This window comes from Mus caroli, unplaced genomic scaffold (genome assembly GCF_978045245.1).
Source record: "Mus caroli unplaced genomic scaffold, Mus_caroli_1 scaffold_3, whole genome shotgun sequence".
Taxonomy (NCBI): domain Eukaryota; kingdom Metazoa; phylum Chordata; class Mammalia; order Rodentia; family Muridae; genus Mus; species Mus caroli.
The window spans coordinates 80046715-80113004 of NW_028227258.1; the positions used below are offsets into that span (position 1 = coordinate 80046715).

Sequence of the window (66290 nt, forward strand, 5' to 3'; positions counted from 1 at the left end):
CTTCCTTCCTTCATTCCTTCCTTCCTTCCTTCCTTCCTTCCTTCCTTCCTTCCTTTCTCTCTTGACTTCTTAAAAAGGGATTTATTTTCCTGGATCTCCTTATGGGATACAGATCTAAAGAGAGAATTTTCAACAGAGAAATCTCAAGGGGCTGAGAAGCACTTAAAGAAATGTTCAATATCCTTAGCCACCAGGGAAATGTAAATCAAAACTACTTTGAGATTTTATCTTACACCTGTCAGAATGACTAATATCAATAACACAAGTGACAGCTCATGCTAGCAAGGATCTGGAGCAAGGGGAACACTCGTCTGCTGCTAGTGGGAGTGCAAACTTGCATGGCCATTTTGGAGTCAACATATTGGTTTCCCGGAAATTGAAAATTTATCAACCTCAAAACCTATATATCCCATTCCTGGGCAACGTCCCAAAGGATGCTCTATCTTACCAAAAGCATACTTGCTCAACTATGTTCATAACAGAAACTGGAAACAAACTAGATATCTCTCAACCAAATAAAAATGGATAAAGAAGATGTACATTTGCTTAATTTTTTAACTCAGCTCTTAAAAAATTATGGCTTATAGGCAAATAGATAGAGCTATTTTAATAATCAAGCTCAGAGAAATTCATACTTAAAATTTTCAAATTTGAGGAAATGTATCCTTCTTTAAAAAGTGATGTACCCTTCTGAAAAGTGATAGTCTCTTAATACTGTGAATTTTCTTTTATTCTTCTGTTTTCCTTTTTAGAGTGCTTAGGATCAATCCTAACACCTTTCTTAGAAGTGCTAAGATAAATAATCTAGTAATGAGACATATCTTCATCTTAGAGCTGTGACTTTAAACTCTATTTCAATCCAGCTATTCAAAAACTGCACAAATAGCCAGTTCTACCACTAACAAGATTCTCAGGAGATTCAGTAACAGGAAGTTTGGGGTTGATTATGCATCTGATGTCCAGAAATAGAGGGTATAAAAAAATCCAACTCTCTAAACAGACATTTATTTAATCAACAATCTTTAAAATAAGTCTCTACAAGAAAGGAAGTCAGAATGGCAACTTTTACAAAATTTGAAAAACTGTGCTAACACATCATATCCTGAGCCTGTGCTCTCTAAGCAGTCTGATGCATGTGCTTAGAATGCTTTGCACAATTGCTTCAGTAAACTACTTTCCTCCCTCCCTCCTTCCATCCCTCCATTCCTCCCTTCTTCCTTTCACTCCTCTCTCCATTCCTGCATCCTCTCCCTCTCCCCTCTCCCACATTCCACTAACGTAAGTGTTCTCTTTGGCTCATAGATTGGAAGCAATCTTCCACAATTGGTTGGTCATGTTGTTTTGGATGAAGGCTGTACCTAAGAGTAGGAGCATGTGGCAGAAAAGCCCTGTTCATCTCATGGCCAGGAAGTGAGAGGGAAGTAAAGAGGCTGGGATTCTGCCTATCCCCTTGGAGGGCACCCACAGAGTGACCTAAATGCCTGCTTTGTATTATGCCCCTTCTACTGATGACTCTAGTATTTATAAACGGTACCACACTGGGGATCAGACCTTGACAAATGACCTTTAAGAGGATCCAACGTATATCTTATTCATTGAACCATTCTATTAGTCTATCACATTTTGATTCATGCTCCACACTGATCAATTAATAACTCAAGCTAATAGCAAGCAAAGAATAGCTAAGTTCAAATAAGGGGGAGTGCTGTCACTGTGACTCTGACCTGTGACAGAAAGTGGTCTTCTGTGTGCTCTTGCCCAAGAACCTCCTTGATATGATGGTTTTTCTGTCTTGAAAGTTAGTTAGCAAAATTACGTTTGTCAAGAAGCAGGTTCCCGGTGCCTACCTTAAAAAGATGATCTATCAAGCCCAACTGGGAACTTTTATTCTGATACTTTATAAGAACTCTTCAACATGACTTGCCTGCATGATCACTTTTCTCAGAACACTTGAATATGAACCCTGACTTTCCCACTTGCTCACTGTGTGATTTGGGGAATAATTAATATCTCTATATCTCAGCTTTTTAAAAAAGGTGATGTCATAATATAACTATGATTTTTAAGATAAATTGTACATATACAAATCTTTTGAATTAATCTATTTACAGCATATATAAATATTGCTTGGTTTCAATGATGCTTGCATGTAATTAACATCCTACAATTTTAGCTGGCATAATTCTTTTGACAATTAAAATGTTTGAGCCACAGTAGAAGAACCATTTGCTCATTATTTTGCTAATCTCTATGTTGAAAGCTGACACTGATTTCTTATTTACAAAATAGAAAAGTCAAGAGCATAGTGTATAATTCAGTGGTAGAGTACTTGGCTTGTGTATATGAGAACTTTTGATTGATCCTCAGCACCATAAAAATAAATAAGTGCTGGAGAGATAGACCAGTGGTTAAGATTGTTGTTATATGAGGACCCAGGTTTTCTTCCCAATGCCCACATAGTGGCTCACAACTATCTGTAACTCTAGGAGATCCAATGCCCTCGTTTGACCTCTGAGGACACCAAGTAAGCATGTGGTGCACATATGTAAGTGCAGGTAAAGATACTCACAAAATTTTAATAAATAATCTAGTTAAGAATAAATAAAATAAAACTGGAGTGGAGATAAGACTGAAATGTGTGTGTGTGTGTGTGTGTGTGTGTGTGTGTGTGTGAGAGAGAGAGAGAGAGAGAGAGAGAGAGAGAGAGAGCGAGAGAGAGCTTCACACATATACCAAAATCTATCTTCCAATGTTCAATTATTTTAGGGAGCCTGGAGTCCTTGTAAAAATGTAAGGGTAAGAGTGACCAGGCTAGAGGGGGAAAGCATTACAAGCAGTTCCTTCCATGTTATCCTCTTGCAAAACTGAAGGGCCCTTCAAGATCCCACACTGACACCATTCTTTCAGAAACATTTTATCTGTCAGAGGGATGCCCCCCGCCCCTCCTCTGAATGTTTCTGTTGTGTTTTATTTACTTTAAAACTGATAGGGCTGGCTGCTTTACATTGAGTCCCTTTGTTTTTGTTTCCTTTTGGGTCTTACGTTCATGGTCTGAGAATAGATTTCGTTTTTCCTACTGAACTAAGAGAAGTTCATGAATTGCTTGGGGAGTAAGAGAAGCTTTGGAAATAACAAGAAAATAACAACAGAACCCAAAATAGGACCAGCAAAGGACCTACGAGGTTTGGTTCCATCTTAAGGCCAAAGTTTCCCTGGTTCCTGTAGCTGTCTTTGCATTTCTGGCTAATTCTGTTTCTGTCTACTCCCATCCATCCTTTAGGACAATTCTTATGGTTGTTTTCACTGGACAAAACGTTTCTCATATGAGTGGAGCCTCCTCAGTGAGACCAGAGTCCATGATGAGTCAGAAAGTAGATATTTCAAGATAACTTTTTGTCTCAGACTTCTTGGACTTGGAGGATTAAAAAGACACCAGGAGTAACTGGACAGTGTGTGTGTGTGTGTGTGTGTGTGTGTGTGCATGTATGTGCCTGTGTGTACACATATGTGTATATGAACAATGATTTAAAAACAAAAGAACAGTTATGCACACACATGTATTAACAGCAAATAGGGCTGAGTGTAGTGAATCAAATAGAGGCAAGACCTTACTCAAAAAAAAAAAAAAATTCTGTGACCACAAAATTACCTTTGAAATGAGTAGGGTAGCCTCAAACCTAAAAGCCAGGCCACCAAAGCCACCAAAGCCACCCAAGGAGAAAGAAAGTTCCCCACCAGGGTTGGAGTTTCAGATTCAGGTAACTACAGTGGTTCTGCACCAGCTTGTACTAGAGAAAATGTTTTTGGTTTTAATGTGCCAATTTTTCCTAGAGTCTCTTTTTCTCTTCCTGTCCCCTTCCCTGCTATGTGTGTGTGTGTGTGTCTGCCTTTGGTGGTTTGGAGGATGGCGACTGGGCGGGAGCAGACTCAGTTCTCTAGCTGAGCCTGGGAGAAGTGGGAGGGACTCAGAAGCGGGTTTCTCACACACCGCCTTCTAGGCAGCCCTCCTCCAGTGCCTGCCAGCCGGACCCCAAGGCGAAGAGCGGCCGTGCACAGCCTGGGGAGCCAGCGGAGCGAAGACACCTGCGGCCCGATGCCCCTGGCCTCCCGTGATCGCATCATGGTGGGTTCCCTCAGCTGTTTGCTTTTTTACTGTTTGGGGACTAGAGAAGGGGACGAGGCACGGTACTGAGACGTGGGAAGAAGTCCTGTGTGGTAGGGAAGAGACAGACCAGAATTCTTTGGGTCATGGCAGGGAAAAACAAAGGCGAGAAGTGACTACAGCACAGTGGGAACCAGCTCTGGGGGTGGTTCGTGGGTCCCTCCGCGCCACTAGCGCAGGTTAACCATGATGTGCTCTGCGTGGCCTTGAGTGCCCTGGGTGAACCGGCTCGGGACCGACAGGTGCGACTCCAGTGTCACCTCTCAGTCCATCACCAGCGCCGCCGCCCTTCATCTGTGATCTAGTGCTGCTGTGCTCTGCTGGGTGGCAGCTCCAGGAGGTTGCGGTCCCCAGGTCTGGAAGCCACTAAGTAAGTGATAGCGGTGCCCTCCCTAGCCGGCCGGGATTCCCTGCGCATATGGCCCTCTACCGAGTCTTGGCTAAATTCTTTCCCACACCCTCCCCTGATCTCCTTCACCTCTGGGAAGCAAGATCACTGTTCCCACGCTGGGGAGAAGCGAGGAAGGGACTCTGGAGGGATAGCGGTCGGAGAGCAGCTCTGGCTGAGCTCTGTGGGCCCTCAGTGGGAACGTGCGAGGCGTGGGCTACTATCTCCCACACCGGGCCGCCAGCCCTGGGCAGCTGGGTGGCATCCTTCACTCGGGAGCAATTCAGGGACGCCAGGACCTAAGAGTCCAGCTTGTGGCCCCCATGCGGACTTTCCTCCGAGGATGGAGGAGCTGCTCAAAGCCCCAGAGTATACAAACTGCAAAGTTCCAGCCACTGCTGGGACCACAGCAAAGTGTGCCTGCACAAAGGGTGTGTGAGTCTGACTGCTTCTAAGCTGCTTTTCTCTTATTATTGACTGAGATACACTGGAAGGCAGTGGCCAGGCATCACAACATTCTGGGCCTATCTGAGTTGACAGCCTGTCCTGGGTCCACACTGTTATCTCTAAGTGAGTTTTGTGTGAGGGGCAGCATCCCAGTGTGGTCACATGATTCCAGGGTATGGGTTTCCTGAGCCTTTCTTTTGCTTTCTGGGAGTTGTTCCTTCGTTTTGCATTTAAAAAGCACTTTACATTTTCTGAGGTAAATCAAATGGCTGCCAGCTCACTCTCAGAAGTGATTAGATGCCTCTTGGTTTCCAACATATTATGTGGTTTAGAGGAAGATAAATTACCTACATTTAAATTATCATAATGTTTTTTTAGGGTCATAGGTTCCAAAATAATTCTTGTCTATATTTGGACTAGCACCAGGCTTAGTCGGAGCCCACTTCACCTTTTCTATTGCATGCTCTCGGAGACACTTAAAGATGAGCAGTTTTGAGTTTTTGTTCATAATGAAAGAAAGAGCAATCTGTTGTTTTTCCTAGACTGTTGTCCCCTTTCAGGAAGTATCATGTCAGGTACTCTATTATGTAAAGTAGCAGTGATCAAGGGTGGCAAAGACGATGACATGAAACAAGTTCTGAAGCACCTCTAGTACTTGGCCTTTACCGATTATTAAATGGTCTGGTTCATGGATTTATTTGAGGAGTCTTGTAGTCTCAGAAACTATACTCAAATATTTGAGCTGTTGCACTTTTAGGAAGATGGAACAAACTCCACTGCAGTACTGAGACATTTAGAACCCCACAGCAAAATAACGGCAGAAGTTAACACCCATAAGCTGAACATTTTCTGGTCCGAATCTTAGCCTCTATACAAATGGGTGTGGACACAGACTAGCAGAAGACTTCAAGGGTTTTGCTACAATAGCTAAACATTTCAAATGCTGGTGAGGCGGTGGAGGGTGAGGAATCTGTATACACTACCTGGGAAAATGTAAACTTGGGAAGCTACTGTGGATGTCACGATGGAGGTTCCTCAACATACCTAAAAATAGAAATATCACATGATTGAGCTCTACTCCTTCAGGTATATACAGGAAAGAGTTTGTGTCAGCTGAGATAATTACTAGACCCAGTAGCCAAGATATGGAGCCATTCTAGTGCCTAGCAACAAGTGAATGGATGAAGATCATGTGGGATGTGTGCATGCTGGGTAGTTACACATTTGTTCCTCCGTAGAGTGGAATAGAATTACGATGTTTTCATAGAAATGAATGGCAGTGGACAGCCGTAAGACATAACACATATTCTCATATTCAGTCTAGAGTTCTATATGTGTATGAATGAAATGACTGTGAGAAGGAAGGGAGGGAGGGAGCCAAAGAGAAGAGGAGTGGAGACAAAGAGGACAACTGGATCTGTACAATGTGAAAACAAGGAGAAACCATTTTGAGGAAAGAGAAGACCCATAGGATGGGGAGGGAAGTGGGCAACTCTGAACACTGTATACTATACACATACATATACACAAAAAGGCCACAACGAAATCCCATGCTTTGCATACTGAATAAACCAATAAAGGAAGAAAAGTCATAGGAAATAGACTCATAAGTAAAGTATTAAATGTATCGCTTAGCAAGCTTAGTGCTGTGATGTTTACTTAGTAGAAGTGTGTGGTGCGTCGATGGGTAGATTTTGTTTCTATGTGCACAGTAAGATCGTTCCAGTTTAAGACAGAAAATAAAAGTACATTTTTCTCACTGAAATATAAAGTAGTTTTGCTTACTATGGTGTCATGCGTTGGCATGACACAGAAACAGCCTCATAAAGAGCTCACTGTATACGTTCAGGTATCTTCTGCCATTTGAGCATGAGGAAAGAAATATGGAATTATGGTTTATATCCAGGAATGGGAAACAATTCACAGTACTCAGTGCCAGTGTCTCATAACTATGGCTTATTAGGAAATCTGGTTTCAAGACACTCTGAAAAGTTGTTTTAATGTGTAGACTTCCCTACAAGCTTAAATGATGACACTAAATTATGCTGTTATGAGTAATAGATCAGTAGAATACTTAGAGGATTAAAATTTCAATAATTTGTCATAGATATTTTCAGGCTTAAGAAACATCTTTTATTGAACAGTTAAAATTATGTAACACTGGATTGTATCAGAAAGCATGAAAGAAACATGACTTTCTTATTTACATTTGCTAGCACTACTTAGTGTGTGTCTAGGGGAGGGGAGAATATTGACTGTCTATAAGTTAGTTTAAGATAGCAGGATATGTTCTTCCAAGTCGCTAGTGAATCTTTAAGAAATAAACACCAAATAATTAGCTTTAAGAATGAGTCTCCTTAAGTGAGAGGAAATGGAAAGGTGGAGTAACATTTGGACAAAACAAGCCAAACTCTATTATTGATGAGGGCAGGGAGAATTGTAGTAAATGGTGTTTTAGAATTACTTTCAGTGTCAGATGCTCAGGGAAATTGTTTGTTTTCCTTTGCTTTGGGAGGATATCCAACTTTTATGGAACTATTTTTTTATGGCACTTGATTAGAGCTATTCACCCGAGGGACTTTCCTAGGGCATCCTATGGGTTATGTTTCTGAACATTTGTAGAAAGGATTGTCTCTCATTCGAGCCATCCATAGTGACAGCGATTGTTCTTTCCAGGCTGCCTAGGTGTAGCCTCTGCTGAATGACTGGGCAGCAGTTTCGTTAGCTGTCACACTCTTACCATGCCACAAGGGCTTTTTAGCAACCTTGAGTTCTTTTGTTAAACCTATATTTTTGAATCATTCAACTTAGTGGAGGCTGAGCTGCTTTCTTTTCCATCCTGTATTCTACCTGATTCCCCCTCTTCTTTATAAGTCTGATTTTCATTTATCTATTTTGTGGGTGTGTGCATGTACATAGGCATGTGCATGTATGGGTATGTTCATACCATGGCACACATGTGGAAGCCAGAGGATATCTTTCAGGTACCTGGTCATCTATTATGTGAGTCTAGGGATCAAATTCACAACCTCAGCTGTTGTGTCAAGAACCTTTGCCTACTGAGCCATCTCATGAGCTTTCTTATTCTTTTATCTTTCTTCACTATATTTTGGAAGTACATATATATATATATATTTTTTTTTTTTTCCCCCTCTGCTGTGAGTCTAGGCCAGCAGGCTTACACTTCCTCTAGCCTGTGCCTGTGGTTTTTAAGCTTCCTTGCCTGCCATGCTTTCTACCTAGTATTAGTCTTTTGTTAAACCAGACCTTTCTTTTTATAAAATGGAAGCTAGCTCTGACTCACTTTACCAACTACTCCTACATAGTAAGGATTAGCAAGAAGTCAACAAGAGATGATGGTTGAAAGCAAGGTAGGTAAACTCCCACTTTCACTCTGAGGCCACCTTAGCTTTGTAACTCTCTCCGTTTTGTTACATGACACCGGAGATGTCTGTTTCAATATCTGCATCTCTAACCAATCTTAGCTCTCTATCATTGGATTCACAAAAGCTTGCATGGCACACAGTAGGTGTCTAGAGCTATGATTTGCTGGTGCCGTGTTAAGATATTTTGTGTCTCATGTCTAAGGTTATAGTACTCAAGAACAGCATGCAGAGCACAGTGCTTGTTTAGGGAGCACTTGGGTGGATTGTTCAGAGCATGGCTGTGCTGCTGTCCTTCTGTGCTTTTCCATAGACTCTTTTGCATGTTCAGAACCGCCTGATCTACGATTTCTGTCACCAATTGCACTTTCAACCATCATGCCTGTTACCCATCTCCACTATGCATGCATCGACCTTCTGAGCACTTCCTCTTCCTTTTAATCCAGACTAACAGAGGCTTTGCAGGCTGCTTTCCAGTCTTCCTATGTGGTCAGGGCTTCACTCAGTATCTACTAATGTGATTGGTCTATATTTAGCCTTGATCTTCGCCTCCTCTACTCTCTTAAAGGACCATCAAGTTTGGAGTCTCAACACTTTAAGCCTCAACAACAACAACAAACCCTTAAAAGATCCATCATCTTTTTTTGAGCAAATCCTCCTGTCCTTTCAAAAACTTTCCTAACTTAAAACTACTTTATATCTTTCTTCCCCATTTTTCTCCTCTTTTTAAAGGTTTCCTATTTTTACCAGCCCAAAATTAGACTACAATTTCAACTTTGTTCCACTCCCAAATCTTTACCCAAAGATCCAAAAGACTCTGTCAACTTCCTCGAAATGTCTGTTTTAAAGCCTTCCTTGCTGTGGCTGAAGCTAGAGGAGTAATTCAGCTGCCTCTACAGCTTGACCACCAGCTGACCTGCTTTGCCTTTAGATCAATGGATACTTAATGGGTATCATTGATTTCTTTTTTAAAACACTGACAAAGCTGTGAAGTTAGATTTTCTTCTTGATTTATTATGTACCTATTATCTACACACAGTATACATTCTATCAATTTTTTTTAGTTTATTCAGATAACCCTCAGTCTTTATTCTTAGCAAGTGATCATATTTCCTAATTTCAATTAGAAGTATTGAGTTCACCTTTTACACATTATTGTAAGGCTCCTTTGAGTTGGTCTTTCTTTGATAGGCCAGTTTTGAACGTAAAGACTCATTTCTTGCACCAAATGACATATTGCTTAGTTTTTAGTATTTATTTACGTTTGCTTTTTGAGTAAAATTCTTTTACATGTAACAGACCTTGTAACTTCTGAGATAATATTCAGAGATTTTATGCATATTGATGGGGGGCTCTATTCACTATAGGGAATATTCTCCATTGAATGGACTTTCGGCTTCACAGTCAGTGTAGTTCTCACTGTTGAGCACACACACATGTGAAGACGTAGTAATGCTGTCAGGTGCACTGGTTCGTCTCCACTGGATGCTGTATTGTAAGTCCACGCATCTGTCTCCATTTCTCTTTCCTTTCCTTTCTTCCTTCCTCTCCTTTTTTTACTTTGTTCTTCTCTCTCTTTCATTTTTCATTTCACATTCTTACTATAGCACTGATTCCCACATCTCTTTTGCATATTCTTTTACAAATGCATTACTTTCCCCCAAGTTTATGTCTGGCTGCCTGATCTGGACTCACTATGGCCTTGAACTTTCAATGCTCCTGCTTTGAAATACCTAGGGCTTGTATTAGAGCTGAGTTGCTCATATCCCTGATTTAATTTAAGAATTAAAATGCAGACTTAGCCACTTAGCACAATTATATTTAACTTTATTCTTAGCTGGTAATAATATTTCCTAATTCCAGGTAGAAAGATTGAGGTCACTTTTGACAAACTATTGCAAGGCTCATTTGAATGGGTTTTTCTTTGGTAATTCAAAAGAAATGTCAGAGTCTCTTTGTATTCCAATTTGATAATATAGATTGAACATTTCTCTCCATAAATGTATAAACAAATTTTATCAGTATATAGTTTATCCCACTAGCTGTAGAATTAAGAGTAGGAAGGACCATTAACATGGTCCCAGACACTTCTTTCTGTTTCAGGGTCATCAGTGAATTGATCCTCTTACAAAGCATTCTTGCAGGTTTCTTTCTTTTTTTCGTTTTAATTTGAATATTCCAAGAGTTTACCTGGTCATATTCCTGACTGGAATCTATTTCCATTTTTGGCAGAATTGATAATAAGTAACTTTATGAAAAACCAACAGCAGTAACACTGGGTTCAATTATAATGAGCTGTAACCAACATGTCACATTTCACTGCTTAGATAGTATGCTTTTTTGGTTTTCGAGACAGGGTTTCTCTGTACAGCCCTGGCTGTCCTGGAACTCACTCTGTAGACCAGGCTGGCCTTGAACTCAGAAATCCGCCTGCCTCTACCTCTCAAGTGCTGGGATTAAAGGTGTGTGCCACCAACTACCGCCTGGCTGATGGTATGTTTTTAAGAATCATTTTGTAATCATGTGTGGTGTTAGTGTTGAGCTCTCTTGTCAGAGTCAGTGGAACACACTCTCTATGTTGAAAGTCTTCTGATAGAGCTCATTGTATCAGAACCAGTGACCTAGCACTCATGATCCCCCTGCCTCAGCTTCCAGAATATTATGATCACACGTACCCCACCCAAATGCACCACCATTGTATTTTTTAAAATACATTGACAAGTTCACTATCAATGTATCAAATATATGGTCAATTACATTATCTCCCCCACAAATCCTCTTGGTACTCTGTAGTATAATTTTTTTCCCTTTCTTTGGACTTAAACTCACTTAGAAGGTTTTATCGCATTGTAAAACCCAAATGATATATTTCTTATCCTACCTTTTGTCTCAATATTAACATCCATGACACCAAGTCTAGAGTCACACAGACTGACTGCGGATGCAGAACAATTTGACCTTCTTTGTCTCCTTGAAAGCAGAACACTTCCCACATCTAATAAAAATGCCATCATTACTGCTTTATCTAGCCACCAGTAACAGGAATCAAAAGACAATTTTTGTTATTGTAAGTTTCAAAAGCTTCGGTTCGTTTCATGCTTTGTAATTTACGATGCCCTTCTTAGCGGACCAGCCGCTCTTTTGTTCTTCACTCAATAAAGTTTATTACAGATTATACTTGTCACTGGGGAGACACAACCACGTTGATGACACAGTCCTTGATTGGAAGGAATTTAAAGTCTGCACATGGCAGCTAGTGAAAGCAAGAAATAGTCTCCAAATTACACATGTCAGCCCTTAACGAGCAGCTTGATATGTGTGTGGCAGTTTTAATGGGTTCTGAAGAACTGAGAAGGGAGACAGCTCCGCAGTGGAAAAACTGAGGAACAAGTTCCAAGGACAAACCAGGACAAGGCCAGGGGATTGGGTTCCACAGGAACCACAGGGCTTATATTTTATCGTACTGGGGAGTGTGTGCCAGGCAGAGGACTAAGCAAGAGTCACTACAGGGAGCAGGCGAGTCGGCATGAGAGTAGCCCAGGCATCTTGCAAATCACAGCTCATTTTCTTTTGAGGCAAAGTCTTACTCTGACTAGCCTGGCCCTAACTCAAGTCTCAGTCCTTAGAGTAGCTACAACTGTGTATGACTGCCTGGTGGAAACTCTTCCTTAGGACAGAGCATTTCTGCTTACTCTGTCCTGGTGTTGTTGGTTTCTTCCTCTTTTCTTCTTCTTCTTCTTCTTCTTCTTCTTCTTCTTCTTCTTCTTCTTCTTCTTCTTCTTCTTCTTCTTCTTCTTCTTCTTCTTCTTCTTCTTCTTCTTCTTCTTCTTCTTCTCCTCCTCCTCCTTCTCCTCCTCCTCCTCCTCCTCCTTCTCCTTCTCCTTCTCCTTCTCCTTCTCCTTCTCCTTCTCTCCTCCTCCTCCTCCTCCTCCTCCTCCTCCTCCTCCTCCTCCTTCTCTTCCTCCTTCTTCTTTTTCCTCTAATTTTGGAAGAGCCACATAATTTTCTGCTTTACAGTTTCAGCTTTCCTGTTGTCCAATTCAGAATTGCATGCCTTGTTACACATTTTCACAACACCCTGTACTTTCCCTGTATGTTCTCTTACTATCTTATAATTGTATTTGGAATTGTCTTTTCCTCATTAGGATGATTTGGGTAGGAGATGTTAGCCTAAGTTCCCATTTTGTGCACAGACACTTAAGGAGAAGTGCTGAACGTCTCATAAGCACACAGTGAAATGTGTGGGGTGATTTGCGAGGCTTGGAGCCATGAGATTATCTCGGAGTACGTTTGTGCAAGGCACTCAAGATAAGAAGGGATTAGATCACAAGACCAGGATGCTAGGCAGAGTATTTGCTTCATTAGGTAATGTTGAACTCTACTATGCTTTTATAAAGTTGGGGGATGGGTGTTAAGGTATATATATATATCAGTTTTGATTACACATTCATAAATCATTTCTAGTCTTCACAGTTCTAAATTTAATTTGGTAATTAATCATAATATTGTCTGGTATCTTTACATTCTGTTTCAGTCCTCTTACCAGGCTGTAAAAAAATGGTCATAGACAGCAAAGCTTTCATTCATGAAGGATCCTAAAGAGCCCTAAACACGCATACCATCACGCAAGGACTAAATGGTGGGGAGGCAAACATTTAAGCCTTGCCTGATGCTGTGTGTCTTCATAGTAGTAAAAATCCTCGGCTGGAGTTCTGCATGATTGTGTTAAGGATATTTATTTTTCTAGTCTAAATACACACACACACACACACACACACACACACACAGAGAAATTGTTAAGTGCTTAGTCTCAGTTGTCAGTCATCAAAATGCAGCTTCAGAAATGCTTTCTTAAAAGCAGTTAAATATATATTAGAGCAGTCTTCTTACCTTTGGTTTTGATTTCTGTAGATCTTATTTCTGAAAATATTAAATAGAAGATTTGAGAAATAAACAATCCTTAAGTTTTCTATAACTTCTATGGCAATGTATTATTATATATTTTACTATAACATATTTCCTATCTCTTGCTCTGTTCAATTTAGAAGTCAAATGTTGTCATAGATATATGTATAGGTAGTAAAAATAACAGCATGCATAACTTTGGTCTGAGAGTATTTATGATTTCAAGAATCTGAGAAATTTCTTAAAATGTTTCCCTATCAACAAAGGGATTATAGGATTGAGTTCATATCGCATTGATAAAGAAACTTCAATATTTCATTGGCAGAGGTAATCTATGGATCTGTGCATTTGTTATCATGACACTTCATAAAAGTATCTGCTTGTGTAAAGTATTTAGAAGGTGGTACACATGGCAAGGAAGGAGATTTGGATAGGTGCAATAAAGTGATCAGCACTGGAGATTACAACATTTAGTTCTTCCTACCCAATATCCCTTTTGTTCTGTGCTCATTGGAGACAGAACACCACCAAGTTGCCTAGGTTACCCTCCAGTTCATTCTGTAACCCAAGCTGTCTTGAACTCAAGACTCTGCCTCTCAAGGGCTAGGACATTCCACTATAACTAACTCAAAACACAGTATTTTTACACCAGATTGGCTGTATATGTTTGTAAATGTGATTGACATAGAGCAGAATTCTTTAAGACACTTTAAAATGTCTTGAAAGATATGCCGTCACTAATTATAGCTGGCATTCCTCCTTGCCCTCTTGGATGCCAAGTAGTAATTGAATGTGGCACAGCATCTACTTCTGAGTCTTTTTCTAGTGAATGGCTTTAGAGTAATTGTTATGCCCAAGATGTGTTGCCTTATGTTAAACATTCTGAGTGTTTGGGAGAGAGGGATGGTATTTTCTGATCGAGTTTGCATCTTACTTGAAAAGCAAATCTTCTTAACTAGGTCTTCTTTTCCTCATCTTCCTCCATCATAAGGCTACAGGTTACATTTGACTTACACCTCTTACCGCCTTCAGCTCACTTGTAGGCATGGCCAAGAGCAAGTCCCAATATGGGCTACTCCCCTTCATTCAGCTTCTATCCTCCAGGTCCTGCTCTTAGCCATAAGTTCCTTTGGGTTGATGTTGTCTTTTCGAATGTGCCTCAAGACTTCACGGAAAAACTTTTATCCAGCACTGTTTTCCTTGCCTTAGAGCAATTGCCAGCTGACTTCAATCAAGAACATTGCATGTGGACAGAGACTGTTAAAATTAAAGGAAAGTTAATGAACGAAAATGAAGGCAGACTCTGATGCGGTGTGGTGGGGAACAACTCCATGCATGCACAGGAGGAAGGTGATCAGAAAAGTAGCTCCATTTTGGTGCTGCCTAGCAATTGTCTTCATTATTGGGAATGGCTAGGACATTTTTCCTCACCAGCAGATTGAACGTTTGATTACCTAAAACCAGAATAAGCCAGATTCGGTACTTCTATGAGATCACAGAAGTTGTTTTATGTCATAGTAGAAATTATTGGCTGTTGTTTCCCAGTCACATTTTACACAGTAAATTTTATATGGCTATAGTTGCATGAACCCTCTTTGATCAATGACACTTGATTCAGGGAACACAAATCTCAACAGATTTTGTTGTGTGCCATGCATTTAGCACCATCTTAAGTGGGATTCAAGTCTACCTGCTCAGAAGTTCAAGCTGGTAACCTCACGGCAACACTGCTGTCCCTGCTGGCTTGCTCTTCCTCTTTCTTCAAACCAATTTCCTCAGCTGGGGGTTTTAATCACATCTTTCTTTCTTTCTACGTCTCTGTATTTGGCCCACTTACAATATTTTATCCTGGAAAAACTCTCTCTTGATAGCTTTACTCCCCTGTCTCCTACTTGCATTACATAAGCATATAAACTCTGTTTATGCATGCTTTCAGAAAGAGGTCTCCAATGTGACATGAAAGTGTTGATGCTAGCTTCTGATGTCACCATCGCAGTCTGTCATGACACACCTTGAGCTGAATCTGTGTGGCCATAGTCTCCACATGCAACCTTTGCCTTAAGGGTGTGGTCCAAGGTTTTGTTCTAAATGTCTAAAACTTAGTTTCCTAGAATGTAACAATGGCTGACTGACAGGTATTGGTGAGATCTGTTGATGGCTGAACAAATGGATAAAAATGAAAGAATGTATGATTGACAGGGTTGGTGGGAGATTCTAAGGGAAGCATAGTTAGAGGTGTCATCAAAGTCAGGTCCTGAAGAATGGGTGGTGTGATGGAGTCTTGAGTTTTGAGGAAATGTCTGCTATAAAGTGGAAAGAGCCACATGTGTGAAGATGATGCATTCAGACACACTGAATTACTGTGGCACTTAACTCATACGATAGCATCACCCACAAGGTTAGTGAAATATAAATTTAGAACATACAATTTCTAAATAGATCCTAAGTATAAATTTGGTAATAATCCACAATCATGTTATATAATTATTTGAAATAAAAAGCAAAAATATAAAGGATTTTATTGCTGAACAAATGAAGACTGTTTTCTTGGAAATAAAGAAAAACAAGCCATTATTCTGATACATAAATTAAAAGAGTATTTTAGTGTGTACTATCATACATTGAAGTTTCATACATTTCTGGTATGACCCTCAAATTAAGATATGCTAATTTCCAAAAGTCACTGTGCAGTGTGGGACATGAGATCTTAGTACCCTAAATTGCCATACTTTCTGTACCACCCCACGTGCCTGATGTCACGCATCTCTGTCATGTAGCATGTTATCCCACTGGAAACTGGAAATGTATTGGAAATCCATTACTCAGTACCAAGGAGCTATATTGATTATGCTATTGGTGTCTCATAGGGGTTTAAAGTGTCACTAAGCCACCAGTCATGCCAGATAAAGGTGCTTTAGATTAAGGGCATTTTCAGTCTCTTCTTTCTAAGTCAGAAATATAGCCTTCATTATAAGAAGTAAATAGATTTTCTTTAAATCCATATAAATGTTAAACATGAAAAATTTGGAAATGTTAAAATGATCTGAAAGTTCCCCAAAATAATAATGTTGAGCTGCCTTTTGTATCTACAATGTAAGTATAAGAAAAATCCAGGAGTATAAAATATTCATGTTAATTAATGGATATTAATAAGCATTAATTAATTACTATTAAGAAATTTAAAAATGAAAATACATAACCCAAAAGAACAAAACTACTGTTGTAGTTTCCATATATTTCATAAAAACAGTTTTTCTGTTTTTCCTCTCCTATGCATGGTGACATTCATTCACAATAATGATTTTGAGATCTGTCGATTTGGACATATATGCACATCCTCTGAGGATGTACTTCCTAATCTCTAATGCATATACCAGACCTAATGTAGAAAATTTAACACAGCCATAGACGCTGTTAGAATGATGATGTCACGTCATAGCATCTGGAAAGCTTCCCTTTATTCAGAGAAAATGTCACTACAGAAGGCATTTAAGTTCAGCATATCACGAGGAAAATAGTTTAGATCAGTGTGCTGCATGTATCCAGCATGAGAGATTTGAGTCTGCAGAGCCCACTCATGGGCCAGCGCTTTTTTGCTGCCTTGATCAGGGGCAGGAGGTTGCTGTGAGGAGCAGGGGCCAGGAAACAGCCTGCTACCCTATATTTCTCTGCGTTATTGACTTCTGGGATCTGTTATTGCTGTAAATAGTTTCATAATACAAAATGTATGTACAATAAACTGTACATATGGCTAGATATACCTGTGAAGTAATGGCTAAAATCAAGATCACAGACCCTTCCAACACCTTGACAGTTTTCTTGGGTAATTTCTTAAGTCATCCTTCCCATCGCCTCTGTCTCTGACAGCTAGAATTCTGCCTTACATTTTTGCAGATTTGTTTTAGTTATCATGTTTTATATAAAAGCCGACTTTACAGTTTGTCCTCTCATATGCCAATGATCACAACAATGATTTTGAAGTTCATCTATTTGGTCTTGTGTGTGATATTCATGTGTGGCTTCCCAGTGTTTCATTTGTCCATTTACTCTGTGATGGACATCACAAGTACTTTCAATTTTTCCTTTTTACAAAGAAAGCTGGAGGGCTGGAGAGATGGCTTAGCCAAAACCACAATAAAGCTGGTATGAACATTTGCATATAAATCTATATTTGAATATATGTTCATACTTCTCTTGAATAAACATGAAAAAATTGAAAAAATACATCATGTTGTAGAGAATGTTTAAATTTTTTATGAAAATGCCAAACTTATGTTCTTGTACCATTTGCCCACCAGCAGCATATGGGTACATTAGTTATTCCACACTGTAAAAACCGTTAATAATTTCAAACTGCATCTAGATTTGGTGGCACAGGTATATGATCCCAGGTGAAGAGGAGGCTGAGCCTGCCTGGGCTACCAAGTGACTTCAAGGCCAGCATCAATGACTTAGTGAGACTCAAACTAAACATAAGTAAAAGGAGACCAAGTTATGCCTATGGTAGATCATTTATGAGGCCCTGAATTCACACACACACACACATACACACACACACACACACACACACACACACACACACACGAATATGTGTGCACACACCCCTCCCCCACATACACATACACATACACATTTGCACATACACACATGAATTTTAGGCAGCTTAGTGTATTTTTCCTGGTTTATAATATTCTACATGTGAGAAAGTTGTTTACTGGTTATTTGCAGCTCTTCTGAGTGAAATGTAAATCAGGTGCTTGCCCATTTTTAATGTGAATCACCAGTTTTCTTACTGAGCTATAATATTTTGTATATTCAAGAGTCAACTCTTACTGATGAAGGTGTGGCTCCTGTCTGGCTGTCTATCCTTTCAGTAACTTAGTGCCCTATTCTAGAGAACAATAGTGTTTGCCTTGTGCATGGTCACAAAGTATTTCTTTTACATTTCCTTCAAGTAGTTTCATGTTTTAAACAATTACATTTAAGTTTCTGGTACATTATATTTAATTTTTGTAAGTATAAAGTATTAGAAAAAAACTTTCTCGTGTTGATTTCTCAATTGTTTCAGTGTTATTTATTAAGAAAAGGTCACTTATTGTAATGCCTGGAAACTTTGATTCACATTATAATCATAACGCTTTCTTGACTGTCCTGTCTGCATATTTGTCTGATGTATTTGATCTTTATATCATCCCCATCAAACCCAAACTAAGCACATTCATTTTTATCCTCTCTTCTCCTCTTCTCCCTTCTCTTCCTTCCCCATTGCCTTCTTTTTCCTTTCCATTTTCTTTGTTTCTTGCTCTCCTGTTATCTCAAGTGGAGTCTTGCTGTACCTCCCAGGCTGATCTCAGTCTCCCTGCCCCAGCAGTACTGTGATAGCTGTAATTGCAGGCAGGCACCACTGTAACAGACTCTCAACTCTCTAGAGTATTGCAGCTTTATTCTAAGTTTAAGGTATTAGCAAATATAGACAGCTTAGTAGGAGCTAGATGTGTGCTCATGAGAATAGGGGTGAGCAGTTGAGCTTTGAGTAAACAAACATGCAGTATTGATTTGAATTTTCAACTATACGTGAGTCCTAATGTTTCAAGTTTCGTACTAATATTGACTTAGCTAATCTGTGTCTTCCATCCAGTGTTAGTATTATTTTGGCAGTTTCTACTAAAGAGCTGTCTGGGATTTTGACAAGAATCACCACCATCAATCTAAAGAGAAATTTAAGAAAAATTGGCCTCAACAATATTTTTAAAAAGATATCAACAATATTACAAAAGATCTCCAGTTCTTGATGCCTTCTCTAATATTTTTCATCAACATTTATAGGTATTGTGGCATCCACCTTTCTAAACTTTGGTTAGACTTAATGTGAAATATTTGTCTGCATTAATGATAGCTAATATTTCAAAGTAGACATTTCCCATAGTTTGCTCTTAGAAGTAAAGTTGTAGTATACTTTCCTATATCAGCCGTGTGGGCCTGAACTCTCATTCCATTATCTTCTTGATCTCACGTTTGCTTCATAGATCATTTCGGAATCTTTTCATGATCAAATCTCCATGTACATAAAATCCAGACATTCTGTGTCATATTTCTTCTTAACATCATTCAATAGCCCTGGCCTGACAGTATTGTTGGGTTAGCAGTGGTGAGAGGAGTGGTTCCTCCTTTGCTCCTGATCATGGTGGGAAAAAATACTCAGTGTATGTTCTCATTGTTAGAGGGGAAGATGAGAGTATTCTGTGACTTTTCCTTAAATTGACCAGAATCAATGACATTATATATATTGTCAAAGTTAGCTTTGTATTGTGTAGTAATTGTTTTCATTTATAATGACTATGGAAAAATGAAAGAGCCTTCCTGTCTTCAACATATTTTTGTTTGAACTTGATGTCTGACAACCAAGTACTCATAGCAGTATCAGTATCACTGTTAGTATCCACATCTTAATTCCATGACTTTTCAGGCCACCCAACTATGGCTCCTCGATTTTCTTGTTTAAGCTTTCTGAATTTCTTTCCAGTCTGAAATGCTAATGATGCCCTCAGACTCCTTTCCCTCTTGCCACATCTCCCTCTTCTTGAACTCGTCTCCCCCTCTGTGTTCATACCCATCATACTTTGCTAATTGCTACTTCTGTGTCTTAATCATAACATTTTTCTTCAGTCTTTAAACAAGATCTGTCCCAGAGTCTAAATTTAGCCATTTTCACTCTCTGTGTGTCCCATTTGGGCTTTGAATTAAAGTCCTGAGTTCACTGGCTTTCATTAGGGGGAGGGTCACAGAATAAAGTTTCCAGTGTGTTGCTCTTGAAAGGAGATCTCCCATAATCAAATACACTTCTCCCTAAATATTCTGTTAACAGTCAAGAGTCACTAAAACAAAAGCACAATGCAGCAGCCATTTGGATCTCCTGTGTTCCTTCTGTTACCCCTTCCTATTAATGTCCTAGTTATCTTCTCAGACAGAACCCCAGAGCCACTGTGGTCCCCAGATCTTAGCTGCCACGGCGGCATGTCCACTTCAATTTCACACTATCTCTAGCAGCCATCCTTTCCTGCCTCTTTCCCACAACTTCATTCCCGCATCCAGTGGGCAGTCCTTCTGTGGTCCTTTTCCAAAGTCTGTGTGTCTAAACTTGTTACCTTCACACTGTTGCTCAGACTCTGCATAATCCCAGCTGCTATTCTACTTTTTCCAATGCTCTGTGCCTGAAAGAGATGCTTCTAATGTATATTGCACATTAACAATTTCATCACCCACTCTGCCTTCATCATAGCCCTTTAAGGAAATTAGTAGGAACATGCATCATTCACATTAGTATTTAAGGGATATGAAAGAATGTAATTATCTGTAACAGTCTCTAAATTTTGATTAAATTGTAAATGAATTTATAATAACAACCTGTGTTTAACCTTGTTTCTGAGAGGTAATGTGTAGGCTCTGATCTAGCTAAATTTTATGTATATTTTGTAATTTTTATTGCTGCTGTTTTGTTCTATATGTAAATTATAGTTAATAGTTTAATATTAATACATTTATCAATATTAGCTACATTCCTTGAATGTTCAATGACAGCTTAAACTTTGCCAAAAGCTTTTTCAAATGTTTTGAACCATAGGGAGCAAGTTATTTGTTTCTTAGATGACAAACCCATAAAATGGGAAGGAAATAGCATGTTTCATGGGCATCATAGACTTCAGTGGCCACAGCAGACTTTAGGGAGATCTAGAAACCCATGTTTGCATTAAGATTTTAGTTTCACAAAACTTAAAAGTTACAGGTAAATAAGAACAAGAAAGTATATAGGAACCTTTAAAGTTGCTCTTAATTCACATGGCATTTAAACATACATGCTTGAGTTGTCAAAAGCTAAGCAAACTAAAGGGAAGTGGGTCAATTTGATAATTATTTAAGCCACCATGCTTACTTTGTTTAGATTATAAAACAATTATGTCATTCCTCCTGTCCTGTTTGCCCCTCCAAATCCTTCCATATACTTCTCCTTGCTCTCATTTCGACGTATGCCTTTTCACCCACATATCACTACATATATCAATATATATATATATACATATATTCATAAATACAGAAACACAATATGCTTAGTCTACATACTGTTTCTGCATGTATGCTTCCAGTGCTATTGGATAGCCAATTGCCAATTGTTGTGCTCTTCCCTAAGAAATATGGAGGGACCAAGCATGTTTTGGTTATTGGGGGGGGGAACAGCTGCCCAACACGTGTGAGCCACTAGGTTGAGGTTAGGGAGTCTATAGGAGAAGTGTTCCTATAATTTGGTTGAGGAAGTAGTCAGGGTGAGCCATGTGAGTTTGGATTCCTGGGTATGTTGAACACCTCCATCACCTTTGTCCTTGATAAGCTTTGGGGCTTGTACCATCACTAATAACTAGACATCTGTCATCTGTTAAATACAAGAGACCACAGAAAAGATCTCTAGTATCTATTTCAGTTCAAAATTCTGTTATCCAACTCATATATTTTCAGTGACTTTATGTAAAAGATAATGACATAAAAGTAAAAATTAAGGTTTAATGTGATTTTTATTTTAGTTCCCTATTTTGTATCAGTAAGAGAACAGAAAACATTTAAGATAAAACATGGTTGTGGCTTTGAAAGTAGTTGGGAAAGATTCAGCCTTTCCCCACACATTCCTCTCTAGTATCTAAATACTCACCTTAAGTACATGTTAAGATGCCAAATGCATTTTTGGTCATGATTTCTTCAGAACTAATCATTATTTAAATATTCAAAATGGATTGGATTTGCACCACCATTTTCTGTGTCTGCTGCTAGCCTAGGCCTAGCATGACTTAGGGAGATGTGTTCCACTGACTCAGTAACCAAAGATCATTTTCTGTTTTAAGAATAAGAAAGAACTGTGATGTTGGTCTGAAAATTAAGGAAGGCTCTAGATGTTCACAGGACCAATTGGCCAGTGGCTCAGTCACCAGGCAGCCTCGGAATAGAGTCCTCTCTAGGCCTTCAAGATACCAGGAAACACCTTCATTGATGCCTCTGCTGCCTTCCTGACTGACACTGATGTAGTTGTTCTCTCTAGTCTCTCTTTGATATTTTCTCTGTGGTCAAGCCTGCCTCTTGATTAATTAGATCTTGATCATGGTTGATAAGTTTCTGTTTCTAATAGTGCATTAAAGCACAGACTTGCAATGACTAGGTTACTGTGTCATTATTTTTGTCAAGGAGCTTGTAAAAAAACGTCCCCAGTGCGGCATTAAAAGAAGCATGAGTGTCCCTGTTGTCCCTTATTTTAGGATTTTCTTTCTAATTAAGATAAATCAGTACACACTTAATTTTGTTACCTTCATCTCCTGTATCAATCGTGATCTCTTATTCTCTCATTCCCTGGCTTGCTGTCAAGAAGCATGGCCATCCCTCCCTTGGTTTTCTTCAGTCTTCAAACAAAATACTGCTTCTGTGAATTTCATGGCAATAAGCACTTGATGTAGCCCAGACTTCCCTTAAGTAGGCTTTGATAAGTAGTCAAAAATGTTTTCACAGGTATGAAACACTACTGAATCTTTCTGAGAAGATAAAATATTTGTCAGTAATAGAGTTCATAATGATCACTTGCATGATGGTTAGGTAGAGTTTAGGGTGCTACACCATGGTTACGTTGGATGTATCCACAACACTCGTATAAGCTACTCTAAAGTTAACAACCACACCCTGATAATTCTATGTCTGTAATAAGAAGTGACATTGTGTCTTTTGTTTTTGAAACTTCACTATAAGGTTGATTTTTTTTTTAAATTTAAAACTGCATGTCTGTGGGAATTAGTGAAAGTGAGGTGCCGTATTTAGTCTTCAGCTAAACTGCATTTTATCACCACTTCTTTATTTAGTGGGGGGAGATAACAGAAGATTAGTGTGAGCTTATGAAATTGTCCAGTGCCATGTCACCACAAGCCGTACAGAGTATGGCCATCACTACTGGACACAGCTCTAACCACTTCACACCACTTGCTTTCTTTACCCTCACAACATACTGAAATGATAATTAATATCACTATTCTTATTTCCTGATGGAGAATGTCCAGCTGAGATTTCATCATACCTTGATGAAAACCCTGGAGTTTGTAAAGTTGGAGGAAACCCTGCCGCTATTACCTAAGCCCTCCACTGACACATTGATGTCTCAGAGCATCACTCACATGGCCTACGTAAATATGAACCAAAATCATGAAGTCCTTCTTACGCTGACTGTTGGTATTGTGAAACTCATAGCCTTATCCCCTTGTCCCCTCAACATATAAAACATCACTGTTGAAGATGGGTAAAGTAAGTGTGAGTGTGTGTGTGTGTGTGTGTGTGTGTGTGTGTGTGTGTGTGTGATGTCAAGACATCAAGAGTCTATTTCCAGATCTTCCCAGCTGAAGACAGTTTAAAAGGGGAGAAAATATTGATGTTATGATGATACATATGTTATCATCTTGAAACTAAGTATGTCAGTATTAAATGAGGTATAAATATCAAAGTCCAATACATAAATAAATATCCCTATTTTGTTTAGTATACCATTTATTCTAGTTGTTTAATAATCAAGGATTTGTTTTCATTTTGAGACTTCCATCAATTTTATTATGTAAGTCACAATCAAAGGTGGTCTATTAGGATAAGTGCCCTTAAATAATTCTGATTTTTACCTAACTTGCAAACTTCAGTCATACATTGTTGAGAGCAGAGATGTTTTTATTGTTTATGAATTTTATACATGAATAAGATTTTTGATCAAATCCACTCTTCTTAGCCCTATTATCTATTTTCTCCCCACTGAAACTGTTATTTCTAGCTTCATGTGTCCTCTTTTTAGCCCTCTGAGTCTATTTTGTGTAGTACCAGCCCATGTACCATGAGCAGCCTCAGGGGAAACATCCCTGAAGAAAACTGACTCTCCTTTCCACAGCCACCATCAGTGGCTAGCAGCTACTCCGTTAAGAGTAGAACTTGATACACCAGGGAAGAAGCTTTGCTAATGCAGAGTAATGCATCATATCTGCCAGTGCTTTCTTGAGTATTGTGGAACTGCATACCACACATATAAGATGTCTGGGAAAATGTTTTGTTTGATTTGGTATGGTTTGGTTTTTGTGAGACTTCACATTATCCATGTGTCTTAATAAATGCAATAACAACTCTAAAAGGCACATGAGCTTAGTTTAAAGGCCAGTGTTAAATTCCAGTGCAAGTCAACCAACAGCAATGAACCATAGACTTTGATCAGTTTGAGTTAAGAGAAAAGAAATCAGCAGTGACATCTTGGGGACACCACTTTACATAGAATCTTTCTTCTACTCACAGGTTCTTCTGGGCCAGCATTGTGGATGTGAATAATGTCCATTTGAACACTAGATAAATGCAAACTGGATTAGTGTTAAAGGTGTATTTTTGCTTTGTTTTCTTTGGTGATAAGGCCACAGTGAATAACCTAGCCTAGCAGGTGATTTTTTGCTCCTTCTGCCTTAGGCTCCCAAGTACCAGGATTATATTTTATGTTTCAGAAATAAGGGAGATTTGTCTGATGGACTGAAGTGCTCCAACTGCTGTACAATACTACCAGGAATAATAGAGCACCGAAACCTCTATTCTGAACATCATCTTACTCAAATAACCAAGCTCAATGAATTAGTTCCTGTACTGATTGCACTCTAAGGCCTGCAGAGAGAGAGCCTTCTGTGGCTGTGGTTTGGTTGCAGTCCCAGGAATGTGTCTTTTGGCCAAGGCCTGTGGGTTTTCTACCCAAAGCACTTGTGGAGTTGGTCAACATCATCAGGTTCCCATTCAGTCCATCTCAGCTCTATTATCTGTGTAACTCTAACCCAGTTTGCACTATGCAGCTCCAACAATCTACTAGAAAGGCAGTCAGTTATTCACATTTGGGATCCTTTGTCTGAGTTGAAGAACTCACTGGGATTTTTACTTGTTTTACCTAGTCACAGAAGCCTGCTGCACAGCAACCTATCTCCTTCCTAAACATTCTCCTGTGTCAGCCTAAAATCACTTCAGATCCTTAAACATGACATCTTAATATTCAACCCTGGTATGTTGTTGTTGTTGTTGTTGTTGTTGTTCTGAAAGTCTTTTCACATGACTGAGCTTGATGCTCCTCATAGGAAAATCTGGGTCCTGATTTGCATTCCCACAACACTGAGTACTAACTCTGGGAGTTGATGTCCTAGATGTATGTTATCTGTAGAGCATATGTTCTGTTATAGCAGAGTGCCTTTGGCTATCACTGGGCCTCTGTGTCTTGAAGACTGCCGGGCCAGTGGCAAGGCAGCCAAATTTGTTGTACACAATAAATGGAGCAGAATGAAATCCAGTGATTTTTAAAGATGGCTTAGTTCAAAATTCTGTAAAAGAAAAAAAAGCAAATAAATGAAGAATTCAAATTTGTTGAGAGGCAAAAGAATCTTGAGGTTTGTCCTGTGAACATCATCAACTTAACAAGGAAGTTTCATCCACTTCTTGGAAACAAGAGGCAGAAAGCTGTGGCCTGACAAATAGATGCTGTGAGTGAATGTGAACTAAGCCACATCCCCAACTTTCTAGGAAGTGTGTAGACATGGTAAGGTCACCTTACACTGAATTGTATCACCCTAAAAACAAACACACAAACAAACAAAACAGTACTGCGGAAACTTGGTCATGCTCCCCGAATTTTCTACTTGTCTTGTTTTCTGATCATTGAAAAAAAAATTCTCCTCATTTCCTACTGTAGAGTGAAGAAGAGCTCACTAAGGTTGATCAGTCATTATTTCCTTAGTTTTGAAGGTTAAACCCTTGACCTTTCAGTCCACCTGAACATTTACCTGTCCTTCCCTCTATTAAAAAATTAAAGTTTATATTGAAGTATGCAAACTACCACGATATTGAAATTATATTTTTTACACCCCTCCCCTTTGACTAGTCTTAAAAGCCTCAACTTTGAGCCCCAGTGTTCAACTGGGTACATTGCTTCTCTCACAGGCATGTCCAGGCCTTACATGTTGCAGTCAGCATTGCACATGGCTGATGCTTGCTCTTCAGGTGGAAGCTTTGTTCCCAAGCTCTCCTTAACCTCAGAGCCACTCCTAAGTTTAAAATCTGACTTTCAATTCCCTCTATGCAAGAGGCATTTGGTGTTAGGTGTGGTGGGGAAGCTCTTACCTCAGGTCTATATGACCCTGTTGACATCAGCAGACCAGATTTTATGATTTGCCAAACATCAGGGTTTATTAGGAAGTGTTCCATTACCTGAATAATTAATTACCTTTGTTATTAGCATAAGCCCAGAAAAAGTTAATCTCTCACTAGGAAAAGGAAGTTTAGTAATTTCTGGGAGGGGACTGTTTAAGCATTAGCTTTTGGGACAGCAAGGAACTCTACACGTTTCTGAGACCACACTCTATCACTGTTGGCCAAGACCTTGTCACTAAACTTCTTATTTTATTTGTTTTCCCCTTAGCATATGTCTTAGTCAAGGTTTCTATTCTTGTACAAACATCATGACCAAGAAGCAAGTTGGGGAGGAAAGGGTTTATTCAGCTTACACGATACACTGCTATTCATCACCAAGGAAGTCAGGACTGGAACACAAGCAGGTCAGGAAGCAGGAGCTGATGCAGAGGTCATGGAGGGATGTTCCTTACTGGCTTGCTTCCCCTGGCTTGCTCAGTTTGCTTTCTTATAGAACCAAGACTATTAGCCCAGAGATGGCACCACCCACAATGGACCCTCCCCACTTGATCACTAATTGAGAGAATGCCCCACAGCTGGATCTCATGGAGGCACTTCTCCAACTGAAGCTCCTTTCTCTGTAATAACTCCAGTTTGTGTCAAGTTGACACATAAAACCAGCCAGTACAGCTAACTCCAGTCTTCCCAGTCAGCTCTATACCAACCCCCATTAAGTGACCACACTGTTTCTAAAGTGAGTGCTGACATTACACTTAAAAATAGTCTCTGGTTTAATGGAAGAATATCTCCTATGTTTCTAGCAAACCCAAGACACACAGAGGTTTCAAGCATGCTGGTGCTTGTACATCTGTTTCCTAAGTGTAATTTCATCAGTCGCAGTTGAAGAATGCTAATTACTCTGTTTACACATGTGTGATTTAATGAGACTAAACACTTAGCCAGTCTTCAATAAGTGTAGCTTGTTTCCCATCACTGTTTTTAAGTTAATAAAAATCATGCCAAGCATATTTTCTGGAAATGTGAGCATTGTGCAGTTCAAGAGAAGGGAGAAGTTTGTGGGCAGCTGGTGGGTTATGTGTAAAGTGCAGATAGGCTAAGCAGAAGAGGACATGCTTGGGAGGCAGGGTTCACATCAAGTAATGGAGGAATTTATCATAAACTACTCTGCCAAGCCTCCAAAGCCAACGTAAAAATTCTAATATGTGTTAGAGGAACTTATTTTAAGAAGCACTAGATTTCTGGCAGATTCAACCCATAATCTTTTTATCATTATCTTTTTTCATCTTTGAGTACCCTTTCTAGTTATTATATTCATACTTTGAGAGAACTGAAAATTCTGAAAAATAATTGCAAATACTTCTTTTGAATAATGATGTAAAATGAATGTCATCATTTAAACTGGACTTTTTACACTTTTTGGGCTCTTCGTTTCTTCTACCCTTCACCCCTCTTCTTCCACCCTTTCATGCCTCTAGCACTAGGTAAAAGAGAAAAAAGGAAGAGGGGAAAAGGGTTGACAGTATTGTTAGACTACTTCCTGCTGATTAGGGATGTTGAGTCCTTTGGGACAAGTTTGGTCTTCCTGATGGCTAGGAAAGGCTGTCAGGAAGATCAAACTAATTTCTTCTTCTCATCCCTTTGCACATGTCTACTCAACAACCTCAACAAATCACAACCAACAGCATCCAATCACCAAGCTGCCAGTCAGCCCCTTCTAATGAAACTGTAGCATTTATATACCCTCTGAAGAGTCCTAAACATCACACACTCGCAAAAACTATCTGCCAAGGTCAAAATCATGCCCCTGCTAGAGCATGAGGCAAATCATAATCAGCTGCCATGGACAATCTAAAGGAGCCCCATGTCTCAGACATGAGATTAAAACAAAAACACTCATATATTTTTGTGTTTTTAAAGACACACAAATTCTCACTACACATCATTTTTTAAAAGAAAATATGTATTTGAAATTATCTTTTATTCTACTTACTTAGGAGTTATCCAGAACCAATCCGTGTTCTGGTATCTAGGTCAGGAGGAAAGCGTTCAGCCAGAATATGTGATGCACTAGGTTCTTCCCTAGAATTGTACACATCCACCTCCACTGATCCATGTGTTGGGAAGGATCTCAAGAGAAGAGTGCTTGCCCAGCAAGTGTGAGGCCACTATTATTCCCCGCAAACATTCATATCCACATTGGATCCAAGTACCTGAAGCTTTTAAGAGGAGTGGATAGAGAAGATATGATGGCAAATGGTTGCATTGATATATATATATATATATATATATATATATATATATATATATATATATAAATTTTTTAATCTGGTGAAAGCCTTTCATGGATAGGTCTTTCTCAATCCACATAGCTATTCTCTATATTGAGAGAAAAAAAAAGGCCAAACCTTAGATTTTGGCTGATTCTAATGTAGATATTTAAATCCTATTTTCAATATAAGCTAATCTTACTTTATGAACTCAGCCCATTGGAGTGAATTCGTAGTAATAGAAAACATGCTAGTTAGAGAGACAGATGGACTTTCTTGTGAAATGTTTCTGGCAATCAAATGTTTCTGGCCCTCTGGGTTGGTAATACCTGTATTCTGTGCTCTAAGGGTTAAAAGTACATCTGAAGTTTCCGGTGCTTGTGCTAGACATGTAAGAAGTAGCAGACATGAAGGCTTTTCTTCTCATTTTTAATTTGTCACTAGAACTCATTCCTTTTCTTCTTTCTTTCTTTCTTTCTTTCTTTCTTTCTTTCTTTCTTTCTTTCTTTCTTCCTTCCTTCCTTCCTTCCTTCCTTCCTTTCTTTCTTTCTTCTGGGGGGGTGGGGGGTTGAGACAGGGTTTCTCTGTGTAGCCGTGGCTGTCCTGGAACTCACTCTGTAGACCAGGCTGGCCTCAAACTCAAAAATCCACCTGCCTCTGCCTCCTGAGTGCTGGGATTAAAGGCATGTGCCACCACTGCCCAGCAATAGAACTCATTCTTGTAGAAAAGGTAACAGATGCTATGCTATAGAGATATACTTTGCAAAGGATGTAAGTATATCGAAAGCTTTGTTGTGGTTATTGTCATCTGGAAACTTCCCCCCAACATTTTATTGTATTTAAATATGTAACAAATAAATTTCTTGAGGTCAGATTCCAGAAGTATTGGCCCAGTGATGGCTAACTAAGGTGTAGCTGAGCCCAAGTTTCATTCTTACCTCATGAAGATAGCTTCTCAATATATGTAGAATAATACATAAATTAAAGTATTTAAGGGAAACACTAACATGTACTATTCTGATGTTTAGTGTTTAGACAGGGCATGCATGAAATACAGTAGTTCTAGCATTAATGAAGGAATAATGAAGATCATTTTCGGGTGGAGAAGCTGGAAATTGATAGTTTGTGCTAAGGACAGTAAGAGAAAAATGTGATTTATCTTTAATTGATACTCTGTAGGCAATTTTTTTTGTGTGCACCTAGCTATGTGTTGTGTGTAAACTCATCTATCCTTTCTCTTCTGACTTTTCACTGCTCATAGGTGCTGGGTCACTCCTGTCCTTGATTCAGTAGAAGCAGATCTTCATCAGTCCACATCAACACCAGCTAGTCAGAAGGAAACCACTGCCAAGCTCCAGGAACACCATGTTCTGCAGGAAGTTCAAGGATCTCAAGATCACGGGGGAGTGTCCTTTCTCCTTACTGGCCCCTGGTCAGGTTCCTAAGGAGCCAACAGAGGAGGTGGCCGGAGGCTCTGAGGGCTGCCAGGCTACTCTGCCCATCTGCCAGGACTTTCCTGAGAAGAATGCAGAAGGGAGTCTCCCCCAAAGAAAGACAAGCCGCAACAGAGTCTACCTGCACACCCTGGCAGAGAGTATTTGCAAGCTCATCTTCCCAGAGGTGAGTGTTCTCCCTTTAGCAATGATAGTGGTATTTCAAAATTGGAAATGCTAGGGGTTTCAAAAGAAAATATTTAGAAATGAAGTTTCTCACTTTTAAGAGCACGGTAAACAGAATGTCCTTGAAACATATGAGAACTGCGTTTTTAAATAACAGTATTCTAAATTGTGTGTAATCTTCAAAAGTTTCACATCTTGAATTCCTTCCAAAAGATCATTAGACTCTGAAAAATTCCTGTCTTTGCTTTGTCTGTCAGCCTCCACTTACTTTACCTGTAAAGTGGACTTGTATTACACCTACCTCTCTCTGCATGTTAGTATACACTGAGTGGGGATGGAGCTTGCTATGGGGTGCCTAATGAAGCGAAGACTGAAAATGAAACTCCAAGGAAAGATAGAGTTAGCAGAAAGTTGAAAACACTGATTTCAAAGATGGTACTTATTACATGTTGTACCTTAATGACATTTGAAATAAAAATATTCAATCATTTTTTCCCAAACTCAGTCCTTAGATACCCAGGTTTGTTGAAACTGAAAGATATTCAGTCACCCTTCTCACTGAGGTGACTTGCCCTGCAGTCTGGGACGTTTCAACCAAAAACAGAGTGAGAGACAGGGTGACAAATGAATGATGCTCAATATTTTCTTCAATGATCTCTGTTTGTTGACACCTCCTTTTGTTCTTGGATAATATTCTTGTCTTTGATGTCTACATTATTCGACAGCATATTAAACTTCCGCAAGATTGTTATTTTATTATTCTGAATTCTCTGTCTTATCTTTAGGGTTGATGGCAGGAGACTAACTACTGCCCCCTCTCACAGTCTCCTGAATCTTTGTACTACTTTGCTTCGGGGGCTATGTATTGAAGAGGAAGGCAGATTATCAGCTTCTGTTAACTTAGGTTGATATTGGAAGAACCTTGAGTGCCTGGCCAGCCAGAAGTTCTGGGAATTTTGGAAATCGTTTGTATACCATGTACTTTCCTTTTCTCTCCCTCTTTCCTGGAGGAGAAGCCACATGTGTGCCTTCTCAGAATCTGGAAGGAACAGTCGGACTACTGCAAACTGCTCTTCTTTTTCTCTACGAAAAATCCAGGGTGAGGTGTCAAGCAGTCTTAGTTAGAATGAGCTGTGCTGCTGTTTGTTTCTGGACTCATAAGTGCAAATATCAAGCTCTGACCAGAGTGCCATGCAGCCGAAGAGAAAGAGTCTATTGGAATTCTTGTGGGGAGGAATACTTATGGCACTATGCATTGGCACTCTTCCACACTTAAGGTCATTTGCTTTATGGAAGTAAATGCCCCAATGTTGAATATGTTTGAAATGTGTAGTGAACAGTCTATGCTATCAACTGTCCGAATATCTGCTTGGTCTTTTTATAGATACATCGGTTTTTCATGAAGTATTTCTTGGTTGGCACATTTAATGCTCAAGTTTTAGTTTCAGTCACTTCATTAACCTTATGAAAGATATTCAAGATTCAACTTGGCATCCTAGTTCTTGCTTTAGATAATCATATTTAACTGTCCAATTATGTTTTCATGGGTAATAGTATGTATAAAAATCCACTGGCCTGAGCAGACTTACAATAGAAACTCTCATTCCATAGAATAGAGCTGGTTGAGTTTAAGGGGGTTTCTTGACCACCTAATGAATCTTACCATTTGTACTTGAAAAGCAGCAACTCAGGAACATAGAGTTGTATCATTTCCTCAAAGTGAAAGGGATAACTGATGATGGGGAACTCATTCATAGCATTATAATTTATCCTTATGAATTAAAATATTATTAGTTTAGAGAAGCATTAAAATCTGAAGAGGCTTTCAGTGAAGTAGCTCAGTGGGCAAAACGCTAGAGATGCAAGCATGAATGAGAGCTCAGAATGTGTTTAATGCTCAGAACTCATGTAAAAGCTTGGTGTGGTGACATATGCTTATAATCCCAGCACTAAGGAAGTGGAGACTGGTGAACCACTGGGGCTTTCTGGCTAGCCAGACAAGCTTAATTGAAGAACCCCAATGATGTATCTTGTGTTACTATGGAAACAAAATCAAGCCAAAGAAATAATACTGATGCTTTATCACTGGAGTTTACCGGTATACATAGGTGAACCTGTATACAGAATAACACCCCACACAAGCATACACATAACTGCAGTAGGCAACTGAAATCATGGCTCATCCATTAACTACAACAATGAAATTCTATATATCACACCAATGTTGCTTCTAGTAGGAGTTATTCCTGAACTGTCCTCGAGATGTATTCAAGACTGAAGTATGCTTGAACAAGAATTCCTACATGATAATTTCTTCAAATCACAGAACAGAGACTTTCCAAATATAAAGAAGGCACAGAGAACAAGAAACAAAACAAAACAAAACCCCATAGAAGACTATTACCCTATGTATGTACTGAATTCTGAGATGCATTTTAAAAAACAAATAGTAGGTTTAGTCCTAAAGTTTTACAATAAATTTAAAAATAATATATAGATTCATTGTATATATAAAGAAGTCCCACTCTGTTTGAATTTATACCATGGACCTGGAATTGACTTTTTGTGATGGGCTCTACTTTGTGTGAATCTTGCCTATGACTTTACAGTCTAAACTCACCTCAGTGTCTAGACTGATAAATCAAAAGAAATACAGCATAAAAAAAGAAATCCATTCCCCAGCCTTTGCCAGGAAACACTGCCTAGAAAAACCTGTGTGTTTTATTTGAACCTACACCTTTTTATAACCATGACTGTTGCCTGACTTCTAGGGAGCTATGAAAAAAAAACCCTCCAATCACCCCAGATAGGCTATAATGACCAAGCAAATATGTGTAAGTATTCCATCCAAGTACATCTTCAGGAACCAATGAGTTTATTGCATTTACTTACAAGCCGATAGGTAGCACCACAAAAACAGCTTCATCGTCTTGAACACATTGTGCGTGATGACTTCACAAAGCTAAAAAAAAAAAAAAAAAAAAAAAAACCAATCCTCATCCTTATTTAATCTTCTACCTCTAATGGACTCCTGGATTGTGCAAGATCAAGTACAATTGTAGGGCAGCACAAAATAATGGCTAGAATCCTCCAGTTTGGCTCCCTATACCTGCCCCAGTTTATGCTACCAGGGGGTCTTAGGAACCTCTATACCATAACAATAGACTCGGTTATCACTGTATTGTTTTATTCCATTGCTATATCTATAATGACTCAGAGTAGCAACTTCTCCTCATTGATGGCTAGTAGTTATATCAGACTCTGGTCTGGTTTACTCTAGAAGAAGCCACCCACTACAACACTGTTATAAGACAAAGTTAAATCCCCACAAGAGTTCATTACAATAATCTACTCAGGCTTCCCTAAGAAGTCTATAGATTTATTTAAAGAAAAATGAGTGTGATCTGAGTGGAAAATCTGGAAAAAACATCTGCTCCATACATACATCTCCAGCAATGCTGGAAAAGGAAAAAGTATCAACTTTATACTTCTCCAACTTAACTACACTAATGGGCATATTAGGAGCAAGGATCTAAGCAAGTTGAGCTGGAGACCATGGGAAGGGCTAAAAACACAAGAAAGGAGGTTTTGTTTTTTTGTTGTTGTTTGTTTTGTTTTGTTTTGTTTTGTTTTGTTTTGTTTTGGTTTGGTTTGGTTTGGTTTGGTTTGGTTTGGTTTGGTTTGGTTTGGTTTGGTTTGGTTTGCAAAAGAATACCCTTGGGGGCTTAATTGGAGAACAAGAGACATATATGTCCCATAGCACCACACAGGAGCATGGACAAGTCCCCTAGTGATAAGACTGGTTATATTTTTTTCTTACAGCCCAGTTCTGAGCAGGAGTTGATAGAGATGAGTAAAATGGCCTATTCTTGCCTTTCCTGGGTTTCTATTCAACTAGGTGAAAGAAAGAGGAAACCTTGGGTTGCAGTAGAGGAGAGGCAGTGTCCCTTTTACCCCTGACCCCATAACCCATTCTTCACATGAGTATGTTTTACAGAAGGGAGAGCTCACAGAAGCCTGCGGTTCCCTGGGTGTGTATCCCACTGATGTCCTGTAGCTGGTGATGCAGAGGAACTGCTGAGTGGAAGGCTCGTGAGAAGATGAGTTTCCCAGGCACCTGTCTTAGGTGCTTCCTTACAATCTCACAAGCTTCACTGGGCCTTTTTTTTTTTCTTTTTACCCTTGATGTGAAAGACCACTAGAAAATGTTTCTTTCTGAACCTGTCACACAGCTGTTCTTTCAGGATTTTTGCTGTCACAGAGTTTACCTTCTGGACTCAACTACCACTTTCTATTCATCCTGTCACAGGTGTTCCCTTCTCCATTCCTGAACCATCGAAAAATATGCTCCTGACTATACATTTAAATTCTTTTAAATTTCTTTTTAGTGATTACATTTTCATTGAATAAATTTTGTATCTATTTTCTAAGCTTGATTTACATATTTAGAATTCAAAGCCCTTTTCCAAAAAGCTCTCCTCTCCTCTCCCCCTTTTTTTTTTTTTTCAACATTGCCTTCTGTGACTAGTGGAAACTCTATGAGAGATATAAATAGATTAAGGCAAAAGGAATTTCCCAACTTGGATCATATCCAGAAAGTTCTTGACTTTTCTGTGTGTAAAGTGAAAATAAGACTCAACGATCATGCACCCATGCATAGACATGTGTGACTTTCATCCAGGATCCAAAGCTGAACACTTCTCATCAATGCTTTTCCTTGTTTATCAAGTGGAAAGAAGGATTCATTAAAATAGATCAGTAGATAGTCAAAAGCACATGTTAGGTAGAGGGAATTGCATATGTATGTCTTACAAGAAAGGAAATCTCATAAACACTCAGAAATCAAAGAGTGAAAGTACCAATATTTGGTAAAGATGATTTTTAAAAAATGGGAATTATAATAAAGACAAGGCCAAGCCTCTTGAAATACACAATTCTGATGACATATTAGTTTTGGGGGTTAAGAAGTGAGCAGTAGAGATAACTGCAGGATCTTAGACTAGACTAAGGGAAACCTGAGTAGAGTGTGTGGGAAGGGCACTGTGACCTTGGGTGAGTAGGGAGGAGATATCCTTTAGGAAGGGAAGAGAATGAGCTGTACAGTGACAATATTGGGAGTGTGTATATCGAGATGTCCTGGTCCAAAGGAAGTGACGACATGGATCCCTGCATTAAGGAAGACCTGACATTAAGAACTGACATCTTCTGTCTGGGTTCAGACTAAGCTTGATTCTCTGTGAGACTTATGGCCAAGAGCAAGGCCCTCTGACTCCCTATACCACCAACAAAAAATAGTCTGAGCACATTGATTCTTCCCTGGGTTGAAAAACACTTCAGAAAGAAGTCTCAGTTCCCAACATACCAAATCCACAACACTAACCATTAAGTACAAGTTTGCATCACTTTTAAGACATCTTTTTTCTTTTTCTTTTCTTTTTTTCTTTTTTCTTTTGAGACAGGGTTTCAGGTTTTCTCTGTATAACCCTGGCTGTCCTGGAACTCACTTTGTAGAGCAGGCTGGCCTCGAACTCAGAAATCTGCTTGCCTCTGCTTCCCAAGTGCTGGGATTAAAGGCGTGTGCCACCACTGCTCTGCACCTTTTAAGACATCTTAAGGAAATGCTACAAATATTTCTTTTTCTTTCCAGTGTGAGCGACTGAACCATGCACTTCAGAGAACCTTGGCAAAGCATAAAATAAAAGAAAACAGGTAAGCTCTGTTACCTTAGTTGTATGAACCCGCATCCCACAAATATTGTGTAAAAATAATAAATCCTTACTGAATACATTAATACTTACCAGACTGTTGTTATAGATCAAAAACTGAAGTAAGTGTTAGCAACTGCAAACTTGAGAACAAATGTACTTTTTCAGGTTTCAGAAGAGAAGGAAAATAGAATTGTGTTTTTGTTTTGTTTTAAATCTTGTTTGTATAGTTGGCTTTTAAAATAAAGCTGGCCACATGCTTCTGGCAGAAAAATTGACTATTCCTGTTCTAAGTATTCAATTTGTGAATAATAAATACTGAGTCCACATTTACAGAGTACAACATAGAGTTTTGCAAACCAACACCATGGTTGGTACACTCTACAAACACTTTCATGTGCATCTCTTCCCTATAATAGCATAGTCCACCCTATAGATAATCTGGGCTGAATTTTCCTGCTGAGTAACTGACTTCATGCAGGCAGCTCAGCTGAGCCAAGAAAGGGTCATGAACGGCCCAGAAGAGTGTGAATCTGTGTCTGACAGAAGCTTTCTTTACTGGACAGAGCTGACAAGCATCCCAGGCGCCTCTGCCCCTAATTCCCAGGCAGGCTGATAAGATAGCTTCAAGTCAATCTTATGGTGCTACTGGGGCTGTCAGCTCAAGTCCTTGGCAGCCAGTGCACTTGGGATTTATTCTCAGGCCTTTGTGCTCTGAACCATCCCTGCTGCTGGATGGAAATCTGTTTTCTGTGGTGCATCCTGTAAAAGAGCGCTCAAAAGTAAAATCCACAACAATGATTTCCTTTGGAAATCTTAAGGAATACAGAGGCTGTCCATGATGCTGACTGTTGACCAGTAGGCTTTTCCTCCTGCCTCCTCCCGTGTGAAGTGGCTCTGCCTCAGTCTTGGGCATCTTCTGAGTACTTTTCTCGCTCATTTGCATATTGATGCCTCACTTTACTGTTTGTGCTATCCTTGGTCTGCCAGCAGATGAACACATCTTTTTTTTTTTTTTTTGGTTTTTCGAGACAGGGTTTCTCTTTATAGCTCTGGCTGTCCTGGAGCTCACTTTGTAGACCAGGCTGGCCTCGAACTCAGAAATCCGCCTGCCTCTGCCTTCCGAGTGCTGGGATTAAAGGCTTGCGCCACCACGCCCGGCCCTTTTTTGGTTTTTCGAGACAGGGTTTCTCTGTGTAGCCCTGGCTGTCCTGGCACTCACTTTGTAGACCAGGCTGGCCTCGAACTCAGAAATCCGGCTGCCTCTGCCTCCCGAGTGCTGGGATTAAAGGCGTGCGCCACCACGCCCGGCTCGATGAACACATCTTAATCCTGTTTCCTGCAGTTTATTTCTGGGACTTGTAATCAAACAAAACGTAAATAATGGGTTAAGCAGTGGGATGAGAGCCCAGTTCTTATCTGAGTAGTCACTGTGACCTCGCCTGCTGCTGGGGGAAGTGTTGCGGGAACTCTCTCTCCCTGTCTCTCTCCCCCAACATGTGGACAAAATCATAATGTGTGTGTGTGTGTGTGTGTGTGTGTGTGTGTGTGTAGGTGCGGGGGGGGGTGGCTTGCTGGCCACTCACAAGACTTTCTGTATGCTGTGTTTGCTAAAGCAAGGAGCATTTAGTTTACACTCACTTCATTGTTTGCTTTTCAGAATAACAAAGCTCCATTCTGCACTCATCTGACAGTATGAATGTCAGAAAATGGCAGTATTAGAGTGAGGAGTCCTGCTCTCATTCTTTAGAAAAATAAATCCACTGAAATGATTTTTAAAGGGAAGGAAAATAAGAGTTTGGTGCTGTGATGAATTATCTAAAAAAGGATTGTGACTCTCCATGTCCAAATTGAGTATATAGCTATAATATGATACCTAGCCCACTTGGATAAAATATTCCCACTTAGTACTTTATATACTTATAAGCATCATATTTCAATGCAACAAAGTGGTTTTTCTGGCCAATTTTCCTTCTTAAAATGATCTTCTTTTAAAAATTCTCAAATTATACTCTGTTTTATTAAAATGCTATTTAAAACAGATGAAGTATACCTGCATTTCAACTTGGCTCAGCTAATGGCAAGTTGAACCTTGCAATTAAATACCCTTTTATACCCTTAAAGTGCTAGAATAATTTGGCAAATTTCAACAGAATCAGTCACTATAATAATAAGGTTTTAAACGCCATGCAGGCAGACATGAATGACAAAGCCGTGCAGTTGATGTATGAAGACGCTGACTTTCTATTTTCCTGAGCATCAGTGGTCATGAAGAAAATGTGCTTCATAAACACACAAAAAGTCTAAAATGTAAACAATCAATTAGGAGCTATAGAAAGAAAAAGCAGAAGATGCTGACTTTAGCCTTTATCTCCAAATAAATAAATAAATAAATAAATAAATAAATAAATAAATAAATAAAATAAAAAATAGCAAAAAAAAAAAAAAAAAGAAAAACCAAACAAACAAAAAACCGAAATCCAAGGGAAAACCATATGGTTTTTCTTCTGTCTTTCTTTCTTTCTTTCTTTCTTTCTTTCTTTCTTTCTTTCTTCCTTTCTTTCTGTTTTTTTAATCATATGGCACATAAAGTAAATGAAGGTATTTTAATTTTTTCAACTGTTATAAAAGTTTTCCAGTTGAAATTCTTTCAACCTTCTATTGATCCTTATACATGCTACTGTTGTTTTAAGCTTCCATTTTCTAGAATGCAACAATTGATGAAAAAAATTGGTTTGCAACTAGTTGCATACAATTTGCATAAAATTTGGGAGACTAAGTTCTGAAATAAAATGATAAAGATTCCTAATCTCAACAGTAAGAACTCCTGTATTTTATGTTTTAGCCCCAGAAAAAGACAATATGCAACAACAGTGAGATGCATTGTAGGCAGATTTTTATCTCACTTAGATGATCATCCTTGAGAATTTAACATCTTCTCTTTGTTTATTTTGATGCTAGGGGTGGAGCTCAGTCCCTCCACATGCAAGATAGTGCATCTGACATTTAATCTGGTCCTGCCATCCTCTTCTTGACCACTGCCTACTCCTGGTTTCAGGCTGGTGTAGACTCTCTTTCACGACAAATGAACTCCAAAGACAAATACACTTCATGAGGAATTAGGTGACACTCCATGCTATATATACACCAGGATTTTCTCAACAATGGTTGTTTGTGTCATTGATTGTATCATATGATTGTATCATATCATATTATATAGTATGTCAAGATTTACTTCTGGAAAAGAACTCTCACCTATCATTATATGTTGTATATGATCCAAATTCTCAACACTCATTGTTTTTTTAATTTAAGACCTTTTATTATTCCCAGGAAATCTTCAGAAAAAGAAGACCTTGAAAAAATAATCGCAGAAGAAGCAATTGCAGCAGGTAATAAATAAAACTGTGAGAACAGGGAATTAGGAAGCGCACTACATCCCTGAATAACTAATATTTCTCTCGACATGTTTGCATTTGTTTGTTAGTGACTCCCAGCCTGAAGTCCTTGAACTCTGTGTGTGTTAATGCAGAGTAACCCCTTCTATACTACATGTGGCCTCAAACATTCCACCTTTCCTGCTGTTTATTTGCCGAGAGTTAGATAAACCTGGGTGGGAAGCTGATTCCCAGACTTTCACAGTCACAGACTTTGGTTTCAAACCAAACTATGTCTTTCTCATTTGTCTATGAAAAATTCTGCTCAATAAGGCAAATTGAGGAGTGTTTTCAAAGGCTGGAGGCAATCACGGGAATATAGTCTGACAGAGTTTTCATGTTAATAATTAGCCTCAGGGGAAAGATAGATAGAGACTGCTGTTGACCCTTTTCCAGAGTATGGGCATGAAAACCGAGAAGTTTTAAGCTAGGAAAAGTAGTACTTCTAAGAAATATAGTGGTAACAATGGCTACTTTATATTGAACCATTCTTGGAAGACACTCTTCTAGACATAACTCCCACACGTCACAATATTCCTCAAAGAGAGTAGCACTGTTTCCCACTTTACAAAGGGGAAAAAAAGTTTGAAACATCTCTGCAACAGGAGCAGACCATAACAGAAAACCACAACCCATCCAATTATGGAGTTGTGGAGTGCAGTCTCAATAGTCACATTGTAGAAGAGGGGATAGAAAGACCTGAAAAGCCAAAGGACCAGGGAGTTGACTGTAAGATTTTATCTCCTAGTAATATAAGAAGCCGTGCCCATAATGTCTCACCAACATGACTGTCCAAACACGAGCTGATGAAGGATCACACCTATGGGCAAGCCAAACTGGAGAAAAGCCCACAAGGTTCAAGTCTAAACCAAGAGCTATAAGCAACTAGGAAATCCTCAGTGTAGCAGGAATAGTCTTCCTAGGAGAAGAACACACCAATTTGTCGCCCAGTACCAAATGGTCTGCCCTGAAAACATGCATACAAATAACAGTACAAACCGAGCAGTTTATATTTGGAGATATATGTGAATATACAGATGTGTATATGTATGTAACAACAATTAATGAAAAAGAGGGGTCATAAGTTTGAAAGAGATCAAGGAGGGGTGTATGGGTAGATCTCGAAGAAGGTAAGGGATAGGATGCAATTATATTATAATCACAAAAGAAATGATAAAAAATATAGTACCCAGAATATGGAGACAAGAAGGGAGCTTAGGAAGAGGATGCTGAAGGTGAATGATATAATTCATGGAAATCTTCACTCAGGGTACATCGAATAACCAAAAAAAAAAAAAAAAAAAAAAACCCAACCCAAAAAAAATCTATCATGGAATCATCTCCAGATGTAATTGAGTTTCATGTTTTAAATTCATTTCAGTTGTGACTCTTACACTGAGGCGTATACTCTGACCTTTCTGGGTAGAGTACACTTTAAGCAGAAACACATTGTGTGGTTAAGAGAAAGACAGATAGGCTTCCTCTGAGATGGACTTAACCTTGGAACTCTAGTTGTACTTGTGAGAGATTAAAAAGTCACACATTCCACTTAACTATTCATTCTCGGTTCAACATAAAGCATTTGTGGATTGGTGCTCAGAGTCACAAGAGTTCTAAAAGGAGACCTCTGTTGATAATCTGAGTGTGAGCATTAGATTTGAGTTAGAACTCTGAAAACAGTAAAGGAAGTTAGTCTTAATCAAGGGCAGTTGCATGTGGAAGCACCAGCCACCCTCTTCTGAGCTGACCCACTTGATGGCTGACTGTGCTGTGTGCTTGCAGGTGCCCCAGTGGAGGCGCTCAAAGACTCTCTGGGCGAGGAGCTGTTCAAGATCTGCTATGAGGAAGATGAGCACATTTTGGGCGTGGTTGGCGGCACCCTGAAGGACTTTCTAAACAGCTTCAGCACGCTCCTCAAGCAGAGCAGCCACTGCCAAGAAGCGGAGAGGCGGGGACGACTGGAAGATGCCTCCATCTTATGCCTGGACAAGGACCAGGACTTTCTAAATGTTTACTACTTCTTCCCGAAGAGAACCACAGCCCTGCTTCTCCCTGGTATCATTAAAGCGGCTGCTCGCATACTGTACGAAAGCCACGTGGAGGTGTCCCTGATGCCTCCCTGCTTCCGAAGTGACTGTACTGAGTTTGTGAACCAGCCCTATTTGCTCTACTCTGTTCATGTGAAGAGCACCAAGCCTTCTCTGTCCCCAGGCAAGCCCCAGTCCTCGCTAGTGATCCCCGCTTCGCTCTTCTGCAAGACTTTCCCGTTCCATTTCATGCTGGACCGAGACCTGGCCATCCTGCAGCTGGGTAATGGCATCAGAAGGCTGGTGAACAAGAGGGACTTCCAAGCGAAGCCCAACTTTGAAGAGTTCTTTGAAATTCTAACTCCCAAAATCAACCAGACATTTAGTGGTATCATGACAATGTTGAATATGCAGTTTGTCATCCGGGTGAGGAGATGGGACAACTCGGTGAAGAAATCGTCAAGGGTAAGGAAAATGTAACACGGATTCAAAATAAAACCAATTGTTTCATACTGAAGGGAAAGAAATCACATGACAAATGAGCAGGCGCTATTTGGCTAACAAATCTGTCTAAAATGCTAAAATGATTTAACAAGTGAATTTCTTCCTATGTCCATTTTTGCTGCCTACTTAATTGATTGCAAGTATTTATTGAATACAATTTGCCTCTTAAAATTGCAGTAGTGATGTGGACACGCACATCTCATAGGTAGAATGCTTGCCTGACCTGCAGGTAGGCCTGGGGTTTGATCCCCAGCATCCTGTAAAACTGGACTGGGTTATATATCACATTTTTTTAATTCTATCAGTCAGGAGGTAGAGGAATCGGAAGTTCAGAGCCATTTTGATTACATATTCAGCTCAAGGCTAGCTCCAGGTAAATGCGACCCTATCTCAAAACAAGGTGCAGAGCAAGATGGCTCAGTAAGTAAAGTGCTTTCCTCCAAACCTGGGATGAGTTTGGTCCCTGGAAGTGCAGGGTGGAAGGAAGTACTGTTCCTACAAGTAATTTCTAGATCTTCACATGGATGCCCTGACACACACACACACACACACACACACACACACACACACACAGAGAGAGAGAGAGAGAGAGAGAGACAGAGAGAGACAGAGAAAGGTAAAGACAGTAAAGATAAATAAACAAATATGAAATCAAAATGGAGAGCTTTATAACCAAGCTAGAAGTGTTCCTATGAAAACCTGCTTTAAATTGTTATCAAATAACTCACTGTCTTTGAGTAATAAAAGGAATTGCTTCGTAAGAACAAAGCTGTATGCTATAAGAAGTGAGTAAATGAATTTTAACCAATATATAAATACCGGGAAGAGTAACCCAATTGCTGAATTTCTACGGAATGTCTGTAGAAGAAAGGAAATGCTTTCATGATAAAGAATATAGCTTTCATTCTCAGGAATGAAAGCTTACCAACTCTGTGGTGACGATGCCCTTCATATAGATAGATAAGCAGTGATCTTAGGAAAATAAACCTCCAGGTGCACTGACTATTGCTCAAAATGAAAACAGTCATATTGTTATTTTTTTTTACAAAAACTATATTTTGTTACTTTAAAATGGCGTGCACATTACAAAATACAAGAGAAGTGGTGTGTGTGTGTGTGTGTGTGTGTGTGCACGTGTACATGTTTACAGCAACAGAACCAAATCCCTACATCTACTTTTGTCACTGAAGGACAGAATTTGGTCATCCACCCCTGCTGTTGGACATTGGTCGGTCTCAGTGGTTTGGAGGCTGTAGCTTATTGCTCTTCGTGTTTATGCTCTGCTTTATTTGTGCAGTCTCTCATTGATGAACACATGCACTGAGTGGTTATACTTGATTTTATTTGTCCAGTCTCCCATTGCTGAGTACTTGGCTGGATTGGACTCTGATATACTGTAAACACATGCATGTATACTTCTCCATATGTTGTAAATAAGTGAGTTGTGTGGTCCAAGACCTTTTCTTTAAGCGTTACCTCTTGCAAAGCCCTCTGGGTACATTTGTGTCTGTACATTGGTTTATACTTTTCCTTATGTTTTGGAGAACAGCCTCTGTTAAAAGCTGAAGGCAAACTTGAAACACAGACATGGTCTCTTCTGTAAGACCCAGCTATCTTAGGCTAAAATCCCTGGAGAAAGAATCACATCCAAAATAAGTTTCTCTATCAGTCTAGAGAAAGAAAAAAAAAAGAAAAGAAAAGTTTGGATACATATTTGGAGACATTTTTATTCCTATGCTTGCCAGATGGAACAAGTAACTCTTAGGGGAAGAGAAGCTTGCTAAAATAGAAGACTGGAAAAGAGAGAGAGAGAGAGAGAGAGAGAGAGAGAGAGAGAGAGAGAGAGAGAGAGAGAGAGAGAGAGAGAGAGAGGAAGAAACCATAGTGAGAAAAGAGAGAACAAACGGTGGAAAAGGGCAGGCTGAATGCAAACCAGGCTTTTATAAGCACCACGCTAGGTGGGAACTGCAGGTTAATTACCTGACAGTCTGAGAATTTGGCAGCAACAGCACCCATGTGCTGCTTCATGGGGCCTTAGAACAAGGACTGTTTCTTAGTGCTCAGAGCAGCTCAGCATTTCTGTGTAGCATATCCTAGTATATTCTTCAAATGTCTGCATAAATTTCAGAACTGAGACCAAACTAGAAGTGATTAAAAAGTCTATTCTTCTTTAGCTAGTTGGAAACAAAATAGATGATCTCAGCATCCACTTCTAATGTCAGACACAAAAAGATTACCCCAGTATCCACTTCCTCTCTGGTTTCGGAAAGGATTGGGAAACTTGACTAATGCACGGTAACAGGTTATCCTTTCCTTTGCAGGTTATGGATCTCAAAGGTCAAATGATCTACATCGTTGAATCCAGTGCCATCTTGTTCTTAGGGTCGCCATGTGTGGACAGGCTGGAAGATTTCACAGGACGGGGACTCTATTTGTCCGACATCCCAATTCATAACGCCCTGAGGGATGTTGTCTTGATAGGGGAGCAGGCACGGGCTCAAGATGGCCTCAAGAAGAGGTTGGGGAAGCTGAAGGCAACCCTGGAGCATGCCCACCAAGCCCTGGAGGAGGAGAAGAAGAAGACAGTGGATCTGCTGTGCTCTATCTTCCCCTCTGAGGTTGCTCAGCAGCTGTGGCAAGGACAAATTGTGCAAGCCAAGAAATTCAGCGAGGTCACCATGCTCTTCTCAGATATCGTAGGGTTCACTGCTATCTGCTCTCAGTGTTCACCTCTGCAGGTCATCACGATGCTCAACGCTCTCTACACTCGCTTTGACCAGCAGTGTGGAGAGCTGGATGTCTACAAGGTAGGGAAGGTGGAACAAGAACAGTTTAGCAGGCAGAAGTGACCTTGGAAAGGCCCAGCACCCGAGTGAACGCCAGTGCTGATGAATAGTTCTCTGCATTTGGGTCACACAGGCTAAATCCGGGGTCAGTCATAGTGCATTAATTATGTGGGTGTTCTCCAGATGGAAATAGCTCCGTACAAACTAATTGTTCCCGGAGAGGTCTGCCACATTGTCTTCTAAAAATGAGCATAGAATGAAGCGAGATTAGGGTGAATGGATGATTCTTACAGTGAAAAGGTAGAGATTAGACATTCATGGACCAGCCTCTTAACTATGGAAACTGAGATAAACAAGAACTAATTAAAGGTATGATTCACAGAGGGGGACTTTATCCTTTGTTTCTTTAGTTTTAAAGATACAAAAGATTTGCACAAACTGTCCCAAAATAGATTAATTCAATGCACAGTTTACTTGATAGTTTTCATAGGAAGTTAGCAGGAAATCAAATTCAGCTACTTCAGACATTTAATCGTCTCCATCAAAGGCAGATACACTCAAATTAAAGATCCCCACCTTCAGATTCTGTCCTCTCCTTTTCTTGCTTTGTGAACAGAGTGATTTCCCAATTTTAAAAGAGCAAAATCAATAGCCCCCTCCAGAGCCACGAATAATGTACCGAGTCTCATAATCTTCGTGAACCAAACCATTATAAAGATTTTGTAGATGCTAAGTGTTATGGTTCAGGACCCAGGATTCTTTAAGGGGTGTCAGGGAACACCTAGGTGTCTGTCTAGACAGTGAGGGTCTGACAAGACAAGTGTGTCCTGGATATCAAATATGTAATTTCTTTAAAACTTATTATAAAAGGGAAACAACTACAATCTCCAGTTCTCCCAGTTCTGTTCAATTAAAAGGCTTTACTGGCTTACACTGCTTTGCTTCATTTTAGACAGTAGCAGTAAGAGTAACTCTCTCATCTTCCTCTGACTGAAATCATCTGTTTGGCTTGTCACAGCGGTTGGTTACTCCAGAGTTCAGCCCAACATAAAGGATATTAACTGCTGGGAAGAAGCATATAATGTTTATGGGAATGGGCAGACCCTGTCTTGTTTTTGTGGAGAGGCTAGAAGCCCTTGTCCTGTGAAATTTCTTACAGGAAATCTGAGGGAGTTTTGAGTTTTCTTTTGAGGAAGAGGCCCTTGTATAATTACAGATAAAATAATTGGCAGCAGTTCAGTTCCGTTTGATGGTCTCTTGTGGAATTTACAGTTGATTTCTAGCTGTGTCCGTGGAGAACGGCTGCTCTCTCAGAACAGAGAGAAGCAAGTTTGTTTTCATCACACAGATAACGTGTGTGCCAAAGAAGTACTTGTTATCCCCTGCTTCTAGTTGCACTGGTTCTATTAAGGACTCCTATGCTGTATCTCCCCGCCACCCAGAAGGAGCCTGTTGACAGAGTTGCTTGGCTACCTGGCTGCAGATGGAGTCAGACCTCACCACCAATCATGGTTCCCCAGCCTTCATATCCACTGTCTCCTCATTTCCAATTTTGCATGAAAATAGCTGGAAATAGCTTATGATAAATGAGAAAGGTCTGGTTTTCAAACATTTTAAAGAATTCTTTCAGAGTTTCATACATAGTATCTTGATCATATGCATTTCCCTCCCTGAACCTCTCCAGCTTTTCTACTCACTCAACTTTATGTCCCTTTGTCTCTTTGTTAAAATCCACCGAGTTCAGTCTGGGCTGGCCAACTATTCCTAGGCACAGAGCCACCCATGGAGTGTGCTCAGTACATCAGGTGTCATGTCATTAATGAAAACTAACTTCCCCTCTTCCAGCAGCACTCAAATACCAAAAGCCCCTCCCCAGCTAGAGCTAAAACTTCATTCTTTCATCTTTTCCTCCATGCTGGGATTTTTGTCCGGGTACAGTCTTCACGAGATGTTTGCATGATATTCAAGTAGACATAAAATATGACTGCAGTGGAGGGGATAGCCACCTAATTTGCAGTACAAGTAGGAAGAAGTATTCCTCTGAAATGTTTTGTTGAGACACTATGATAAATGTTGCCTTGGGATGACTGAGGAAAACCAAGGTGTTGCTTGTTTGTGCATTACTGGGTTCAGGTGATGCAATGAACCCAGTGAACATACCCAGAGGCTTTACATCCTAATGTGGCAGTGAAGAATGTCTGGCCATCTATGGCATTCCAGGTAATGGAATGTTTGGGAGGAAACAAAGCTGATTACGGAGTAGAAGAATAACAGATGTTAAAAAAATCAGAGCTCTACTCAAGGCTTAAAACAGACGCTTCTAATAATGTGATGTTTCAAGGACCTGAGTGATAAGCAAGCAGGTATCTACTATTTGTTCTAGGCAGATGAAGAGTAAGGGAGACTGCATTTAGTGTGCTTGAGCAAGAGGCACAATGAGAAGAGAGTGTCATACCTTAGAAGAATCAAGATAAGAACAACTCTGGAGGCATCCCAAGGACTGTAGCTGTTCCATCAATAGTAGAAATTCTCTGAAGTTACCATAATGTTTGTCCCTCCTTCCCTTTGCTTTCTTTTTACTTTTATAATTCATAATGGACTTTAGATGAGCATAGCATAGTGTAAGGACAGGAGAAGTTAAACTACTTAAATTATAAGAATTACATATATAAGTTGATAAATGAGCACATAGCTCTCTGTAGCCACTCACAGATACAACGTTGCTTGTGGAAATAACAATAAAGTTGACAGTAAGCATAGTTCAAATTTACATAGCCCCCCTTTTTAAAAATATCTTTTTGAGCACTGTTGCTTTCATCCCCGAGCTGACAATTTGGCTTATTTATATCCATCCTTTGTGATTAATATCCATATATGCCTTTAATAATTGTCAAAATTCCCAGAAATCCTGCAGAAAAGCCCTATCACTCTTGTTTTTATTCCTAGTAATGTCTTCTTTTTACATCATACTTCTTTTTTTGGCATTCATATAACATTGTTGGGATGATGAATTCATACAAAATGCAGTTTTGTATGAATGGGAAATTCATTATGTATGAATATGTGATGGGAAATTGATCCTGTTATTATGACTAGTAGAAATTCAAACTATGGGCTGGCAAAGTGTCTCATCTCCACTATGAGGAGCACTTCCTGTTCTTCCAAAGGACATGAATTTAGTTCTGAGCACCTACATTGGGCGTACCACTACTGCTTGTATTTCAAGCCCCAAGGAACCCAATGCCCTTTTCTGGCACCAGTAGGCACCCACACATACATGAGTTACAAACACACACATATACGTAAATATGAAATCATGAATAAAAATAAACTAAAAAAACAAATCCATTTGTTTATATAAAAACCATTTTATATAGTTTTTTTTTGTTTTTTTCCTTAAGAAAAGAACACATGATTAGTAGTAAGTCTACAATAGAGGCCATCTGATGATCTGATAGAGTTTTTGCAAATTGTGATGTCATTCAGTTCACTGCCCTAAAGTCAGGAGTTGGCACCTTATGCATTTTATGAAATAAAGAGTTGCTCTGACATTTCCACTTACCCGGCTTCTCCTCAGGGCATGAGCACTATGGTTTCTCTTGTATGACTCTGTTATGCTGTCTTCTTCTAAGCTTTTATTCATAAGGGACAAATTATATTACATCTAGGTGGAGACCATCGGGGATGCATATTGTGTGGCAGGGGGATTGCACAGAGAGAGTGACACCCATGCTGTCCAGATAGCACTGATGGCCCTGAAGATGATGGAGCTCTCCAATGAGGTCATGTCTCCCCATGGAGAACCTATCAAGGTAAGGCAGTGACTTGTTGCACATTAGCTGGTTGTCAAAAATCTGGTGCATTGACCAGAGTGTTGTCTTATAGTAAATTTACAACTTAATCTTACAGAACACTTTTCACTTTATTACTTTTCATCAATGGGCCCTTGAAATAACCTAGACTTCTATACACTCAACTTTTTAATATCTAGTTTTAAGAAAGTCAACAAAAATTAAGAAGAAAGCTATAGTAAAGACAGGTTTAGCATTGACCTTCTGTAAGCTTAGAGAAAGCTGTGTGTCTAAGCCTTCACAACGTTTTCAAATTCAGCTGTTAGACCATTCATATATTGCTGTGTCACACACTTCCCAACATTTGCTAGTAGAAATCCATAGCCATGTATTGTATACTGATGTTGTGCATCATGAGTTTAAGTAAGTTAGAAGGCTTGCAAGTCAACCAAGAAGATGAGGGCATATGGAAGAGTTAGGATTGTACTGCCTAAACGGGAGGATCCACTCCAAGTAGCAGCTCCACCTGCCTGCTGGGGAGGAGGGTAGAAAGCCTGGTATCACCTGCTATTGTCTAGTCACATGCTCCATGCTCTAACATGGTGGGATGAGAGTAGTCATACTCTACCCATGGTGGCTAACATCCCAGTGAATGGCTGGTAGATGCTGCATGGCTCTTTATGACTTAAACTTACACAGCACACAGAGCCGTTTCCATATATTTTATTGTTCAGCTCTATCACATATCTGCACATAGGAGGCATTGGACATGCAAAATCTGAAGATGCGTGTAGAATAGTTTGCAACTGTGTTTTAAAGGCTTCACAGCATCTCACACGGACAGATTTAGTTTCTATAGAGTTTCTACAGTTGCCTTTTTAGAGAAGAAACATGAGGTTCTTTTAAAATATTTTGGTAAGAGATTTCATAACATCAAATAGATAGTAAAAATATTTAGACTGTTATCAATAAGGTGAATAATTGCAACATAATTTCTTTTTATATGTCCAATCCATACCAGGTGATTAATGGCAGGGTTTTCGGTTGTTGTTGTTGTTTTGTTTGTTTGTTTGTTTGTTTGTTCGAGGCAGGGTTTCTCTGTGTAGCCCTAGCTATCCTAGAACTCACTCTGTAGATCAGGCTGGCCTTGAACTCAGAAATCCGCCTTCCTCTGCCTCCCAAGTGCTGGGATTAAAGGCGTGCATCACCACTGCCTGGCAAATGGTAGGGTTTTTGTTAGTTGTCTCAATGTATTTTTTTTCCTTAGTTTTGTAGCTAGGAGAATTATTTATAGTTAGCTTTAAAGATAATTACCTGGGTAATAACAGGTTAGCATTAGTAACCTCTGAAGTGAGACAGAAAAGAGGTGTTTCATTGTCTATTCACTGATGTCCTGGGAAATATCCGATGGTTTTAGGCACCCACAGATAACAATACAGGACTAAGTGGGGAGTGCTTTTAGCACACAGGGAGACATGAATATGTAGAGAGGGCTGTGTATTGTGATTTAGACATTGCCTCATTTAAATTGGGAAACAACAGTTTAAAGACTGGCCACGTTCCTTGAGAGGCTAGATTTGAAGTCTTGGATTCAGCAATCAGAAGTCCCTTAATTTTTATCTGGTTTCCACAATGAAAACAAAAACAAAAACAAAAACAAAAACAAAAACAAAAACAAAAAACAAAACTGTTTCCCTGGTGGTTTACTCTTTTCTTTTGTTTTTCTTTTGTTTAGTTTTCTTTGAACAGTGTGCTATGCTCTGGTGCAGTCACCTGTGTGTATCTCCTTACGGCGGTCCTCATTCATTCTCAGCCACTCAGTCTTGGAGAACTGAGTGGACTGAGGATGGACTTCCCAGTGAGAGTCAATAGGAGGCAAGAAAGAGAGGAACCCACATTAGGAAAACCTTCCTTGTTTAGTCCCAGAGACTAGGCGGAGAAATGAGCAATACCAAAAGAACCTTCAAATGGAAGGCTTCCCTAGAAGGTCCCCTTCAAGACCTCCTGAAGGATGAAATTCTCTTTGCCTTTTACTATATCACTGTCTTTTTCCTAAAAGAAGAAGCCCATTCAGACATGTTACTCATCTTATGCTATAGGTGAACTTTTCTTCTAACATTTTGGGCCAAGGTGAGACTGGGAGGTAGAGAAGGAGAGAGGGAGCTACGTGGGAGAACACTTGGGCTTGCCTTTGTCTGTGAAGGGATAGACTTAAACACTACTTAGGAAATAAAATAATAAAATACTATGGTAAATTCATCATTTAAACCAATTAGAACATTGGTATACATAGAGAAACTGGTTCTAGGAAATATGTCCAAGAAAGTAAAACCTCAATAGAGTGGTGCTCAGGTTGTCTTTATAGCCAATTCAATATTGTACGATTGTTAGGTGTATAAATCCATTTTCTCTTAAAGATGAAAACCTAGGTACAGTAGACATTTAAGTTTGCTTCTAAGTGTGGAATTCTGGCTTTAAGGCTCATCTGCTCCCATGTGTTATAGATGAGGAAATAACCAGAGGGAAACAAAGGTACAGAATGCAGGTCTTCATCAGGATGCTTCGCCTAGTGCATTGGTTTGAAAGATGGAGGATTGGAATATGCCATCTTTAATGACTCTTGCTCATTTGCAGCGATTACTCAAAGTTATTTGTAAGAGTAAGAAAAATCTTGGGCTGGAAAGACGGCTCAGCAAGCCTGGCGAGTGCTATTTTCAGCACTCAGAAGAAGGAGGAGAGCCTACACTCCAGAACTGTATTCTCACCGCCAGGACTTGCTGTGCCATTTCCCTTACCACTACTGGTACTTTTACTATGTAGACCAGGCTAGTCTCAAAATGCATAGATATACCTGCTTTTGTGTCCTCTGCCTCTGCCTCTGCCTCTGCCTCTGCCTCTGCCTCTGCCTCTGCCTCTGCCTCTGCCTCTGCCTCTGCCTCTGCCTCTGCCTCTGCCTCTGCCTCTGCCTCTGCCTCTGCCTCTGTCTCTACATCTGAAGTGTTCGGATTAAGAGTATGAGCCACCACATCCATATAATAAATAAATTTTTAAAATTAAAAACAGAGCCCTTTAATTAAAAGCAGTACCTCAGATGACTGAGTTTTGCCCACTTTTTAAAAGTACATATAGCTAAGAAAACTTTTCAAATGGCCAGCTAGACATAGAATCTGGAAATAATGAGCATTCTATGACATTCTTACCATCAGTTATCATGTGTACTGTAGCAGTTAGTTAAAGCATCCTCTCGCTTTATCAAGGAACTAGATCTTTTAGAATAGCTCACTTAACAATATTTCATGTCATTTCCAACATTTGGAGGTAGAGTCAGGAGAATCAGACATTCAAGACTATCCTCTAGTATATAGCCAGCATATAGCTCAAAATATGGAGAAAATATTTCACTCAAAAGCTCCTCTGACCATTCATAATTTCTAAGTTCCATTCCAGACTATGTGTTCTGTTTAAGCACTGCCTAGGTTTTATGAAATGTGGGTCTAAGTTTTAGGTCCCCACATCTAGACTGTCTAGATTGTAAATATAGGGATCTGGACCCCAGACACTCAGATTTTCTTTGTTCTCTGTCATTTTCACTTCAGTACTAAATTCTTGTTTCCCAGGTCCTAGTCACTTAAGCAAAGGACTAGTGTTTGACATAAAGTTACTTTAAAGCAAAATGTTTTTTTAGATATTCCTATTATTTTAGAATTGGATCTATCTGCCTTGCCCAAGCTGACTTCAAACTCCACAGTTCCATAGTTACTCCCTTTTAGCCTTCTGAATATCTGGAAGCACAGGTATGCCCTTCTTGGTCTTTGTTTCAAGAATTTCCTTCTAGAATATAAAAGGACATCTTTCTTTCATATAAAGGACAACACAGGCTCCTGGGAGCAGCCTATAGATTCTTTGTTATTCTGCTGCAGTGATCCAGAGAGGCCTGAGAACACATTTATTGCAGATGTTAAAGACAGGTGGGGTAAAACTGACCACCTGGTGGAGCAGAGTGAGCAGGCATGCCCGCTGACTCTGTTCTCCTAATGTGGCCTTGCATGGGCAAAGGTGGCTCACTGGGGCTTTCAAGGAACTGAAGGGTGTGGTGTTACTAGTTACTGATTAGGAACATCTAGCATTGACACTCAAGCAAAACTGTCAGGTAGGAGGTGACTTTGCAGTGACCTGGGACACTGCTGTTTTGCCTTCAGATGCGAATTGGACTGCATTCTGGATCAGTGTTTGCTGGAGTTGTCGGAGTGAAGATGCCCCGGTATTGCCTGTTTGGAAACAATGTCACTCTGGCTAACAAATTTGAATCCTGCAGTGTGCCTCGGAAAATCAACGTCAGCCCCACCACATACAGGTATGGATTGCACTAAGGACCTGAAATGCATATATCTCACTTGACAAACTTGTCATCTTAGTCCATCCTCCATCCCTGTTTTCTCTCTTGGAGATCTTCTGGGAAAATGAAATGAACATCTTTAGCATTCCTACTTTAATGTGCTTTAAGGCTTTCACTTGTCCTTGGGAGACAATTGTGGCATGAATTCTTAACAGACATTGCATTTTCTTCCACAACTTTTTACTCAGAATGTGTGTTGGCCTTCTCAGTCTATCAGTGGGTATTCAGATGTGAACTGACATCCTTTGGTACAATTCTAGCAGAAGCTACCCCAAGTTAACATAATTATAACATTTTATAGGGGTAGTATTTAACATACCTGATTACGATCAGACACCAGCCACACTTCAGGGGTGCTTGGGCTATCACAGTTTGGCCAGCTAACTACATGTATGAGGTTCCCCTGATTCCTTCACGCTGGCCTTCTAGAATAAAACCAGATCCAGGTGTTACCTGAACAATCCAGGACACCTTACTTGTAAAGAATATAAATCAGTATTAGCCAAATGAAAAGGCACATGTGGGGAGCTCCAAATGCAGAGCTCCTGTGCCTCTCCCCATGCAATCTGGACCTTGTTACTGGCTCTTGCCTTAGCAGTAAGGTTATAACCAGGAAACTCTTGTAAGAATTGATGCCTTCATTCCCTGCTTCCCTTATAGAGGGAGGGTAGACTGGCTTGCTGGCTGGGTCAAAGAAACTCAGTTTCCAGACCCTGCCCCAGCCCACTCCTAACCTGGGTAATATTTCTGGAATCCTGATCTCATTCTGAATCCCTTCATTAGCATAAACTGAGGTGAAATCCAAAGGACTCATAGAAAATAACAATAATTCTGTAACTCAGGAAATTTCCCAGGGTTTGAGGGTCACCCCCTGAAACCAAGGACAACGGGTAAACTCCCTGTTTCAGAACAGTAGGAACAAGGAAGGCTCAGCAGACAAAACTGTCAGATCACTAAATGGTTTAGTCTGTATTCTTGAGGACCAACAAGGGTGACATCATAACACAGGAACTATAAACTTCATCTAGGAACAAGACGACCTCTTAGGGTGTGTGGTGGCACAGGCCTGAAATTCCAGCTACTTGGGAGGCTGAGACAGGAGAAGATCAAGTTCAAGGCTTGTTTGGATACAGTGAATTCAAAGTTAGCCTGGGAAATTTATGACACCCTGTCTCAAAATGAAAACATAAAGGGGGATAGAGGAGGTGGAGGCTGAAGAGATGGCTCAGCAATTAAGAGCTGTTGCTGCTTCCAGAGGACTCAGGTTTAGTACTTAGCATCCCACATAGTAGCTTATAGCCTTTCTAAATTACAGTTCCATACATTCCAGGACTGTTTTCTGGCCTCCGTAGGCACCAGGCACATACACAACACAGTATACATGTGGAGAAAACACTCATAAACATAAAACACAAATAAATAAATCTTTTTTAAAATGTTAAAGAAGTACTGAAGACATAGCTCAGTGTTAAAGGGCTAACCTAGCATGCATGAGTCCTTAAGTTCAATCTCCAGTAGGGTGAAAAACAAAAACAAAAATAAACAAGAAAGAAAAAGAATCCAAGACCAAAATAATAACAGCCACAAATGCAGACCTCTCTTTCTGTACATTTGAAAATGTACAGCTGTCAACCTGAGCTAACCACTTCCTGTACTGTGGTAACACTTTCCACATTTAGCCAGAAAATAAGCAGCCATTCCACATCCATAGACTTTCATTTATTCCACAAATTTTGTCTTATTAAAAAAAATTTAATGGAAACCCCCAAGTAACAGAAACTATTTGAGGTGCCTACAGATCACAAGAGTATCATACTATCTAGTCTCTTGAAAATATAAAATCTTGCTTATTGTCAAGTCTTGCTGTCCCTTTATATTTAAGTCCTGTTACACAAATGTGCACTAAATGGTAGATGGTCACATGAGCAATTGAAATTCATTGTAGGCTGAGAGTGTGCCTCCCCTGACAGGGTGCTTACTCCGCATGCTTGAAGCCCTGGGGTGAATCCTTAGCACTGCACAGAAGGAAGAGTTGTTGTGCATGCCTGTGATCCCAGTGCTTAGAAGATGGGGTCAAGAGGTTCAGAACTACAAGGTCATCCTTAGGTTGGGCTACATGAGGCATGGTCTCAAATAAGCTCATCCCACCAAAAAGTACATTTAAGTCCTAACTTTGTGGATTTCATTTTTAAAAATCTAACATTTTTTCAAAAAGTAATTTTTGTATCATTTTTATCATTTTACCATTTTTTTATGACTTCTTGCCCAGGATTTCTTCTCAGTTGTATTTATAGAATGAATGAATAAATGAATGAATGAATGAATGAATAATAACATTCTTTTTAACTTAGGAAATGCTTCTCAATTGCATTAAAATGATAAGTGCTTTAGGTAATTTTGTGTTTAGGAATTCTACTATTACATAAATCATACCATCCCCAATTATCATATAATCAATCTATTTTTTAATCTGAGTCAAATTATGAGTGAGTAGAATTTTCCATGAATTTGACTCATTGAAGTATTTCTTTTATGAGACTATTGACTTATGGAAATCCTTTAGTCAGCCATACTTAATAAGACTAGTATTAATATTCATTTATTTCTGTTGTCTTCTTATCCTGAATTGCCAAGTGTTTCTGCCAGCATTAAACTTTCATTTTATTTAAATTGTTCTCAGGTTACTCAAAGACTGTCCTGGCTTTGTGTTCACCCCGAGATCAAGGGAGGAGCTTCCACCAAACTTCCCTAGTGACATTCCTGGGATCTGTCACTTTCTGGATGCTTATCAACATCAAGGACCTAATTCCACACCATGGTTCCAGGCTAAAGATGTGGAAGATGGAAACGCCAACTTCTTAGGCAAAGCGTCAGGGGTAGATTAGTGAGCCACATGCTCTTATGTTTGATGCCTTTGAAGGCGTACAGAACCTCTGTGATGACCTTAGGATTGCAGAAGATAAAAAAGCAGTGTTAAAATTGCAGAGGCTAAACACAGGTTTCCTCTGTCTCCCATTTAAGATGGAAAAAAAAAGTGCTCACTTCAGCACTTCAACCTTCTTCTATTTAAGAAACAGACCTCAAAAGTGACCTGTGACTTTTGGGGGCATAGTTGTGTTCTAGAACAGTCACTACCTGCACTCAAAATCCAGCACATTGTACATATTCCAGGCAACTGTAGTCAAGTTTAAGTGTTGAAGTAATGGGTTCACCTGTGGCCTGTGGCCAGCACAAGCTGTGGTTATTAAAGTGTAGGTGTGTGTGATAGTGTCGCCTGTAAAATCTCTGAATAGAAACAACAGTGTTTAATTCTGCAAGAACTCCCAGCCTCTCGACTCTACATTCAATTAGATTTCCTTATTTAATCGTGTCATATGTAACACAATAGGCCAGCATCACCTTTCCAGCTACATCTTTGTGCCTATGTATGTGATTTATTTTCCTTTTTTTAAAAGAAAATAAGCAATTAGACATTAGAGGAAATGTGATATAAGATAGTTCTACAAATATCAAAGAATATTCTCATGTTTTGTCATTTAAAATATCCTCTATAGCACAATATATAATACAGTAAATACTTTTCTTTTTGATGTTATATGTAATACAACATTTTAATTAATCGTAACAACAATGTACTTCCTACTAATCCACGTAAAATGTACTAATAGCAAAACTATCAGAATACAAAGACTTAGAGCCCTAGTTAAAATGCAATAATATTCAAATTTAATGAAGCCGTAGAGTTAACATTTGCATCCAGAGAGCCTGCTGTAGAGGACAGTGGTAAACTGTTCACAAGCGTACTTGATCCTCTACTGCCATGTTGAGCCATAAAATCCAAGGGGAAACATTTTAACTCAGAAGTAGAAGATGAGGCTCCATTTTGTCTTTTTTGATAGCTTCTTAAGTATTTTTACTGACCATTTTAGTGTATGTGTATGTATTAGGAATCTAATTTTGTATTATTCAGTGTATGCTTGTGAAGTGTTACTCTAGTTAAAATATTCTAATATTTTCTACAGGAACCACTAGTATCAGTGAAGAAAGCCCCCCCACCCCATGGTTTCATTGTGGAGATCTCTAAACTTTTTTGTTTTTTCTGCTGGAGTTTGAACTAACATCCTTTCCCTCCCATGCCCTCCTCTCAAGTCCCCTTCTTCCCTTCCCATGGAGCACGCATGTATGATTCTGTGAGTGGCACACAGGGACTGTGCATGCCTGGTAAGGGCCTTTTCCCCATGAAGCTTGGATTGTATTGCTAATGGTGACAGTTTATCCTCCCTCCCAAGTGAGCTCCAGTGTGAGTTCTGTAAAAGAATGTGGCTTTAAAACAAGACCAGCTTCAAAGCCAAGAGAGATTGACACAGTTGAGTCTTTGAATCAGTATTAGCAGAACTATAGACATGCTGACTTTCTATGTGTGTATTTGAAAAGAACTTTAGTTTAAAAGTCCTTTTCTACCTCCATTAGTCTCCAAGCATCCAGGGTAACAGTCATTATTACCTAACTCTAGTTTTTCCAAGGGGTACGACTAAACTACTCCAGTGGATTTCTTTGAAGGCTGTTTCAAAGCTCATTAAACAGCCGCACTGATGTTGGAGAGTATCACAGGCCTTGGGAAGGTGTATTTATGATGTCACAATGATGTGAAGTTCAATGAAAATCTATGAAGACAGTAAATAGGTAAATACCCTCTCTTTCTGGAACTAAAATTTAATACAGGGGAACTAATAGGAATCACAGACAATTAGAAAGCACAAAACAGGATGTCATCCTCTTAAGCTGTGCAGTTAGGTAGTTGCTACGTTAGTAATAATCTGATTCAGATACTTGCACATTAAATAGAATTAATTCCCCACTGTCTTTTAGAGATAGAGATAGAGCTTAGTGACAAAGCACCTGTCTAGCATTTAGACAGTCCTTAGTTCTAACTCAAGCAGCATGAAGGAACTATATGCATCTCTCATGAGCATATGATGTATGATCGCACTCACTTGTGTCACCTGTGTACACACCTGGGGCAAATGAAGAAACTGTATCTAATTCAAGTCAAAAGAAGTATAGGAGCTCCATGTACGGTTCCTATAACTTTTCTATTATTTTGTCATTTTATCTAAATAAAAACATTATCAAACATTATTTTCCTGGAGCAACTATCTGTCATCAGTTCTTGAGACCTGCTTATGATTGCCCATTCACTATAGAGAATGGAAAGCTGATCCAGGGTGTGTCAGAACTCCTCGGGGGTCAAGCTATCTCTGGGTGTGGGTGGGTTGGGAGAGGCAGGAGCATAGCATCCACGCCCAGGTGCAGGTGCAAACCTGAAGGAGCCCTGAGATTCCACCTTACACTAACCAAAATGGTTAAGATAAAAAACTCAGGTGACAGCAGATGCTAGTGGGGGTGTGGAGAAAGAGGGACACTCTTCCATTGTTGGTGGGATTGCAAGCTGGTACAACCACTTTGGAAATTGATCTGGCAGTTCCTCAGAAAACTGGAAATAGTTATACCTGAGTACCCAGCCGTACCACTACTGGGCATATACCAAAAGATGCTCCAACATATAGCAAGGACACATGCTCCTCTATGTTTATAGTAGCCTTATTTATAGTAGCCAAAACCTAGAAACAGTCTAGATGTCCCTCAACATAAGAATGGACACAGAAAATGTGCTACATTTATACAATGAGTACTACTCAGATATTAAAAAATAATGACTTCATGAGATTTGCAGGCAAATTGATGGAACTAGGAAATATCATCCTGAGTGAGGTAACCCAAACACAAAAGAACACACATGGTATGTACTCACTGATAAGTGTATATTAGCCCCAAAGCTCAGAATACCCATGATACAACCCACAAACAATATGGAGCTTAAGAAGAAGGAAGACCAAAGTGTGGATGCTTCAATCCTACATAAAAGGAGGAACAAAATAATCACAGGAGGTAGAGGGAGGATGGCACCTGGAAGGGAAAGAAAAGAGGGAGGGAAAGGGGGGGCAGGATCAGGTACTGGAAGGGACAGGAGAGAAGTACAGAAGGTCAGTAAATTGAATAGAAATATGTAGCAGTGGAGGATGGAGAACTGGGGTTAGCCACAAGAAAGTCACAGATGTCAGGGAAGTAAGAGGTTCCCAGGACCCAACAAGGATGACTTTAGCTGGAATATTGCAACAAAAGGGAGAGAGCGCCTATAGAGACCACCTCCCATAGATATGCATTGCCCTCAGTTGAGGGATGGAGCCACCCACCCATCTCAAAATTTTCAACCCAGCTGTTCCTGTCCAAAGGAAAGACAGGGGCAAAAAAAAAAAAAAAAGAAAAAGAAACAGAGACTGAAGAACAGGCCATCCAGAGACCGCCCCACCTAGGGATATATCCCATCTGCAGACAACAAACTGCGAACTATTTGTGATACCAAGAAGCGTTTGCTGACAGGAGCCTGGTATGACTGTTTTCTAAGAGGTTCTACCAGCACCTGATCAATACAGATGCAGATACTCACACTCAACCATCAGACTGAGACTGGGGAGCCCAATGGAAGAGCTAGGGGAAGGACTGAAGGAACTGAAGGGGATTATAACCTCATAGGAAGAACAATATCAACTAACTGGACCACCAAGAGTTCCCAGAGAATAAACCACCAGCTAAAGAATATAAAAGGAGGGATCCATAGCTCCAAATACATGTGCAGCAGAGGATGGCCTTATCTGACATCAATGGGAGGGGAGGCCCCTTAGTCCTATGGAGGCTTGATGCCCCAGCATACAGGGATGCTTGATCAGTGAAGTGGGAGTGGGTGAGTGGGTGGAGGAGCACCCTCATAGAGGCAGAGGGGAGGGGGTGGGGGTGGAATGGAGGCTTGGGGAGAGGTAACCAGGAAGGTGGATATCACTTGAAATGCAAATGAATAAAATGAATAATAATAATTTGAAAAAGCAGATCCATAGCCTTCTACATATGCAATAGTGTTAGAACCATGAGACAAGGGATGTGCTGGATCTTAAAGGATGAAGGCACAATGTGTGTTTTTCAAAAGCTGTTTCAGGAAATGCACAGATAGCAATGAAGACTCATGTGTACAGGTGATTGCATGAACAGTTGTTTCCACCTTAGTGAAAAACAGTTCATGCTACATCTTGGGTATTTTGCCAAAAGTATGAACAAGATAACCGAGTAAGTAAAGTGCTTACAGATGTGGTGACAACTGTTCAGTCCCAAGACCCATGCAAAAAGTGTAGCATATGGTTCACACATAAAATCTTAGCATAAATGAGGTGGAGACAGACTCCAAGTCCAGGTTCACTGGCCATCCAGTTTTGCCTGCTGGCAAGTTCCAAGCCATTGATAGACCCTGTCTTGAAAACATCAAAAGGTGGATACACATAATTTGTAACATTTGGGTGTATCTCTCAAATCCATATGCACATCCAAATGCACAACAACATATGCACATCCATATGGACCTGCACACACACACACACACACACACACACACACACACACACACACATACAGCAAGAACAGAAACTGGGGCTAACTCTAGGATGACATATGAACCTCAGATCTTTAGTACTTTCCATTCATTGTGAGGAACTGAAGATTTCATCATTGTCAGAAACTGTTTTTCTTCTAAATTCTACTACTGCCTGCCCCTCTCAGACCTGTCCTATGCTCAGGTTTGAAGGTGTAACACTGACCATGATGTTTTTATATTGTAGACAGTCGAGGAGATGGATGAACAAGGGTGTCTGCTACAAATGTTGGTGGACATAGACATGGGCCTTTAGAGATTGCTCAGTTAGGAAGCTGCCTAAGGCAGACTGTACCTGACAGTCTCACTGAAGTCTAGCTACAAATAGCTGCATGGAGTCTTATTTTGGTTTTAATTAACACAACATATTATTCAAACTGTTTTATGTGAATATACTTCAAAGCACAATATGAATATTATATATGTGTCGATGGGGTATCTTGAAAGATCATGCATTAGTCAGCTTCTTGCTAGTGTAACACAAACCTGAGAAAATCAAATTGTAGAGAGAAATGTGTTGCTTTGGTTTATAGTTCTAAAGGCATTGGTCCATGGTGGGTAATCCTAAGATTAGTGGACCTCTGGAGGGGGAGTGTTGGAACCAAGTGTTCATGCCATAGCTGGGAAGTGAAGTGGAACAAAAATAGGAAAGAAAAAGAGAGGGGTTCCACCACTCCCTCAAGAATGCCTTGAATTGCTGACAGATTTCCATTAGTCCCTTCCTGATAAAGTTTTCTTTAATTGCCAACTCTGCCATGCTAAAGACTAAGCCCTTAACTTAGAGGCCATTGGGAGAACCATCATGAGCTAAACTATTTCAACTCCCTGCTTTACACTGATTTGACATTACCTACTTATGCACTTTGGTGTTAACTCATCCTCTATGTGTGTGGGACAGTTACATAAAGAGTTAAATTGTGGTGTGGTCAATATACACTACCCATGAATGGTGCAAAGGCAGTCACTACCATCTTTTTCCAAGCTGAAATTGCTCAGCAGAGATGAGAGGGAGGGAAATCCATTTGTCCACATACAATAACCAGTTGGGGCAGCCTCAATTTGCTTTATTAAGCAGAAAATAGCAACAAATAATTTCTAAATAAGATTAACAATGGCATAATATAACATACAGTCATTGGTTGGAAGACTTTTCAGATCCTAGAAAGTCTTTGTGTCTTTTAGAGAGATGGAGATGAATCATGCTTTCTGTGGAAGCAGTCAGTTTCCTGTTGTTCTTGTTGTATGTTTAGTTTCCTTCTCTTAGGATGTCAGAATCCAGCTTTCTGATGGTGATGTTCCCTTTAAATGTTCTCCTTATTCTACTTATGATATGACCCATGTGATATTTCTATCTGAAGTCACTTCAAATACTGTGCATGTAATTAAATCTCTGTATTTCCTAGTCTCTCTCTCTCTCTCTCTCTCTCTCTCTCTCTCTCTCTCACACACACACACACACACACACACACACACACACACACACATACACACACACATCTATTGTGAGTAACACACATGGCCCACATTTTTTTATCTAAAATTTCACCTCCTCATTCAAATTTGATGTTCCTGTAAGAAAATAGAAAAGTCTTCATAAATGGACATATTTTTAAAATTCAAAACAATAAGTAAAAGAAAAATGTAATAGCCTCAAAAATAAACTTCTTCCATTATCAGGGTAGATTTGCTACCACCATAATCAAGTTACATTCATGATAAATTACTATGTTAACCTTAAAAATAGCAGTGGAAACCAAGGCAAAATTTAAATGGCAGATTTAAGACTTAATCTAAGATATTCCATAAAAAGACTGTAGAGAGAAGTGTTTTCAAGCTTTTAAATTTTTTTTGAACACATAATGCCAGAAAAAGAAACTGTAAGTGAATCTCACAGAATTTGAAGAAAATTGTTTAGCAGAAAATCACTGCATGTGCCTAAGTCCTAAAACTCCTGCTAAGATGTTTGTTTATTCTGAAATGCTGCCAATCCCATCTTTATGGTAGAAAGAGTTATGGGTTAACTTCAGGATAAACTAAAACAAAACAAAACAAAACAAAGTAAAAAAAAAAAAAAACACGCTGTTATAGAAACTGGAAAGAACACTGTATTAGGCAATCCACATGGTAAAAGCAGAAAAACCGAATTCATTTGAAAGCCATGGTGATATGCGGACAGTGGCTGCGAATCCTGCACCTTTATAAATACTGTAGCAATTTCTAATGACTAAAGCAAGCTCTGTGGCTTTCAGGCAGTATTTATTCACAACAGCTACCTATAATTCACAAGTTTTCAGGGCATTGTTATTAACTTTAGAACCTATCTGTACTGCCTAATTGAAAATTTGAGTCCTTGGGCCAATATAGAAATATACATTTATGTCGGAGTTATCTATGAGTGAAAACCAGACATATCACCCACTTCTGCTAGTTCGTTTGAGCTGCAAAGGTGCAAGACATATCTGTGTGTACCAGGATGTGGCCTCCCTTCCCCCAGCCTGGAACCTGCTTGCTCAAGGGTGGAGCTACCTGCTCATTCGTCCTGCCACGCCTACTGCTGGACCCTGCCTTTGCTGCTTGGAAGAGGCACACACGTGTTCGTCCTGCTACTGGACCCTGAGTTACTTGGCGGGAAATCGGGTTCCCTCCCCCTTCCTTTATAACTGAGTGTCTGGAAATAGTAAAATTGAGCCTTGATCAGAATGTTCGTTGTCTTGGCTCCATTCTTTCTTCCGCCCCGTCTAGATTCCTCTCTTTTCAGCTCGAACTGCCATTCTCAGTTGAACCGTTCGTGTTGTGGACTGCGGGCAGGCCGCAACACCAGGACCCATCCAAGCCCTCACAACGTGTTCTTTCCTATAGTTTTAGCAGCACTCAGCCGCAATCACTTGATGAGTCTCTAGGATGTTTCAGCTGCTTCTTCCTCAGCATTAACACCATTCCCACACAATGGACACTAGAAGAAAAAACGATAGATAGGTCAGTTTAAAAGTTAAGTGTATTTTTCAAACACAATAAATCACACAATATGGACAGGGCTGTGACTTCGTGGTGAGGATGGAGTGTTTGTAGGAGCAAGAGGTCACTTCAAAGTTAGGAAGACAGCATTGTTCCTTATAAAGTATTTATTTACGTTGCAGGTATGGGTGGTTTTTTTTTTGCATGTATGTCTGTGTACCATATAGGTGTCTGATGCCTAGGGAGGGCGGAGGAGGGTGTCAGATCCCTTGGGACTGGAGATACAAATGGTTGTGAGCAGTCACCACATGGTATTGATTAAAACGTGAATCCAGGTCACCTTGAAGTGCTCTTATCCTCTGAGGCAAAATCTCCAAGCCCTTACATTTCTTTCCCAGATTCAGATACAGGTCCAATAAGAACATCTTTTATCTTCCAAGCCCTAAGGCTTGCCCACTACTCCCTACCTCATAAGAGTGCCATCACCTCTCATATCATTACGCGGAGGCCCAAGTATCTAAAACATAAATCTTTTTGAGGTAAAACAAACTACACAACACATATTCCTATTGTATCTCTACTGACCATTCCACTTGGTCAGAAGTATCTTTACCAGAGAAGCATGATGTATTGCTAACTACAGACTATCGTGGTCAGCAAGAAGAAAATCTCTGACCATTGTTCTTTAGATATTTAAATCCTAAAGGTATCCTACTTCCTTTCTGATTGCATTCTATAAGCTCAGACTAAGTGAAATGTCCACTGTTGCTGTGTGAAACAATAGGGAGAAATTGGACCAATTAGGGTGATCTGCACAGTCTGTGTAGTAAATATTTATTGAAGGTTTACTCATGCCTGGCATTGTTTTACACCTTGTACTGCCTGTTATTTCAGTGTCCCACATTATCATGAGATTTATGGGATTGTTCAGAGTAGGTCCATCTGCAGTCAGGATGGGATATATAATACTGAGAGCAGGTGACAGTGGAGAGAGCATCCTTATGGGGCAACACCTTCAAGGCCTCCACAGAGATAGACTGAATTTCTTTCTTGTTGAACCAGCCAAATAATTGATATGCTCTCTGGTTTGTGTCTGTCAGTTGGAGTGCTTACTTCACATGGTCTGGGAGCCACTGGCTCCAGAGAAAGAAGAAACACACCCAAGTTGAGAGAAAAATGCATCCTCCCTATTATACCCCTACATTGTTTACAGATGAAGGAGGAAGGACATCTCTGAAAAGGCACACTCAGAAATAACCCTTCTCATCTCTTTGCAATAGCATGGACATGCCTCGTTCTGACAGGTATGGCCATGCTGTTATGTGTCATTGGCCTCAGCGTGCCTTAAGAAGGGATTGCAGAATTGCCTCCCTCCTCTCCCCATGGGCTTAATAAAAAATGAATCTGTTTCTAGACAGTCAGCTCTCGTAGTCCGGCTGTCTCACCTACCTAGCTGCAGCTGAGAAAAACTTCTTTTCAGGAGGAATTTGGCATAAGGAATGGGAGTGTGGCCAAGCACTTAAGGGACTCTCGTATGCAAGATTTGGAAAGAGTCTAAAGAATCCTCCTGTAGCTAAGACAACACAGCTAGGGAACTAGGCGTAGTTCACAGGGAGGTTTCTGTACATTGAATATCATTAACTTTTCATTGTTGACATCAGATGAGAGGAAGACAGGAAACTAAATAGTTACCTTACATCTGATCCATTTACTTGAAGTTCATTGCAAGAAGAGGTGTGGTTTATAACGCAACCTATTCCTCAAAACCACCAACTATCTAATCATGAAAATCTCAGTGGCTCCCAGATGTCTGCTTTTTAAATCAAATTCTAAAGAAGTTTTTAAAATTGATTTTCAATTCAAGGAGTTCATTTCAGTGTCTCTTACCAAGGAGGAGTGTCCTACTAGATGGCAAGCATGGTTGGCTGCTGGGATTTCTATAACTATGTGTGCTACCTGGAAACCATTTCAGTATATCATGTTTCTTAGATTGTGAGTGTATCAAGTGAGGCTTGGGACATTAAGTCTCCTTAGATGCTTTCTCTATTGCTTACTCTTTTCTAGACTCTGTAGGCTATGATAAAGATAATCAAAGGCCAATAGGCTGAGGCTAGATAAATACATCCCAATGCCATAGGGCTAAATCTGGGGTAAAGTTAAGGTTTAGCTAATTGCTGAGCTATAAGTTGAAGAGGAACGAAAGATATGGGCTCTAGAAAAGACAATTGGTTGCTCATAGGACTTTTCTGCATTTATACCTATTTACATAATCAATACACCTTTACTGTCACACAGAACAAGTGACAGTTCTCCTTTTCATTCACGGCTTTTCTTAGAAACATGCCTCAACTCCTCAGGATGATTTCCCTGTCCCAGAAAAGATGGCTTACACTTGGGTCCCACTTTCTTTTAGCCTTTCACTTTATAGTTGGGGTTTGCCAACGCCTAATACCAAAAGGAACTATTAAATATTACTATCTTCACATAAAGCACCACTCCCAAGTCTGTAAATGTAAATATTGCTTTTGTTTTCTCAGATGAAGTGATGAGATGAGACCTGTGCCAAAGCTTTATGAGCACACAGTTTTGACTGAGCCCAGAGTGTTTCTATCAAACTATCTCAAGGTCTACACCTGGACACTTTTAGTCTCCACACAATCTCATCTTCAGCAATCCAGGACCTTGAAAGCTTCAGCTCCCAGTGTCTGTCTGCAAACCTAGGCCTAGAATGTTTTAACCTCAGATACTTACTACTGAATA

General features: G+C 39.8%; 1 protein-coding gene across 1 annotated transcript; it reads left to right on the forward strand.

The window, feature by feature from the left end:
* Nucleotides 1-3921: 3921 nt before the first annotated feature.
* Gucy1a1 (guanylate cyclase 1 soluble subunit alpha 1) lies at nt 3922-58177 on the forward strand. The gene is made up of 9 exons (XM_021158175.3): nt 3922-4123; nt 30035-30393; nt 36040-36101; nt 39431-39489; nt 41317-42026; nt 44387-44872; nt 48520-48663; nt 52842-52996; nt 55719-58177. The coding sequence occupies exons 2-9, from the start codon at nt 30139-30141 to the stop codon at nt 55921-55923; spliced, it is 2076 nt and encodes a 691-aa protein (XP_021013834.1). The 5' UTR covers nt 3922-4123; nt 30035-30138; the 3' UTR covers nt 55924-58177.
* The last annotated feature ends 8113 nt before the right edge of the window (nt 58178-66290 follow it).

Bases quoted from the DNA above. Each gene is read 5' to 3' on its own strand.
- Gucy1a1 (XM_021158175.3), top strand. From the start codon at position 30,139: ATGTTCTGCAGGAAGTTCAAGGATCTCAAGATCACGGGGGAGTGTCCT. The intron at 30,394-36,039 runs GTGAGTGTTCTC...TTTTCTTTCCAG, and splicing joins GCAAGCTCATCTTCCCAGAG to TGTGAGCGACTGAACCATGC. The intron at 36,102-39,430 runs GTAAGCTCTGTT...TATTATTCCCAG, and splicing joins CATAAAATAAAAGAAAACAG to GAAATCTTCAGAAAAAGAAG.